Source organism: Aquarana catesbeiana, linkage group LG09, assembly GCF_042186555.1.
Source record: "Aquarana catesbeiana isolate 2022-GZ linkage group LG09, ASM4218655v1, whole genome shotgun sequence".
In the NCBI taxonomy this organism is placed as follows: domain Eukaryota; kingdom Metazoa; phylum Chordata; class Amphibia; order Anura; family Ranidae; genus Aquarana; species Aquarana catesbeiana.
The window spans coordinates 316,829,987-316,902,075 of NC_133332.1; the positions used below are offsets into that span (position 1 = coordinate 316,829,987).

At 46.9% G+C, this 72,089-nt stretch overlaps 1 protein-coding gene across 1 annotated transcript; it reads left to right on the forward strand.

Moving 5' to 3' along the window:
* The first annotated feature begins 13,749 nt into the window (after window positions 1–13,749).
* GPR173 (G protein-coupled receptor 173) lies at window positions 13,750–49,425 on the forward strand. The gene is made up of 2 exons (XM_073600738.1): window positions 13,750–13,922; window positions 47,606–49,425. The coding sequence occupies exon 2, from the start codon at window positions 47,805–47,807 to the stop codon at window positions 48,921–48,923; it is 1,119 nt and encodes a 372-aa protein (XP_073456839.1). The 5' UTR covers window positions 13,750–13,922; window positions 47,606–47,804; the 3' UTR covers window positions 48,924–49,425.
* The last annotated feature ends 22,664 nt before the right edge of the window (window positions 49,426–72,089 follow it).

Here is a 72,089-nt window from a genome sequence, read left to right on the forward strand (position 1 = left end):
CCAGAACGGATAGTCAGACAAGCCAAAACGTCAGGGAGCCGGAGAGGAGCGTACTAAAACAGCAAGCAGGATCTGGAGCCAGAAGGGATGTCAGCAAAGCAAGTCTTGAACAGGAATGCAGGAGATAGTCTCTGTGATGTTGACCAAGGCGAAGGCAGAGATCATCAGGGCTGGACGGTTTAAGTAGGCAGGACTGACGAGCAGGATATCATCAACAGGTGAGTAACTGTGGAGAGATGGGAGCTGGCAATTAGCCGACAGCTGAGCGGCCAGCACAGAGAAGGAAGGGCTGAGCCCAGCCCTCACAATTTTTTTCTTCCTTAGGGTTAGGGTGTTAATACTACAACTAATAATAATAAATTAATAAATAAATGTAAAATAAATACACAAATAAATAAAAATAATCATACATAAATTATAAATAACAAAATAAATACAATAAATGAATAGTATGTCATGATAAATAAATAATTAACCCTTAAAAAAAAATACGACTAATAATAATAAATGGATAAATAGATGTAAATGTAAAATAAATACACAAATAAATAAAAATAATCATACATAAATTCTAAATAAATAAATACAATAAACAAATAGTATGTCATGATAAATAAATAAATAACCCCTAACCCTTAAAAAAAATAATATTAATAATAATTAAAAAATAGGGTTAGGGTGTTAATACTACAACTAATAATAATAAATGAATAAATAAATATAATTGTAAAATAAATACACAAATAAATAAAAATAATCATACATAAATTCTAAATAAATAAATAAATACAATAAACGAATAGTATGTCATGATAAAAAAATAAATAACCCCTAACCCTTAAAAAAATAATATTACTACTAATAATAAAAAAAATAGGGTTAGGGTGTTAATACTACAACAAATAATAATAAATTAATAAATAAATGTAAAATAAATACACAAATACATAAAAATAATCATACATAAATTCTAAATAACAAAATAAATACAATAAATGAATAGTATGTCATGATAAATAAATAATTAACCCTTAAAAAAATATGACTAATAATAATAAATGAATAAATAAATGTAAATGTAAAATAAATACACAAATAAATAAAAATAATCACACATAAATTCTAAATAAATAAATACAATAAACAAATAGTATGTCATGATAAATGAATAAATAACCCCTAACCCTTAAAAAAAAAATATTAATAATAATAAAAAAATAGGGTTAGGGTTAGGGTGTTAATACTACAACTAATAATAATAAATTAATAAATAAATGTAAAATAAATACACAAATAAATAAAAATAATCATACATAAATTATAAGTAACAAAATAAATACAATAAATGAATAGTATGTCATGATAAATAAATAATTAGCCCTTAAAAAAAGAAAAAATATGACTAATAATAATAAATGAATAAATAAATGTAAATGTAAAATAAATACACAGATAAATAAAAATAATCATACATAAATTCTAAATAAATAAATACAATAAACGAATAGTATGTCAATTTGTATGATAAATAAATAAATAACCCCTAACCCTTAAAAAAAATAATATTAATAATAATAAAAAAATAATAAAAAAATAACTAAACACCCTAGCAAAGCAGGGATGAAAAACAAAGAGATCATTCCCTGTGTACAAAGCTCTGAGCTGTGATTGGACACAGCCGATCAGCACATCCCGATCGTGAATGATTGGCCGGGGCTTGCTGACAGACTCCTGCTGTTTACAATCACAGCGGCAGCTGGCTGGGGCGCCACGCGTGCGCGTGCCCTAAACCTGGAAGTAGGCAGCGGCTTACGGGTACATCGTTTTGCCTACAGGGGCCACTCGTCCTCAGTACAATGCAGGCGGGCGCTAAGTGGTTAATAAAGGGCTTGTCAAAAATGTGTCGATTTACAACTGACTTTTTTTTAATTAATGAATGAGTAGGGGTACTATCACTGAGTAGGGGTACTATCACTGAGTAGGGGTACTATCACTGAGTAGGGGTACTATCACTCATTTACGTGAGTATCAAGGGGCCCCTTATCCTAAAAGGGGGCTTCCAGATTCCAATACGTCCCCCGGCACCCTCACAGACACCGGGCCAGGGTTGTGGTGAAGAGGCCTCGTGAACATGAGCCCCCCTTCTCCATGTTGAGGGTGTGTGGCCTGGTATGGCTCAGGACCTGCCAAGTTGCATGCTTGGATTAGGGATCTGATACAGATTTTTTTTTGGGGGGGGGGGGGAGCACCATGTCCTTGTGACAGATTCAGCTCTTATTGACTTCAATGGGTTTCATATTCAGCATCCAAACTTTTAATTTGTTTGGCCGAATCTCCCCAAACTGGACCAAGGTGTGTTCAGATCATCACTAGTGACCACCTACTACTGGATATACCATGACCTGGAGGCTATTATTGCATCCACTGACACCAGTGCTGGGGGTATTATTGTATCCACTGACACCAGTGCTGGGGGTATTATTGCTTCTACTGACACCAGTGCTGGGGGTATTATTGCTTCCACTGACACCAGTGCTGGGGGTTATTATTGCTTCCACTGACACCAGTGCTGGGGGTATTATTCCATCCACTGACACCAGTGCTGGGAGTTATTATTGCATCCACTGACACCAGTGCTGGTGACTATTTTTTATTATTATACTGGTTTTATATGGCACCCACAGTTTGCATAGCGCTCATCAAAATGAAGGCAGACAGTACAGTTACATTACAATTTAGCAGGAGAAATCAGAGGGCCCTGCTCGTTAGAGCTGACAATCTAGGAGGAGGGTCAATTGATACAAAAGATAATAGCTGTGGGGGGGGGGGGGTGAGCTGATGGAAGAAGTAAAACAGTATATTAGTTAGAAGCAGGATAGGCTTCTTTAATGAGAAGGGTTTTCAGGGATCGACTAAAGATGGATAGATTAGGGGACAGTCGGACAGATTGGGGTAGGGAGTTCCAAAGGATTGGGAGAAGCTCTGGAGAAATCCTGGAGGGGAGCATGGGAGGAGGTGACATAGTAGCTGGGGAGCAGGAGGTCTTGGGAGGACTAAAGAGAGCCGCTTGGTTGGTATTTTGGGACTAGGTTAGGGATGTAGCTGGGGGCCGAGTTGTGGACGGCTTTGTAAATAATTGTTAGTACTTAGAATTTTATTCGTTGGGTGGGTGGCAGCCAGTGGAGGTATCGGCAGAGAAGGGTGGAGGACACTGAACGGTTGGTAAGGTGGATGAGTCTTGCAGCAGCATTTATGATGGACTAAAGGGGGGAAAGTCTATGTAAAGGTAATCCAATGAGGAGGGAGTTGCAGTATTCGAGAGATAACCAGCGAGTGAATTAGAAGCTTGGTGGTGTCATCGGTTAAAAAAGGGCGTATTCTGGAGATGTTGCGGAGGCTAAGGTGGCATGATTTGGGCAGGGATTGGATGTGGGCCTCAAAGGGCAGTGCGGAGCCTAGGGTTACCCCTAGCACCCTGGCATGTGGGGACGGACTGATCGTTGTGCCATTGATCTTGACAGAAAAGTCCTGGAAATGGGCACGTGGGGGGAGGAAATATTAAGAGCTCGGTTTAAGATAGATTCAGTTTGAGGAAGTGGTGTAACATCCAGGCTGATATGTCTCTTAGTAAATCCGTGATGTGTGAGGAGATTGATGGGGTGAGCTGAGGGGCAGAGAGATAGATTTGGTTGTCATCAGCATATAAATAGTAGTGGAAGCCATGGGAGGCCATCAGCTGACCCAGGGAGGACGTGTAGATTGAAAATAGTAGAGGTCCAAGGACAGAACCTTGGGGGACCCCAACAGTAGGAGGAGTTGGAGAGGAGGAAGTGGAGTTGTAAGTGACACTGAAGGTGCAGTGAGATAGGTAAGATTTGAACCAACGGAGAGAGTGCAGCCATGGAGACCAAGCAATTTGAGTTTTTTAAGGAGGAGGGGGTGGTCAACTGTATCAAAGGCAGCGGAGAGGTCCAAGAGTTATGCCGCGTACACAAGCCCGGACTTGCCAACGGGCTAAACTCCGTCGGAATTTCCGACGGAAAGATTTAGAACTTGTTCTGTATCTGAGTCCGTCGGAAATGCCAACAGAAAAAGTCCGATGGGGCATACAAATGGTCGGAATGTCCGACCGAAAGCTCCCATTGGACTTTTTCTGTCGGGAAGTCCGGCCATGTGTACGCGGCATAAGAGTACGGAATAATGACCGCTGGTTTTAGCTGTTAGTAAGTCATTTGTGATTTTTAGGAGAGTAGTTTCTGTGGAAGTGCTGTGGATGAAATCCAGGCTGAAGGGGATCAAGAAGGTTAATGAGGTGGTTGCTCAGTCGGTTGTAGGCTAAACGTTCAAGGAGTTTAGAGGCAAAAGGGAGTAAGGAGATGGGTCTTAGGTTGTTAAGATTGGTGGGGTCCAGAAAGTCCTTTTTTTGGTATGGGAGTGACTAGTGCATGTTTTAGAGGGTTTGGGAAGATGCCAGTAGAGAGGGAGAGGTTGAAGATATGAGTTAAAGAGTGTAGGATAGAGTCAGAGGGTGACTTTAGTAGACTATTATTGCATCCACTGACACTAGTGCCTGGGGGCTATTATTGTATCCACTGACACCAGTGCTGGGGGCTATTATTGTATCCACTGACACCAGCGCTGGGGGCTATTATTGTATCCACTGACACCAGTGCTGGGGGCTATTATTGTATCCACTGACACCAGCACTGGGGGCTATTATTGCATCCACTGACACCAGTGCGGGGGGGCTATTATTGCATCCACTGACACCAGTCCTGGGAACTATTATTGCCTCTACTGACACTAGTTCTGGGGGCTACTGTTACACTTGCTGACACCAATGTTGGGGGCTATTGTTGCGTCCACTGAAACCAAAGTTGGGTCCATCGTTATTATTGCGTCCACTGACACCAATGTTGGGGGTTGTTATTGCGTTCACAGATAACCAATGTTTGGGTTTATTACTGCGTCCAGTGACACCAATGCTGGGGGTTATTGTACTCCAACTTCTTCAGTGTGAATTGCGATACACTACAGAAAAATTACAGGGGGACCAAAATTATTGAGTTGTGAAAATGCACTGCTATTGTTCGGCCGTCTGGGGGTGTCGGGGGGGGGGTCCACATGGAGTTCTCTGTCATTTCCAAGCTGACCACAACTGCCACAAATCTACCACATCCATCCCTCTCTGTATGTCCTTCCTCATATACAGCCAGAGATCACATCAGGACAACCCGGGGAGCGCTGTGACTACATTGTATCATCCTCTCTCCTCATTCACTGATAATGATTGGGTGGAAGGTCGGTGTAATGGGAGCAGATGGGAGATGCTGATTTATTTATAAAGGTGTCACAACACCCGCGGAGGGAAGCCGTGAGAGTCACCGGGACTCTGCCAGGATTTACACCTTTGTTGGGAAGCCGAGGCAACCTGCAACATTGTCTGATGGGGGAGGAGAGCTTCTGCATTACACATCAACCAGAGATCACCATCTATAAATACATCCTTCCACTCCTCCATCCATCCATCCACGTCTCCATCCATCCTTCCACTCCTCCATCCATCCACGTCTCCATCCATCCTTCCACTCCTCCATCCATCCATGTCTCCATCCATCCTTCCACCCCCCATCCATCCATGTCTCCATCCATCCTTCCACTCCTCCATCCATCCATGTCTCCATCCATCCTTCCACTCCTCCATCCATCCATCCATGTCTCCATCCATCCTTCCACCCCCCATCCATCCATGCCTCCATCCATCCTTCCACTCCTCCATCCATCCATCCATGTCTCCATCCATCCTTCCACTCCTCCATCCATCCATCCATCCATCCATCCATGTCTCCATCCATCCTTCCACTCCTCCATCCATCCATCCACGTCTCCATCCATCCTTCCACTCCTCTATCCATCCACGTCTCCATCCATCCTTCCACTCCTCCATCCATCCATGTCTCCATCCATCCTTCCACCCCCCATCCATCCATGCCTCCATCCATCCTTCCACTCCTCCATCCATCCATCCATCCATCCATGTCTCCATCCATCCTTCCACTCCTCCATCCATCCATCCATCCATCCATCCATCCATCCATATCTCCATCCATCCTTCCACTCCTCCATCCATCCATCCATCCATGTCTCCATCCATCCTTCCACTCCCCCATCCTTCTATGTCTCCATCCATCCTTCCACTCCTCCATCCATCCATGTCTCCATCCATCCTTCAACTCCTCCATCCATGTCTCTATCCATCCTTCCACTCCCCCATCCATCTATGTCTCCATCCATCTTTCCACTCCTCCGTCAATCCATGTCTCCATCCATCCTTCAACTCCTCCATCCATATCTCCATCCATCCTTCCACTCCTCCATCCATCCATTCATGTCTCCATCCATCCTTCCACTCCTCCATCCATCTATGTCTCCATCCATCCTTCCACTCCCCAATCCATCCATGTCCCCATCCATCCTTCCACTCCTCCATCCATCCATGTCTCCATCCATCCTTCCATCCCCCCATCCATCCATGTCTCCATCCATCCTTCCACTCCTCCATCCATGTCTCCATCCACCCTTCCACTTCCCCATCCATCCATGTCTCCATCCATCCTTCCACTCCTCCATCCATCTATCCATGTCTCCATCCATCCTTCCACTCCTCCATCCATCCATGTCTCCATCCATCCTTCCACTCCTGCATCCATCCATGTCTCCATCCATTCTTCCACTCCCCAATCCATCCATGTCTCCATCCATCCTTCCACTCCTCCATCCATGTCTCTATCCATCCTTCCACTCCTCCATCCATGTCTCCATCCATCCTTCCACTCCTCCATCCATGTCTCTATCCATCCTTCCACCCCCCCATCCATCCATGTCTCCATCCATCCTTCCACTCCTCCATCCATCCATCCATGTCTCCATCCATCCTTCCACTCCTCCATCCATCCATGTCTCCATCCATCCATGTCTCCATCCATAGTTCCACTCCTCCATCCAGCCATCAATGTCTCCATCCATCCTTCTACTCCTCCATCCATCCATGTCTCCATCCACCCTTCCACTCCTCCATCCATGTCTCCATCCATCCATCCACTCCTCCATCCATCCATCCATCCATGTCTCCATCCATCCTTCCACTCCTCCATCCATCCATGTCTCCATCCATCCTTCCACTCCCCAATCCATCCATGTCTCCATCCATCCTTCCACTCCTCCATCCATCCATATCTCCATCCATCCTTCCACTCCTCCATCCATGTCTCCATCCTCCATTCCACTCCTCCATCCATCCATGTCTCCATCCATCCTTCCACTTCCCCATCCATCCATGTCTCCATCCATCTTTCCACCCCCCCATCCATCCATGTCTCCATCCATCCTTGCACTCCTCCATCCATCCATGTCTCCATCCATCCTTCCACTCCTCTTTCCATCCATGTCTCCATCCATCCTTCCACTCCTCCATCCATCCATGTCTCCATCCATCCTTCCGCTCCTCCTTCCATCCATGTCTCCATCCATCCTTCCACTCCTCCATCTATCCATGTCTCCATCCATCCTTCCACTCCTCCATCCATGTCTCCATCCATCCTTCCACTCCTCCATGCATCCATGTCTCCATCCATCCTTCCACTCCTCCATCCATCCATGTCTCCATCCATCCATCCATGCTTCCACTCCTCCATCCATGTCTCCATCCATCCTTCCATTCCCCCATCCATCCATGTCTCCATCCATCCTTCCACTCCTCCAACCATCCATGTCTCCATCCATCCTTCCACTCCCCCATCCATCCATGTCTCCATCCATCCTTCCACTCCTCCATCCATCCATGTCTCCATCCATCCTTCCACTCCTCCATCCATCCATGTCTCCATCCATCCTTCCACTCCCCCATCCATCCATGTCTCAATCCATCCTTCCACTCCCCCATCCATCCATGTCTCCATCCATCCTTCCACTCCCCCATCCATCCATCCATCCATCCATCCATCCATGTCTCCATCCATCCTTCCACTCCTCCATCCATCCATCCATCCATGTCTCCATCCATCCTTCCACTCCTCCATCCATCCATGTCTCCATCCATCCTTCCACTCCTCCATCCATCCATCCATCCATGTCTCCATCCATCCTTCCACTCCTCCATCCATCCATGTCTCCATCCATCCTTCCACTCCTCCATCCATCCATGTCTCCATCCATCCTTCCACTCCTCCATCCATCCATCCATCCATGTCTCCATCCATCCTTCCACTCCTCCATCCATCCATGTCTCCATCCATCCTTCCACTCCTCCATCCATCCATCCATCCATGTCTCCATCCATCCTTCCACTCCTCCATCCATCCATGCCTCCATCCATCCTTCCACTCCTCCATCCATCCATGTCTCCATCCATCCTTCCACTCCTCCATCCTTCCACTTCCCCATCCATCCTTCCACTCCCCCATCCATCCATCCATCCATCCATGTCTCCATCCATCCTTCCACTTCCCCATCCATCCTTCCACTCCCCCATCCATCCATCCATCCATGTCTCCATCCATCCTTCCACTCCCCCATCCATCCATGTCTCCATCCATCCTTCCACTCCCCCATCCATCCATGTCTCCATCCATCCTTCCATTCCTCCATCCATCCATGTCTCCATCCATCCTTCCACTCCTCCATCCATCCATCCATGTCTCCATCCATCCTTCCACTCCCCCATCCATCCATGTCTCCATCCATCCTTCCACTCCTCCATCCATCCATCCATCCATCCATGTCTCCATCCATCCTTCCACTCCTCCATCCATCCATCCATGTCTCCATCCATCCTTCCTCTCCCCCATCCATCCATCCATCCATGCCTCCATCCATCCTTCCACTCCTCCATCCATCCATGTCTCCATCCATCCTTCCTCTCCCCCATCCATCCATGTCTCCATCCATCCTTCCACTCCCCCATCCATCCATGTCTCCATCCATCCTTCCACTCCTCCATCCTTCCACTTCCCCATCCATCCTTCCACTCCCCCATCCATCCATCCATCCATCCATCCATCCATGTCTCCATCCATCCTTCCACTTCCCCATCCATCCTTCCACTCCCCCATCCATCCATCCATCCATGTCTCCATCCATCCTTCCACTCCCCCATCCATCCATGTCTCCATCCATCCTTCCACTCCCCCATCCATCCATCCATGTCTCCATCCATCCTTCCATTCCTCCATCCATCCATGTCTCCATCCATCCTTCCACTCCTCCATCCATCCATCCATGTCTCCATCCATCCTTCCACTCCCCCATCCATCCATGTCTCCATCCATCCTTCCACTCCTCCATCCATCCATCCATCCATCCATGTCTCCATCCATCCTTCCACTCCTCCATCCATCCATCCATGTCTCCATCCATCCTTCCTCTCCCCCATCCATCCATCCATCCATACCTCCATCCATCCTTCCACTCCTCCATCCATCCATGTCTCCATCCATCCTTCCACTCCCCCATCCATCCATGTCTCCATCCATCCTTCCACTCCCCCATCCATCCATGTCTCCATCCATCCTTCCACTCCTCCATCCATCCATCCATCCATCCATGTCTCCATCCATCCTTCCACTCCTCCATCCATCCATGTCTCCATCCATCCTTCCACTCCCCCATCCATGTCTCCATCCATCCTTCCTCTCCCCCATCTATCCCTCCATTCTTTATGTTGTTGAGAACCCCCCCCTCAGCATTTCTAGCAGTGGCCATCTTGAGTAAGGGCAGATGATTCATGTAGCATTTACTTCCTGGAATCCATCTGCCCTTAGCTCAGGCATGCAGGTGGGAGGGTTTGCTTAGCTGAGAAAGCCCCTCCTCTCATGAGAACCAGAAAATAAGTGAAGAAATGTAAGTGACCATCATGGACCATCGTGCACACGCCGGGCCGGTGTAAGTGAACCTCACGGGTATCCTACAGAAAGTAATCTCCGCCCCTGTGCCTCCCCCACACACAGACACACACATACAACATGCATGATGCAGATTGAAGCATACACTATACAATCTGACTGTACAATCTCCTGTAGATCCACCAACAGCCATGTAATATAAAGCTGACCATACACTATACAATCTGATTGTACAATCTCATTTAGTGTTAGCAAAACAATGTAATACGAGGACAAAGCTGAACAGATCAAATCATTATCTAATCAAAAAGGCTTTTGCACGGTATAGTTGATAGAGAACCTAACGAAGATTGTACAATCAGATTGTATGGTGCGTGGTCATCCTATCGGTGAGCAATTTCATGTACAAAGATAATGTTGATGGAGTTCCTGGTCATTCAGAAATCTAACTGGAACATCAAAAAAGATCGTTCGATGCACACGACATTCAACGATCGTATAGAATTATCCACTTTCCTACAATTCGATTTACCCGTCCAGATCGGGATGATTTTCAATGAAACCAGTTGGTTTGAGTTCACAGTGGAGAACTTAGCGGCTCACAGCAGGCGGTCCGGTGCGTCTCCATTCACCGTTTCTGGTCTGATTCAGGACCTGAAACGGACCAAAAGACGCACAGGACTGATTGTACAATCAACGATTGTATAATGTATGGCCAATGTTATGGAAATTGTACAATCAGATTGTATAGTAAATGGTCATCGTATTGTACAATCAGATTGTACAGTGAATCGTCATCGTTAAGTAGATTGTACAATCAGATTGTATAGTGCATGGTCATCGTTAGGGAGATTGTACAATCAGATTGTATAGTGTATGGTCATCGTTAGGGAGATTGTACAATCAGATTGTATAGCGTATGGTCATCCTTTCCTCCAGAGCCTGTAGAGCCCTGGTGCCCAACCTTCAGTCCAGGGGCCCCATGGAGCTGGGGTGGTTCAGCCCTGGGGGGCCGCCCAGTGGCCGGGACCCACGGGAAGCTGTCATATGATTCCCTCCATGCTGGCCAAATGGGATTCCCCACCCCAGAGACGCACATAAAAAGGGGCGGGGCTGCTGGTGACATCATCGTCCTAATATGGTCACATGAACAGTTACAGGACTATATTATACATATGACCATATTAGGACGGTGATGTCACCAGCAGCCCCGCCCCCTTTTTTGTTACGTGCAGCTCTGGGGTGGGGAAACTCCCGCCTGCAGCTGATTGGGACCAGCAGGGGGGAGGGGATCATGTGGCAGCTTTGTCATCCCTAAAGGTTCTCCACTGTCCCTTCGGTCTGGTCCTGTCTACGCTCATTTCTCCGCTGTATTTATGGACGTAGCCATGGTGGTCACCCGGCCAGATGAAAACGCCACATCAAAATGTGATGGTCCAGCCGGAGATTTATTCCAAGCTAAGATCCTTATATCCCAAGCTAGGTCCTAATATCCAATGATATATTCTGATATCCCATATTATATCCTGATATCCCATATTATATCCTGATATCCCATATTATATCCTGATCACCCATGCTAAATCCTCATATCCCATGCTATTTTCTCCTATTCTTTACTATATCCTCATATCCCATGCTATATTCTTATATTCCTTGCTATATCCTGACATCCCATGCTATATCCTCATATTCTATACTATCTACTGATATCCCATGATATATTCTGATATCACATGCTTTACCCTGATATCACATGCTATATCCTTATATTCCATGTTATATCCCTATGTTCCATACTATATCCTGATATCCCATGGCATATCCTCTGATCCTTTGCTAGCTCCTGATGTCCCATGCTATATCCTCATATCCCAAGTTATATCCTGATATTACATGCTATATCCTGATATCCCATGCTATATCCTCATATCCGAAGCTATATCGTGATATCTAATGCTATATCCTCATATCCAATGACATACTTGTATATCTCATGCTATATCCTAATATCCCATTCTATATCCTTATATCTCATGCTATGTCCTGATATCCCATGCTAAATCCTTATATCCTATGCTATATCCTGATATCCCATGCTACAGTATATCCTTGTATCCCATGCTATATCCTGAGTATATCCTTATATCCCATGCTATATCCTGATATCCCATGCTATATCCTTATATGTCATGCTATATCCTGATATCCCATGCTATTGTATGTCCTTATATCCCGTGCTATATCCTTATATCCCATGCTATATCCTGATATCCCATGCTGTATCCTTATATGTCATGCTATATCCTGATATCCCATGCTACAGTATATCCTGATATCCCATGCTATATCCTTATATCCCATGCTATATCCTTATATCCCATGCTATATCCTGATATCCCATGCTATATCCTTATATTTCATGCTATGTCCTGATATCCCGTGCTATATCCTTATATGCCATGCTATATCCTGATATCTCATGTTACAGTATGTCCTTATATCACATATATATCCTATGCTATATTCTTATATCACATGCTATATCCTGATATCCCATGCTATATCCGTATATATCCCATGCTACAGTATGTCCTTATATCACAAACTGTATCCTGATATCCCATGCTATATTGTTATATCACATGCAATATCCTTATATCTCATGCTATATCCTGATATCCCAAGCTACAGTATATCCTTATATCCCATGCTATATCCTGATATCCCATGCTATATCCTTATATCTCATGTTATGTCCTGATATCCCATGCTATATCCTTATATGCTATGCTATATCCTGATATCCCATGCTACAGTATGTCGTTAAATCACTTTCTATATCCTATGCTAAATTCTTATATCACATGCTATATCCTGATATCCTATTCTATATCCTGATATCCCATGCTATATCCTTATATCTCATGCTATGTCCTGATATCCCATGCTATATCCTTATATCCCATGCTACAGTAAACCCTTATATCCTATGCTATAACCTGATATCCCCTGCTATATCCTGATATCCCATGCTATATCCTTATATCCTATGCTATATTCTTATATCACATGCTATATCCTGATATCCCATTCTATATCCTGATATCCAATGCTATATCCTTATATCTCATGCTATGTCCTGATATCCCATGCTATATCCTTATATCTCATGCTACAGTATGTCCTTATATCACATACTATATCCTTATATCCCATGCTATATTCTTATATCACATGCTATATCCTGATATACCATTCTATATCCTGATATCCCATGCTATATCCTGATATCCCATTCTATATCCTGATATCCCCTGCTTTATCCTATAGGAAGCCTTCTTGTCTCAAGGACACCTATCCGACATCCCAGGTATATTATTCCATACGGCTGTCCGGCAGGAGCGATCAGGAGGGCTCTACACCAATATTTGTTGCTCTCTGACCCCGGGCAGAGAGGACTCAATGGATTAAAGATTAGCTGGGATGCTCTGCAGGACTCCCGGTGATGCTCTGCGGGGACTCGGAGGTAATGAATGACATTTCTCTCGTTAAGGAAGGCGACGCGCGGATGATGAATCTGTGGAGTCAAAGCCTTTCCGCTTCCCGAAGCCGATACGTCCAGGCCAGCGAGGCTGAGAAGGAGACAGATTAATGGAGCGTCCTCAGTACCCAGACCCAGTGCAGCTCTCTGAATGATGTCAGCTGGGAGCAGGGGAGGGATGGAGCCCTATCCCTGCGAACATCCGGAGCCGACAAGTCATCCGGCTCCTGTATCCATGGCAACTAGAGGCGGATACCTCCCCACCATCAGCATCCCCCCCACCACCACCACCACCCTCCCTCCCTCCCTTCTCCATCTCTATCCTTCGCTCCCTGCCTCCCCCTCCCCACCATGTAGAAGATGGCTGGTTCCCTTTTGCTGGAGTGGCCTGGAAGGAAAAATCAGACAGGCACCCCTGACAGACCGTTTCCTGGTGCCATCTCCAGCTGGGTCACCGCTAACGCCCAGCAGCCGAGCAGGTAAGGCTGGGATCATTTCCTGCGTTGCTTGTCACATACCTGGAGGGGTCAAGAGGGACAGGCTCTTTCCATCTGTGTGTCCGTCCTTCTCCCCCCCCCCCCGTCTCCTGTCTAATGATATATCTTGTTCCTCGTAGACCACCTCTCCTATAGTGATGGTTACCGTATCACTCTACGATGTGTATGCCTGGGCACCCCCCCCCCCCACACACTCCATCGTTTTCTCCATCTACCCTGCACTCTCCGTATCTCCAGGCAGTCATGTCTACCATCCTTTATTCCGTCTCTCACTCCACAAATGGCAGGAGGGGTGGTGTAGCCATAAAGTAATGGTTGAACACCATCTTATTCTCCACTTCATCAAAAACCTCTAATGGTAGCTTAGGAGGGGGGGGGGGTGGGGGCTTCTGTCCGCTGCCCCTAGCCTTCACCTTTTTTCCACCAGAAGGGCCTTTGGTGGTGGTTCCAGGCGTTCTAGCTGTGAAAGGGTTACTGCACCTCTGTGTAAGGAGGCAGATTGTGAGGCTATTGAACCCAGGAGAGGCTCCAGGCCTCCTTTGTGTGCGATGACGGGTCCTATGCCTGGCCATTGTCTAAGGCAGTATTGTTGTTGCAGGTACATAAAAGCCTCATTTGAGACACAGGCCTTTCTATTGAATGTGTTACTGCAGCTTCTGCTCGGCTTGTTAAACCCACCCCCCTGCACGGACATAGCCCCCTGTGTGCTACAGTGACCCCCCCCCCCCCCGTGGGGGCTGCTGGGTTATGGCTGTAATGCCCACTTGGCATGCCAAGGCCTTGGAGATCGCAGCCAGGCCGGGGGGGTATCTAACATGCCTCTCAGAGAAAGGCATCCAGATCGTATAATAAAGGGGACGTGGCACTGACAGCTGGTGTGTGTGCCAAGCATGCTGCATGAGAACCAAGGGGTAGGCATCCACTGCTACGGCCTTTGTCACTGACAGTGAAGGCAAGCAGCACGAACAGCCCTTGGCAGAGATAGACATCCAACATTATGGCCTTTGTTACCAACATTAAAGGCAAGAAGCACGTACAGCCCTTGGCAGAGATAGGCATCCACCGTTATGGACTCTGTCATTGTCACCAACATTGAAGGCAAGCAGCATGTACAGCCCTTGGCAAAGGTAGACATCCAACGTTATGGCCTTTGTCACCAACACTGAAGGCAAGCAGCCTGTACATCCCTTTGCAGAGATAGGCATCCAACATTTGTGGCCTTTGTCACCAACATTGAAGGCAAGCAGCACCTACAGCCCTTGGCAGAGGTAGACATCCAACTTTATGGCCTTTGTTACCAACATTAAAGGCAAGCAGCACATACAGCCCTTGGCAGAGATAGGCATTCAACATTATGGCTGTGGTCACCAATATTGAGGGTAAGTAGCATGTGCAGCCCTTGGCAGAGGTAGGCATCCACTGCTACGGCCTTTGTCACAGATACTGAAGGCAAGACATCAGTACAGCTCTTGGCAGAGGTAGGCATTCACCGTTATGGCCTTTGTCACCAACATTAAAGGCAAGCAGCACATACAGCCCTTGGCAGAGATAGGCAGTCAACATTATGGCTGTGGTCACCAACATTGAGGGCAAGCAGCATGTGCAGCCCTTGGCAGAGGTAGGCATCCACTGCTACGGCCTTTGTCACCGACACTGAAGGCAAGACATCAGTACAGCCCTTGGCAGAGGTAGGCATCCAACGTTAAGGCCTTTGTCACCAACATTGAAGGCAAGCAGCATGTACAGCCCTTGGTAGAGGAAAACATCCACTGCCATGGCCAATGTCACCGACGCTGAAGGCAAGAATCATTAAAGCCCTTGGCAGAGGTAGGCATTCACCATTATGGCCTTTGTCCCCAACACTGAAGGCAAGCAGCATGTGCAGCCCTTAGTAGAGGAAAATATCCACTGCTATGGCCTTTGTCACCAACACCGAAGGCAAGCAGCATGTACAGCCCTTGGCAGAGATAGGCATCCACCGTTATGGCCTTTGTCACCAACAATGAAGGAAAGCATTCCATACAGAACTTGGTAGAGATAGGCATCCACTATTACAGTCTTTGGAACCAACATTGAAGGCAAGCAGTACATATAGCCCTTGACAGAGATAGGCATCCACCATTAGGGCCTTTGTCACCGACATTGAAGGCAGCAGCACATACAGCCATTGGTAGAGATAGGCATCCACCATTACGACCTTTGTTACCAAAATTGAAGTCAATCAATACACAAAGCCCTTGGCAGAGATAGGCATTCACCATTATGGCCTTTGTCACTGACATTGAAGACAGCAGCATATACAGCCCATGGCAGAGGTAGACATCCACCATTATAGACTTTGTCACCAACTTTGAAGGCAAACAGCACATACAGCCCTTGGCAGGGGTAGACATCCACTGCTATGGCCTTTGTCATCAACATTGAAGGTAAGCAGCACGTACAACCCTTGGGAAAAATAGGCATTCGCTATTACAGCCTTTGTCATTAAATTTCAAGGCAAGCAGAACATACAGCCCTTGGCAGAGGTAGACATCCACTATTACAGCCTTTGTAACCAACATTGAAGGGAAGCATTACTACAGCCCTTGGCAGAGGTAGGCATCCACTATTATGGCCTTTGTCACCGCCAACGAAGGCAAGTAGCATATAGAGAGGTAGGCACCCACCGTAATGGCCTTTGTCACCAGCAACAAAGGCAAGCATCACATACAGCTCCCCCTGCACAGACATAACCTCCTGTGCTCTGGAATGACCCTTCTATGGGGGCAGCTGGCCATGACTTTCTTGCCCAATTGGAATGCCAAGGCCTCTGACATCATAGTCAGGCCAGGAGTGGGTATCTGAGGGGCTTATCCATGAAAAGCATTCAGATCCTATTATAAAGAGAACATGGCACTGACAGCTGATGTGTATATGTGTGCCAGGCATGTTGCAGGAAAACCAAGAGAAGGCAAGCAGTACATACTGCCCTGGTGTCCAACTTGTGGCCTGGGGCAGCATTTGACCCTTTGGTACTTATGGACCTAACAACCAGTACCGGGAGCATTGTAAAAGATCTGAGTTAGCACTGATTTCCACCAGTCTAATGTAAGAAGGCCTCAGTCTCTAGAGACCCCCATAGACGGGTTAAATTTAAATTGGCCAGAATTTGAGCCATGGGTGTCCCTGCAGGCACCACCAGACCCAAAAAAAGTTTAAAGTTAAAAATCAATCGAGCACTGTTAAAGTATATAAATTGGGATTAGGACTGCATTAGACATACAGGGTTATAGCAGAGGAGAAACTCAGGGATTGGGACTGAATTAGACATACAAGGATATAGCAGAAGAGAAACTCTGGGATTGGGACTGCATTAGACATACAGGGTTATAGCAGAGGAGAAACTCTGGGATTGGGAATGCATTAGACATACAGGGATATAGCAGAAGAGAAACTCTGGGATTGGGACAGAATTAGACATACAAGGATATAGCAGAAGAGAAACTCTGGGATTGGGACTGAATTAGACATACAAAGATATAGCAGAAGAGAAACTCTGGGATTGGGACTGCATTAGACATACAGGGATATAGCAGAGGAGAAACTCTGGGATTGGGACTGCATTAGACATTTAGGGTTATAGCAGAGGATAAACTCTTAGATTGGGACTGCATTAGGTATACAGGGATATAGCAAAGGAGAAACTCTGGGATTAGGACTGCATTAGACATACAGGGATATAGCAGAGGAGAAACTCTGGGATTGGGACTGCATTAGACATTTAGGGTTATAGCAGAGGAGAAACTCTGGGATTGGGAATGCATTAGACATACAGGGATATAGCAGAGGAGAAACTCTGGGATTGGGACTGCATTAGACATTTAGGGTTATAGCAGAGGATAAACTCTTAGATTGGGACTGCATTAGGTATACAGGGATATAGCAAAGGAGAAACTCTGGGATTAGGACTGCATTAGACATACAGGGATATAGCAGAGGAGAAACTCTTGGACTGGGACTTCATTAGACATACAGGGATATAGCGGAGGAGAAACTCTGGGATTAGGACTGCATTAGACATGAAGGGATATAGCAGAGGAGAAACTCTGGGATTGGGACTGCATTAGACATTTAGGGTTATAGCAGAGAAGAAACTCTGGGATTGGGACTGCATTAGACATACAGGGATATAGCAGAGGAGAAACTCTTGGATTGGGGCTGCATTAGACATACAGGGATATAGCAAAGGAGAAACTCTGGGATTAGGACTGCATTAGACATACAGGGATATAGCAGAGGAGAAACTCTGGGATTAGGACTGCATTAGGCATACAGGGATATAGCAGAGAAACTCTGGGATTGGGACTGCATTAGATATACAGGGTTATAGCAGAAGAGAAACTCTGGGATTGGGACTGCATTAGACATACAGGGATATAGCAGAAGAGAAACTCTGGGATTAGGACTGCATTAGACATACAGGGATAATTTCAATCTGTAGCAGACAAATCTGTACTGCTAAGATGCATCTTCCCACACAGAGGGGGATCTTTGACTCAACCACCTGGCCATTTCCCATTGGGTCACTTCCCCCCTCCAGCCATGCCGTGACTTCTTGTTTGTTCCGACAGCTATTGCTGTCATTGCAGGCTCAGACAGGTCGACTGGAGTCACCTAAAAAAGCCGGGGTACTACTACTACTTTTTATGAATGAGAGTGCCCAGGCTGAGGTCACTCTGTGGATGGATTGAGCTGCACCTGACTGGATCCGAAATAATTTTGGTACCGCTGTGCTGGGAAAGATGCCAATAGAAGGGTACTGGCAGGCAGTGCACTATACTCCTCTGTGGTCTATGATGGTTCCTGTTCCAAGGTAACTACCGCCAATGAAACCAATTATTTAGGGCCCTCCTGCCTTTGGGGGGCCACAATCCCACTTACACCAAAGATATGAGGGGCCAGTCTTTCCTGGGAGGCACTATACCACTGATGCCAATGATAATGATATGAGGGGCTATCCCCCCCCCCCCCCGGGGACCACAAACCCACTGACACCAATGAACTTTGGGTCTGTTTTCCTCTTGGGGGCTATTATTTCAAAGACACCAAAATTGGAAGAGCTATTTCGCCCTGGAGGCCACAATCCCACCGACATCAATGAACAGAGTGGCTGTTTTCCCCTGGGGGCCACAATTCCACTAATGCCAATTAACATAGGGTCTGCTTTTCCCTGGTAACTATAATCCCACTAACATAATAGATTTCTGGAGCTACAGTATTTTCCCCTGGGAACCACAATCTCACTGACAGCAATTCATTGAGGAGCTGTTTTCCCCTGGGGCCACAATCCCATTGACGCCAATGAACTGTGGGACTGTTTTCCCCTGGGGGCGACAAGCCCACTGACAGCATTCATTCAGGGAGCTATTTTTTCCTGGGGGGTGGGGGCACAAGCCCACTGGCACCATTAATTTGGGGAGCTATTCATTCCTGGGGGGTCACAATCCCACTGACACCATTCATTTTGGGAGCTATTTATTCCTGGGCGGTCACAATCCCACTGACACCATTCATTTGGGAAAATATTCTCTTCTGGGGGCCACAAGTCCACTGGCACCATTCATTTGGGGAGCTATTCTCTACTTGGGGGCCAAAATCCCACTGACACAATTTTTTTTTGGAGCTATTCTCTCCAGGGGGTCACAATCTCACTGACACCATTCATTTGGGGAGCTATTCTTTACCGGGGGGGGGGGGGGTCACAAACCCACTGACACCATTCATTTGGGGAGCTATTTCTCTGCTGGGGGCCACAAGCCCACTGACACCATTTATTTGGGGGTGCTATTCTTTACCGGGAGCCACAAGCCCACTGACACCATTCATTTGAGGAGCTGTTCTCTACTGGGGGGCCTCAAGCCCACTGACACCTACAATTAAGGGGCTATTCTCTTGCTCCAACTGTGGGTCTGTGGGGCTGTCTTCACCTGGGGGCCACAAGCCCAGTGACAGCATTAATTTGGGGAGCTATTCTTTCCGGGGGGGGGGGGGCACAATCCCACTGACACCATTCATTTGGGGTGCTATTCACTCCTGGGGGGGGGGGGGGGGGTCACGATCCCACTGACACTGTTAATTTGGGAAGATATTCCCTCCTGGGGGCCACAAGTCCACTGGACCATTCATTTGGGGAACTATTCTCTTCTTGGGGGCCAAAATCCCACTGACACCATTCATTTGGGGAGCTATTTTCCCCTGGGGGCCACAAGCCCACTGACACTATTCATTTGGGGAGCTATTCTCTACTTGGGGGTCACAAACCCACTGACCCCATTCATTTGGGGTGCTATTCACTCCTGGAGGGGGTCACAATCCCACTGACACTGTTAATTTGGGAAGATATTCTCTCCTGCGGGCCACAAGTCCACTGGCACCATTCATTTGGGGAACTATTCTCTTCTTGGGGGCCAAAATCCCACTGACACCATTGATTTGGGGAGCTATTCTCTCCTTGGGGGTCACAAGCCCACTGACACTATTCATTTGGGGAACTATTCTCTACTGGGGGCCTCAAGCCCACTGACACCAATAATTTGGAAGATATTCTCTCTTGGGGGCCACAACCCCACTGACACCATTCATTTGGGGAGCTATTTCTCTACGGGGGGCAACAAGTGCACTGACACCATTCATTTGGGGAGCTATTCTCTACTGGGGGGCCTCAAGCCCACTGACACCAATAATTTAGGGGCTATTCTCTTGCATGCTCATATTTTATTGTATGGTTATAAACTTTTTTTTAACTGTTGGAGAATGGAAGGTTTTGGAGGGTTTTATCGGGCCCAGGCTATTCTGTTGCCCCAGCTGTGGGTCTGTTTTCCCCTGGGGGCCACAAGCCCACTGACAGCATTAATTTGGGGAGCTATTCTTTCCTGGGGGGGGGGGCACAATCCCACTGACACCATTCATTTGGGGTGCTATTCACTCCTGGGGGGGGAGGGTCACGATCCCACTGACACTGTTAATTTGGGAAGATATTCCCTCCTGGAGGCCACAAGTCCACTGGCACCATTCATTTGGGGAACTATTCTCTTCTTGGGGGCCAAAATCCCACTGACACTATTCATTTGGGGAGCTATTCTCTACTTGGGGGTCACAAGCCCACTGACACCATTCATTTGGGGAGTTATTCTCTCCTGGGGGCCACAAACCCACTGACCCCATTAATTTGGGGTGCTATTCACTCCTGGAGGGGGTCACAATCCCACTGACACTGTTAATTTGGGAAGATATTCTCTCCTGTGGGCCACAAGTCCACTGGCACCATTCATTTGGGGAACTATTCTCTTCTTGGGGGCCACAATCCCACTGACACCATTCATTTGGGGAGCTTTTCTCTACTGGGGGGCCTCAAGCCCACTGACACCAATAATTTGGAAGATATTCTCTCTTGGGGGCCACAACCCCACTGACACCATTCATTTGGGGAGCTATTCTCTACTGGGGGGCCTCAAGCCCACTGACATCAATAATTTAGGGGCTATTCTCTTGCATGCTCATATTTTATTGTATGGTTATAAACTTTTTTTTTAACTGTTGGGGAATGGAAGGTTTTGGAGGGTTTTATCGGGCCCAGGCTATTCTGTTGCCCCAACTGTGGGTCTGTGGGTCTGTTTTCCCCTGGGGGCCACAAGCCCACTGACAGCATTCATTTGGGGAGATATTCTTTCCTGGGGGGGGGGCACAATCCCACTGACACCATTCATTTGGGGTGCTATTCACTCCTGGGGGGGGGGGTCACGATCCCACTGACACTGTTAATTTGGGAAGATATTCCCTCCTGGGGGCCACAAGTCCACTGGCACCATTCATTTTGGGAACTATTCTCTTCTTGGGGGCCAAAATCCCACTGACACCATTTATTTGGGGAGCTATTTTCCCCTGGGGGCCACAAGCCCACTGACACTATTCATTTGGGGAGCTATTCTCTACTTGGGGGCCACAAGCCCACTGACACTATTCATTTGGGGAACCATTCTCTACTTGGGGGTCACAAGCTCACTGACATCATTCATTTGGGGAGTTATTCTCTCCTGGGGGTCACAAGCCCACTGACACCATTCATTTGGGGTGCTATTCACTCCTGGAGGGGGTCACAATCCCACTGACACTGTTAATTTGGGAAGATATTCTCTCCTGGGGGCCACAAGTCCACTGGCAGCATTCATTTGGGTAACTATTCTCTTCTTGGGGGCCAAAAGCCCACTGACACCATTTATTTGGGGAGCTATTTTCCCTTGGGGGCCACAAGCCCACTGACACTATTCATTTGGGGAACCATTCTCTACTTGGGGGCCACAAGCCCACTGACACCATTCATTTGGGGAGTTATTATCTCCTGGGGGCCACAAGCCCACTGACATCATTCATTTGGCAAGCTATGCTTTACTGGGGGGGCCTCAAGCCCATTGATGCCTATTAGGGGCTATTTTCTTTCATTCTCATATTTTATTGTCCATATACTACTCTAGCCTGTCTATATACTACCCCAGCCTGCCCCTATACTGCCCTAGCTTGTCCATATACTACCCTAGCCTGTCTATATACTACCCCAGCCTGCTCCTATACTTACCTAGCCTGTCTATATGCTACCCTATCCTGTCCATATACTACCCTAGCCTGTCTATATACTACCTCAGCCTGCCCCTATACTGCCTTAGCTTGTCCAAATACTACCCTAGCCTGTCTATATACTACCCAGCCTGCCCCTATACTTCCCTAGCCTGTCTATATGCTACCCTAACCTGTCTATATACTACTCTAGGCCTGTCTATATACTATCCCAGCCTGCCCCTATACTGCCCTAGCTTGTCCCTATATTACCCTAGCCTGTCTATATACTAGCCCAGCCTGCCCCTATACTGCCATAGCCTGTCTATATGCTACCCTAGCCTATCTATATACTACACTAGCCTGTGTATATACTACCCCAGCCTGCCCCTATACTGCCCTAGCCTGTCCATATACTACCCTAGCCTGTCTATATACTACCCAAGCCTGCCCCTATACTGCATTAGCTTGTCCATATACTACCCTAGCCTGTCCCTATACTGCCCTAGCCCGCCCCTTGGAATTGAACTTAATGGTATGTAATCTAATTTTTTTTTTTGGGGGGGGTGGGGGCAGCAATTTATTATGGACCCAGGCAGCACAATGTCTTGGGCCAGCCCTGCAACCCCCACTGCCACTGATCCCACTTCCCTACCCCCACCACCATCAGTGGAATGATTATACCCTCCCCACCTCCGCCACTACTCCAACACCTGAAGTGGACTGATCCCTGGAAAGAAAATGTATCAAAATCATGCTTTTTTTTGAAAGGGGGGGGCTTCATGGTTTCTTGCACTGGGACCCTGAAGGTTCTAGTTGTGCCTCTGAACTGAAGTTGAATGAATGAGAGGGGTGGGCCAAGGACACTCAGGCTGGGGACGTAAGGCCTAGATAATGCTTCTTGCTGCAGCTTCTAATGTACATGGTGAGAAGCTCACAGTGTGCAGTGAAATCAATGAAAGTCATTTCAGTCCAGCAGAGTAGCCGGTACAACTGTGCAAGACTGAAGGTAGGATTTAACTTGTCCAAAAGGCCTCCGCTTCAAGCCCCAAGCGCAGGAAATATGTTAGGATGTGGGCGTGTAGACTTTCTGTTTCAATATTTTTCTTGAATTTTCAAGGTAAACATAACAAGCTCACGGTTTGCCCACACAGGGGCGGAGCTAAAAAGTCACATTTAGGAACAAGTACAAATAGACAATGTATAATATTATATCAGCAAAGGACTAGCCAAAACTAAGGAGGACCAGTAGGAAAGTCAAAGCAAACATTTCTATTATTGCCAAGATGTCCTCTAAGGGGTGACAATCCCTAATGACAAGTCTCATCTGGTAAAAGAAAGAAAGAACAAAGAATAAGAAAGGAAGGGAGAGGAAAGCAAGAAAGGAGAGAGGAGCAAGAGGGGAAAAAGGTATCACAGACTTGGGCCCGGGACGGACAACACCTATAAAGGACCGTAACTAGTCAGAGGTAAGGATGGGAAGCGGTAGCTTATCCAGGGCCCCCAGACTTTGTGAACGTTTGGGTGTAAATCCTTAGGAATACTGGACCATCGACCTTCATAGCGGCCAACCGGATATTCACACATATAATGCACTGGTAACCCTTCCGCTATTGAAGAATAAATTAGGGAGAGGAGATGGAGAACCTTATTGGGTTTCTTGGTAACCCCTCTTGCCTAATTTTCCCTCTACATCTGAACCAATCATCTAATAGAACAAGATATAAAATTCAATATTATGTCCCATAAAAAAAAGCCTAAAATTGTATAAAACTCGTAGTTTTTAGGCATTTTAACCAGCAGATTTGATCACTGCAGATTCTTTATCTTTGATTCCTTGTCTATGTTCCAGTTAAGGCTTGTGCCACGACTGCTGCCACTGCTATGGCTTTCTCTTGCAGCATTCTTCCCACTGACCTCCAATGTAAGGAGCATTCTTCCCACTGACCACCAATGTAAAGAGCATTCTTCCCACTGACCACCAATATAAGGGGCATTCCTCCCACTGACCACCAATGTAAGGGGCATTCTTCCCACTGGCCACTAATGTAAGGGACATTCTTCTCACTGATCACCAATGTAAGGAACTACCTTCTCACTGATCACCAATGTAAGGGACATTCTTCCCACTGATCACCAATGTAAGGAACATTCTTCTAACTGATCACCAATGTAAGGAACATTCTTCTCACTGATCACCAATGTAAGGAACATTCTTCTCACTGATCACCAATGTAAGGAACATTCTTCCCACTGATCACCAATGTAAGGGACATTCTTCCCACTGATCACCAATGTAAGGAGCATTCTTCCCACTGACCACCAATGTAAGGAACATTCTTCCCACTGATCACCAATGTAAGGAACATTCTTCCCACTGATCACCAATGTAAGGAACATTCTTCTCACTGATCACCAATGTAAGGAACATTCTTCCCACTGATCACCAATGTAAGGAGCATTCTTCTCACTGACCACCAATGTAAGGAACATTCTTCCCACTGATCACCAATGTAAGGAACATTCTTCTGACTGATCACCAATGTAAGGAGGATTCTTCCCACTGACCACCAATAGAAGGAACATTCTTCTGACTGATCACCAATGTAAGGAACATTCTTCTCACTGATCACCAATGTAAGGAACATTCTTCTGACTGATCACCAATGTGAGCAACATTCTTCCCACTGACCACCAATGTAAGGAACATTCTTCCCACTGGCCACCAATGTAAGAAACATTCTTCCCACTGACCACCAATGTAAGGGACATTCTTCCCACTGGCCACCAATGTAAGGAACATTCTTCCCACTGACCACCAATGCAAAGGGCATTCTTCCCACTGATCACCAATGTAAGGGACACTTTTCCCACTGACCACCAATGTAAGGGACACTTTTCCCACTGACTAAAAACAAATTTGTTTTTAAAAAATGTTGGGAGTTTAGTACTACTTTAACCATTGAAAAACGATTAAAAACATACCTAGGCGCATGAATCAGAGCTATCACTGGTGAAATTAAAATGGAACTTTAAATGAAAATAAAAATTCCACTTTGATTGGGACCCGAACAAGTATCAACAAAAAAGATTTCCCCATATTCCAACCTTCTTTTAAAGGAGAACTTTAGTAGGTCAGCTAAATGTACACCCCATCCAAGCTACTGTATACTTATGGCTTCCCATGTAGCTTTACAAACTGTTGAGGGCCTAACTCTCCCACAAGGGCTATGTTTAGTCTTCTTCTTCTCTCTCCAAACTACTCTTGACTCTTCACCTCTCTGCCCTACCGTGAACCTATAGTCACCAACCCAACCCAAGCTGTACTTATGGCTTCCCATGTCACTTTACAAACTTTAGATGTCCTAACTCTCCAACAAGAGCTATTTTCAGACCTCTGCTTCTCTCTCCAAACTACTCTTGACTCTTCCCTACTCTGCCCTACCTTGACACTGTAGGCACCATCCTCACCTAAACCTTTGGATCACCATGTGTCCTTACATATGGTTGAGGGCCTAACTCTCCCACTAGGTCTCCAATCAGACCTCTTCTTTATCCAAACTACTCTTGACTTCTCCCCACTCCACCTTACCCTGACACTGTAGGCACTGACCCCACCCCAGCTACACCCATGGCTTCCCATATGGCCTTACAAACTGTTGAGGACCTAACTCTTCCACAAGGGCTCGGATCTGACTTCCTCTTCTCTATCCAAGCTACTCTTGACTTTTCCCCACTCTGCCCTACCCTGACAATATAGGCAGTGACCCTACCCCAGCTACACCTGTGGCTTCCCATGTGGCCTTACAAACTGTTGAGGTTCTAACTCTCCAACAAGGGCTATGTTCAGACCTCCTCTTCTCTATCCAAACTACTCTGGATTCTTCCCCACTCTGCCCTTCCTTTACATTGTAGGCACCGTCCCCACCTATACCTATGGCTTCCCATGTGCCCTTACAACCTGTTGAGGGCCTAACACTCCCACAAGGGCTCCAATCAGACCTCCTTTTTATCCAGAATTCTCTTTATTCCTCTCCACTCCACTCTGCCCTGACACTGTAGGCATGACCCCACCCCAGCTACACCCATGTCTTCTCATGTGGCCTTACGAACTGTTGAGAGGCCTAATTCTTCCACAAGGGCTCCAATCAGACCTCCTTTTCTAAACTACTCTTGACTCCTCCCCACTCCATCCTACCATGACACTCTGGTCACCAAAACCACCCCAGTTACACTGATGGCTTCTCATATGGCCTTACGAACTGTTGAGATCCTAACTCTTCCACAAGGGCTCTGATCAGATCTCCTGTTCTCTATCTAAACTACTCTTGACTCCTCCCCACACCACCCTACCCTGACACTGTCCTACCCTGACACTGTAGGCAATGACCCCACTCCAGCTACACCCAAAGCTTCTCATGTGACCTTATGAACTGTTAAGGGCCTAGCTCTTCCACAATGGCTCTGATCAGACCTCTTCTCGATCCAAACTACTTTCGACTCCTCCCCACTCCACCCTACCCTGACATTGTACTCACGACCCCACCCCAGCTACACCCATGGCTTCCCATGTGGCCATTAAAACTGTTGAGGCCCTAGCTCTTCCACAAAGGGCTCCAACCAGACCTCTTCTTCTCTCTTCAAACTACTCTTGACTCTTCCCCACTCCACCCTATCCTGACACCTTAGGCACCAACCCCACCCCAGCTACACCAATGGCTTCTTATGCAGCCTTACGAACTGTTAAGGGGCCTAAATCTCCCTCAAGGGCTCCAATCAGACCTCTATCCAAACTACTCTTGACTCTTCCCCAGTCCACCCTACCCTAAGACTGTAGGCACAACCCCACCCAAGCTATACCTATGGCTTCCCATGTAGCTTTACAAACTGTTGAGGTCCTAACTCTCCTTCAAGGGCTATATTCAGACCTCTTCCTCTCTCCAAACTACTCTTTACTTTAACCCCACCCTACTCTACCCTACCACTGTAGGCACCAACCCCACCCAAACTATACTCATGGCTTCCCATGTGGTCTTGCAAACTGAAATAGCAAACTATCAATTAATGCACGTGTTGCAGTGGCACTGTATTTGTATGGGGTGAGGGCTCACCGGAGGATGCTCTGAAGGGCCAGTTCAACAGGGTTGCCAATTCAATGCCTGCAAGAAACATCTCCAAACTTCAAAACTTATCTAAACCATCAACACAAATCTAAAATACCCTAATAAAAAAGTCCCACTAGGTACATCTTATGGATAGATGATAGTACATGCACAGTTAAGTGCAGGGAAGAGATGTATTGACCTTGACTAAGCCTCAGCATTAATCTACTACAGTTACCCCCCATGAAGTCATTATGGATATATGAAGTTAATCAGGTTCCTCTCAGGTTCTGACTGTCAAAGAAAGCTTTTTGCAATATATATAGTTCAGACACCTGTGTCGAATCATTGAACATGTAATTATTGTGTACTATGCAGTGTAGCTTTGTTGTTTTGTGCTGCGGTATTTGGTGTGTAGGCGTAATATTATCAATGCACATGAATTGCGAAGTGGCAAAGCGTGGGCCCTTTAATTTCCAGTATACTTACAGATGAGTCAATAATTAAAGATACTGTTTACCTTCAGTTTGCCCAGTTGGTTCTTGGATCTCTCTGCATTCAGATACAACATTTCACTCTTCTTAAGCCTGCTGTCAGCTGACGTCACTCAGCCGCTCCAGACTCTGGAGAGATCCCGACTTTAATGTTGGGATTCACCCAGACGCCTGGACCAGGCAGATGGGTCAACCTCTCATCGAGCCACTGAGAGTCTGGGCATGCCTCTCCCGCCCCTCTCCACAGCCAGGTGCTCCACTGAGGGCTGGAGGGACCGAGCAATGACAGCCAAAGGTTCTCTGCTCACTGAAGACCAAGAACAGCAATCAGCAGTCTTTGATCGCTCAGTTCTCGGTGTAGATGTGTCGAGGAACAGATGCAGCATCAGATCGATGCTACATCGACCTAGGTGAGTATAAATGTTTGCTTTTTTTTCTCTTACCAGCAATGTGAATAATAATACTATACCTAGTCTAGAGTGCACTCTAGGAGAATGGCTAGGATATGGTGCAATGTGCCCTGAGAGGTACCTCCTGACATAGGAAATAAGTAATGTGTAATAGCTGTAAGGGGACAGTCTTTAGTCCTGACTCTTCAGCCGGCTAGCGTTGGGGCACAATAGTACCACAGGTGCACATGAGAATAGTCCCAGTCAAGCCTGCCAGCAGCAAAAGCGCTACTAGATGGCTGTATGGTCAGTTCCTAAAGGGCTCAGTCTATCTGGCAGCAGATAGTAGATTTCCACAGCAACAGCTCACCAGTCCCATTGATTAAGCAAGAAACCGCGCTAGTGTACCAACACAAACAATATAAACAAAACAGCAGCTTGAAGTGAGATACACACAACAGCAGACAGAAAGATGAGAGAAGCTGCGCTAAATAGTCCCAAATATTGCAGGAGAATTCTTCATTAAAACAGCATGTTATTGATCAACATTTAGGATGGAATAACTCCTCTTCCCAGTGATTCCAATCAGAAAGTGCCCCGCCACCTTAAGAAAAACCTGCTTACCGGATGGCAAGCAAAAAAGGCATGTGGCTGTAGCCCAGCCAAGGCCTTTAGCTTGCACAGACGATCACTGGCCGAATATCTCAGTATCACAGGGTGGATGGCTGTAGATCTCCCAAGCCCTGTCACCGTCTATGAAGTCCGTGGCCCTTAAACCCAGCAATTGACCCAGAAAGACAAAGAGACATTTGAAAAGCAGTCAGTCTGTTCAGTTTAACCAATTAAGGACCGAGCGAGTTAAAAACGGTTTTTCTTTTGCTAGAAAATTACTTAGAACCCCCAACCATTAAACATTTTTTTTTCTAACACCCTAGAGAATAAAATGGCGGTCGTTGCAATACTTTCTGTCACACCGTATTTGCGGAGCGGTCTTACAAGCGCACTTTTTTTGGAGACAATACACTTTTTTTGAATTAAAAAAATAAGACAACAGTAAAGTTAGCCCAATTTTGTTTATATTGTGAAAGATAATGTTACGCCGAGTAAATTGATACCCAACATGTCATGCTTCAAAATTGCGCCCCGCTCGTGGAATGGCGACAAACTTTTACCCTTAAAAATCTCCATAGGCGATGTTTAAAAAATTCTACAGGTTGTATGTTTTGAGTTACAGAGGAGGTCTAGGGCTAGAATTATTGCTCTCATGCTACCGATTGCGGCAATACCTCACATGTGTGGTTTGAACCCCGTTTTCATATGCGGGCGCTACTCAAGTATGCATTCGCTTCTGCGCGCGGAGCTCGGCGGGACAGGGCGCGTTTAAAAAAAAAACATTTTTTTTCTTATTTATTTTACCGTTTACTTTTTATTTTTACACTTTTTAAGAAAAAAAAAATTGTATCAATTTTATTCCTATTACAAGGAATGTAAACATCCTTGTAAGACAAAAAGCATGACAGGTCCTCTTAAATATGAGATCTCATATTTACACTTAAATGCAATAAAAGAAAAAAAACTATTGTCATTTTTAAAAAAAATGGCCCTTTAAAGAGGAAGTAAACCCTCTCTAAAAAAACAAAACAAAACAAAACAAAAAACATCCTGCAGGACAAAAGCATAATGAGCTAGTATGCATAGCATTCTAGAAGAGTTACGAAAGTCCGTCATAACTCCGTCGGAAAGACCGTCGGACCTTTGATGTTGAAAAGTCTGCTCGTGTGTACGTGGCATAAGGGTTTACAACCACTTTAAGAGCTGTGGGCGGAGGTGACATTTTGACGTCGCTTCCGCCCTGCCATGTTAGGGAGACGGGGGGGCCATCTTCCCCTCACTCGTTTCCATGCCCAGCAAGGGTGAAGATCCGATCGCCTCCGCTGCTGCAGATGACTCCGGTAAGCGGCGGAGGGCACCGGAGCGCCACCGATAAAAGTGATCTCGCGGCGAATCCGCCACAGAGACCACTCTTATCGGAAAGCGGACCGCTAGACCGAAGAAGAGGATGCCGGGGTTACGGCAGCTAGCTGCTGCCATAACAACGATATCCCCCCCTTCAAAGTGAGGACGTATATCGGCGTGTGGTGGTCCAGAAGTGGTTAAGGTGGATGGGGTAGAAGGATATAAGTGCAGTTTACCAAACAAAGATGGTGGCAGCCAGGGGCGGACTGACAACTCATGGGGCCCCCCGGGCAATAGGAGATTATGGGGCCACACAGTATACACATACACAGTATACAATCACACAGTATACACATACATGTACACACAGTATACACAGACATGTTTCTATTGGCTGAGAAGGTACTGGAGAGGTGGGGCAGCTATAATCTTGGGATTTTTTAAACCAAAAGGATGTCAGTAAGGGACAATTCAGAGACAGATGTAAAAAAAACCACAGATTTTTACATACTGTCCCTGGTTTTACTGAAGTTGGCAACCCTGATGGGGCCCCCTAGTGGCCCAGGGGCCCTCGGGCAGTGCCCGAGTGGCCGAATGGTCAGTCTGCCCCTGGTGGCAGCAAACCATGTGCTCACATCTTTTAGACCGAAGATAATTGATATTGCAGCTCACACACGCCGATTAGTCCAATCTCCGCTCTGTACCCAGGTGACTCTGGCTGTCAGCATTACGTACCTGATTGGAGACTGAAATGACAAGGTTGGCCCTCTCTTGTATCTACAGGCCAGGTCCTGCTGAAGGTGGAACAGAGGGTGCCGAGAGACGGAAGGAACACGAGTGCCGGCAGGAGTTGATAGGAGTTGCAGACAATGGCGTCCCTAGGGGGGGCCAGAGGGGGCCCCGACCCCCCCCCCCAACATTATGTTGTGCCCCACCATGTGCCCCCCCAATTTAAAAAATTTTTTTTTTTTTTTACAAAAAGGCAATGTCTTTTTGTTTGCATTTGTAGCGGATGCTCCGCATCTTACTTGGGCCTCCGCTGGAGTAACACAGTCTCTATTGAGAGGGAGAGCGTCCCCAGTCAGCCCCTGTAGGTGATTCCTCCCCCCTCCCTCTGCTTGCTGACACTGCATAATGCGAGCGCTCACACAACCACGGCCGCCCGATCTGCTCCTTCCCCTGCATCCTCATTGGCAGAGAGAAGAGCGACTCTCAGTTACTGAAAAACAGACTGATTTCTCCCGTCCTTAGGACAGGAGAACCAGCCTGTAAATTCCAAGAGATGCCAGACCAGCGCTGTCAATAGCAGGGGCAGGACAGCAAGAGGAGGCTGGGGAACCCCACAGTGGCAGAACACCAGGGCCCGGAGGCAAGACAACCTTTGCAACCCTGATAGTTCTCCCACTGCTTTGGATCCTTATATTTTCTTGGTGTGCTGGTGACATATATCTCTTGTTCTCTGCCACCCTGGGGGACCCCAATACAGTAGGAAGGGAGCTCACTGCAGAACATGTGAAAGGGCCCGTTGTATATATAATTGCATTTTATAGTTGCCCCCCTACTTTTGTCTCTGTCCCCCCACGTGCCCCCCCCCTAAATATGAAAGCTGGAGACGCCACTGGTTGCAGACCCTGGCAGCCTGCTAGGACATCAGGTCAGGAACGGTAGTTGATCCAGCTGAAGTTAAAGGGACACTCCACGCGGGCTGCGGTGACAGATGCAAAGCTTGTCAGATCTCCTAGCAGGTTTGAAACCAGATCAAGCTGTGATGAGAGCAGAGCTGATACAGATGACAGCCGGATAGGCACGTGAACCAGATGTGAGAGCAGAGCTGGGAACAGCCGCGTGGTCTCAGGAACAGCCGAGCTCTGCAGCCTGGCGGACAGCGAGGTGCCGAGGCACAAGGCAGAGACGCGGTCAGGAAGGGAGCCGGGGTCGGGAACCGGCAACAGGAGCAGAAGCAGGATCTAAGTTCAGGTCAAAAGCAAGCCGGGTCAGCAACAGGGGAGCAAGCAAGAGTAAATAGCAGGACACGGGGAACAGCTGAAAGAGCAGTCAGCACTGTAGCATGAGCAGGAGCCCCCTTTAATCGCTTCAGCCCCCGGAAGATTTGGCTGCTGGCCATTTTTTTGCGATATGGCACTGCGTCGCTTTAACTGACAATTGTGCGGTTTGCGCGGCGTTGCACCCAAAGAAAATTGAGGTCCTTTTTTTCCCCACAAATAGAGCTTTCTTTTGGTGGTATTTGATCACCTCTGCGTTTTTTGTTTTTTTTTTACTTTGCGCTATAAACAAAAAAAGAACGATAATTTTGAAAAAAAAAACAATATTTTGTCATTTTTGCTATAATAAATATCCCCATTTTTTAAAAAAAAAGCAAATTTTTCCTCAGTTTAGTCCGATATGTATTCTTCTACATATTTTTGTTAATAAAAATTGCAATAAGCGTATATTGATTGGTTTGCGCAAAAGTTATAGCGTCTACAAAATAGGGGATAGATTTATAGCATTTTTATTATTATTTATTTTTTTTTTTTTACTAGTAATGGTGGCGATCTGCGATTTTTTTCATGACTGTGACAATATGGCGGACACGTCGGACGCTTTTGACACATTTTTGGGACCATTGTCATTTATACAGCGATCAGTGCTATAAAAATGCACTGGTTTACTGTAAAAATGTCACTGGCAGTGAAGGGGTTAACACTAAGGGGCGATCAAGGGGGTTAACTGTGTTCCCTGCTACGTGTTCTAACTGAAGAGGAGATGGGACTTGCTAGGGGAAGAGATAGATCGGTGTTCACACTTTGTATATCAGCGCAGCCTCATCAGTGCCGCCTCACCAGTGCCCAGTAGTGTAGCCTATCAGTGCCATCAGTTCAGCCTATCAGTGCCCATCAGTGCCGCATATCAGTGACCATCAGTGCCGCATATCAATGCAGCCTCATCAGTGCTGCCTCACCAGTGCCCATCAATGTAGCCTATCAGTGCCCATCATTGCAGCCTATCAGTGCCCATCAGTGCAGGATATCAGTGACCATCAGTGCCGCATATCAATGCAGCCTCATCAGTGCCGCCTCACCAGTGCCCATCAGTGTAGCCTATCAGTGCCCATCATTGCAGCCTATCAGTGCCCATCAGTGCGCATATCAGTGCAGCCTCATCAGTGCCCATTAGTGCCACCTCACCAGTGCCCATCAGTGCAGCCTATCAGTGCCATCAGTGTCGCCCATCAGTGCCCATCATTGCCGCCTATCAGTGCGCATATCAGCGCAACGTCATCAGTGCCCATCAGTGGAGTCTATCAGTGTCATCAGTGCCGCCCATCATTGCCACCTATCAGTGCCCATCAGTGCAGCCTCATCAGCACACATGAGTGAAGCAGAAAAAATGAATAATTATTATTAATTACAGGAACTATGAAAAGCGTTGTTTTAAAAAAAAATATTTTTTTTTTTTGTTTGTTTAGCAAAAAATAAAAGCCCAGTGGTGATTAAATACCACCAATACAAATACCAGTGATGCCTATCAGTGCCACCTATCAGTTCCGCATATCAGTGCCCATCAGTGCCGCATATCAGTGCAGCCACATTAGTGCCCATTATTGCCGCCTATCAGTGCCCATCAGTGCAGCCTATCAGTGCAGCCTCTTCAGCACACATGAGTGAATAAGAAAAATGAATTATTTACTATTAATAACAGAAACGTCGAAAAGCGTTGCTTTTTTTTTTTTTGTTTTTTTTTTTATCTGTCTTTTTTAGTTTTTTTTAGCAAAAAAAAAAATAATAATCCCAGCGGTGATGAAATACCACCAAAAGAAAGCTCTATCTGTGTAAAAAAAAAATGATAAAAATGTCCTATGTGTACAGTGTAGCATGACCGCGCAATTGTCATTCAAAGTGTGACAGCGCTGGAAGCTGAAAATTGGCGCCCTGGGCAGGAAGAGGGGGTGAAAGTGCCACCCGGTAGGCAAGGGGTAAATATCGATAGCCTGGTCTCGGATTCACTTAAAAAAAAATAATATACTGCAGTAACAGCTAAAAATATGGACTCTCCGATAAAACACCAAACAAGCCAACCCAGGATTCCGAAGCGACAGTTACAATTTTTTTTTTTTTTTTCAGGCGTAATTCTAAACGCGCCACCGTCCTACAAACCCCGATGTCTTGTTTCAGGAAATCAAAGCTCTGCAGAAGATTCAAAATACGTCTGCCGGTCTGCGCACCCCTCTGCCAGTAAATGGCCTTTTGTACCTGCAGTGATGCCGAGGAACATTTTTAACGATTGTCTAAATAATTTTTTTTTTTTTAAAAAGCCGAAACAGCCAAAGAATTCAGACTACATTTGACCTCTTTTCAAGCAAGAAGAACCTTTTCCAAAAATAACTCCCCCCCCGCCCCGTTACACATTTAACTGCAAGAAAGGTCAGGTAATCCTATTCTAGAGCAACATGTCAGCTACATAAAAATGTGATATTTTAAAAGCGCGGCGCTAAGCAGCCGTGGAAAATGTCACCGTGAAAAGTGTTTTACGCCTTGGATTATGTATTGCGCGGGGTTTTTTTTTTTTTTTTTCTTTTTTAAAAAGCGTCAGACGAATGTAAAATAAGATAAAATAGACAAGAATACAAAATCAGCCAGACAGGAAACAATCACACGTACGATGGAAGTCAATGAACCAAAACTTAGTAGGCTTTCCACAAAGCTGGCTCTACACCAGACTTACTCAGCCTTTCTACCCTCAAGGGACCCTTAACTACCGGGCACACACACACCCCTTCCCCCCCCCCCCCCCCCCCCCTTCCTGCCCAGGGCGCCAATTTTCAGCTTTCGGCGCTGTCACACTTTGAATGACAATTGTGCGGTCATGCGACACTGTACCCATGACTTTTTTTTTTTTTGCACAAATAGAGCTTTCTTTTGGTGGTATTTATTCACCACTGGGGTTTTTTATTTTTTGCTAAACAAACAAAAAAAATCAAAACATTTTGGAAAAAAAAAAGTTTTTCTTAGTTTCTGTTATTAAATTTTGCAAACATTTTTCTCATTCACTGATGGGCACTGATGAGGCTGCATTGATGGGCACTGATGAGGCTGCACTGATGGGCACTGATGAGGCTGCATTGATGGGCACTGATGAGGCTGCACTGATGGGCACTGATAGGCAGCACTGATGTGCACTGATAGGACAACACTGGTGGGCAGTGATAGGACACACTGGTGGGCACTGATAGGCTGCACTGATGGACACTAATAGGCAGCACTGATGGTCACTGATAGGCTGCACTGATGGGCACAGATGAGGCGGCACTGACGAGACTGCGCTGATATGCATTACTGATGGGCACAGATGAGGCGGCACTGATGAGGCTGCACTGATATGCTGCACTGATGGGTACAGATGAGGTGGCACTGGTGGGCACTGATAGGCAGCACTGAAGGGCACAAAGAACAAAAATTAAAAAAAAAAAAATGTTCTTAGTTTCTGTTATAACATTTTGCAAACAGGTAATTTTTCTCCTTCACTGATGTGCGCTGATGAGGCTGCAGTGATGGGCACTAATACGCAGCACTGATGGGCACTAATAGGCTGCACTGGTGGGCACTGATGAGGCAGCACTGATGGGCACTGATAGGCTGCACTGATATGCAGCACTGATGGGCGCTAATAGGCGACACTGATGGGCACTATTAGGCAGCACTGAAGGGCATTGATAGACAACACTGATGGGCACTGATAGACTGCACTGATGGGCACTGATAGGAGGCACTGATGGGCACTGATAGGCGGCACTGATTGGCAGTACTAATGGGCACTGATTTGCAGCACTGATTGGCATCACTGATGTGCACTGTTGGGGCTGCACTGATAATCAGGATCAGTGCACATGTCCCCTTTCACGCTAGCCAGTTACCGGCTCTCTCCTTTCCTCACGCTATTATGCCGATAACTGGCAAGTGTGTTTACATCGTGATCAGCTGTGATTGGACACAGCTGATCACATGATGAAGAGCTGCTTATTGGCGCTTTACCCCGATCTGTGATCAGGACACAGCGATCACAGAGCATGCCGCTCACGCTCAGCAGCGGGCGCAATCAGGGGAGGACGTCATATGACACCCTCCCAGAACTGGCCGACCACTCTGTACCCGTCATTCGGTTAAAAACTTTTTAAGATCTCGGAAACCCGAGGAAATAATTTTCTCATCTACAGATGGTGGTACGTTAGCATGATCGGTAAGTTATAGATACAGCAGTAAATATGTAAATATAACAAACACTACATATATAATGGAGCACCCTTCTTACACCCCAAAGGCAGGATAGCACCCCCAGAGGCCAGGTACGGATTAAGCAATTCACCCCAGGGCTGAGTCCAAAAAAATACGGGGCTCCAGTCACTTTTGATTGTTTTAAAGTTTTATTGCAGAATAGTCAACCACTTGTGGAACGCCGCCCTCATGGGTGGCCCGTACAGGCACCACGAAGTACCTGGATACAGATGACATCTACTGCCTAGTGTCCCATGTTGCTAGGACACAGGTGGCTTCTGTCCGCTAGTTGTTATGACTAAGGCCTTGTAGGCTGAAACACGTCAATTGGTTTTATCTGCTTTTGTACACTGTGGTTTTTCAATAAAGAGGAAGATTCTTAAGAGCAAACACAGGCTGTGTAGATCATCCTAATGGGCTTCTGTCCCCTAGTTATGATTAAGGCCTTGTAGGCTGAAACACGTCAACTGGTTTCATCTGCGTTTGTACACTGTGGTTTTTCAGTAAAGATGAAGATTCTTAAGAGCAAACACAGGCTGTGCGGATCATCTTAATGGGCTTCTGTCCCCTAGTAACTTTTGTTGCTAGGATGCAGGCAGCTTCTGCCACCTAGCATCCTTCATTTCTTGGTGCAAGTGGCTTCTGCCACCTAGCCTCCTTCTGTTGCAAGGATGCAGGTGGCTTCTCTTGCCTAGTGTTCTTCATTGCTAGGATGCAGGTGGCTTCTCTTGCCTAGTGTTCTTCATTGCTAGGATGCAGGTGGCTTCTCTTGCCTAGTGTTCTTCATTGCTAGGAGGCAGGTGGCTTCCCTTGCCTAGTGTTCTTCATTGCTAGGACGCAGGTGACATCTGCTGCCTAGCGTCCTTCATTGCTAGGAGGCAGGTGGAATCTGCCCCCCCAAGTTTTTAGGATCCAGGCAGCTCTGCCAGCCGGCATCCTTCATTGCTAGGATTGCTAGGTGGCTTGTGCCACCTAGCCTTGTTCTATTGCTAGGATGCAGGTGGCATCTTCTCCATGGTGTTCATCATTGCTAGGGTGCAGACAGCTTCTGTTACTAGGGTGAAGGCAGTTTCTGTCACTTGGCGCCCTTCATTGCTTGGCCACAGATAACTCTTTCTACTTCATGGAGTACATTTGCGCTGTAAGTTGCTACATCGCAGACAGCTTCTGCTACCTTGTGTCCTTTATTGCTAGGATGCAGGTGGATTCTGCCACCTAGTTTCCTTTTGTTGCTAGGGTGCAGGTGACATCTGCTGCCTAGTGCCCTTTGTTGCTAGGACCAAGGTGGCTTCTGCCTCCCCAGTATCCTTCATTTTTAGAATGCAGGGAGCTCTGCCACCTAGAATCCTTTATTGCTAGGATGCAGGTGGCTTCTGCCACCTAGTCTTGTTCTGTTGCATGCGATTTGTTATGCCTAGTGTCCTTTGTCGCTAGGACACAGGTGACCTCTGCCACCTAGCATCCTTTATAGCTAGGAAACTGGAGGCAGAGGCCACTTAGTGTCCTTCTGTTGCTAGAGCGCAGGCAGCTTCTGCTGTCTAGCGTCCTTTGTTGCTAGGACTCAGGTGCCATCTTCTCCATAGTGTTCATCGTTGCTAGGATGCAGACGGCTCCTATTACTAGGATGAAGGCAGCTTCTGCATATAATGATGTAAATGTTAGAATAAAGGTTTACATGCATACAGGGTAAAATACGACTAGATATTCAATTAGTTTCAGTCCGAATATTAATTTGGACCAATTTTTGGTTATTCAAAGATGTATCCAAATCTCAGAATGAAATAGTAACGAATTTATTTGAAATTTGTTGAAATCCGTTTGCTTAATCGTTCTCTAACTAATTCCAAATTTTCGGAACGATATGAATTTAGATCTGTCAAAAAATGATCGACCGCTTTCAGTTCTGTGTGAAGAATAGCTGGTTGTTAAGGAGCGGGGCAGGAAGCCCGACCGCAACCGTCCTTAACAACCGATGACTCATCAGCTGTCAGAGGGCTTCCCTGATGAGAGCTGAAATGAAAGCCAGAAATAAAACTGCGTGGGGTCTCCCCCAATCCATGGATCTTAAGTGGAACCCCGCTCCAAAATGTAAAAAAAAAAAAAAAAAAAATGGCTTGGGGTCCCCCCAAAATCAATACCAGACCCTTATCCAAGCAGGCAGCCCAACAGACCAGGAAAGGGGGGGGGGGGGGGCGAGCGAGCACTCCCCTCCTGAACCATACCAGGCCACATGCCCAGAACATGGGGGGTTGCTTTGAGGCAGTTGGACTCTGCCCCCCCCACCCCCACCCCAAAGCACCTTGTCCCTATGTTGATGCGGACATAGGCCTCTTCCCAGCAACCCTGGCCGGTGGTGGTTGTGGGGGTCTTTGGGCGGGGGGGGGGCTTATCAGAATCTGGAAGCCCCCTTTAACAATAGCTTCCCGGCCCATTCCTTATCAACCAGCTATTCTTCATACAGAATTCGAATCGTTCCGAAAATCTGGAATTAGTTTGAAAATGAATAAACGAAGCGAAACGAAACTAAACGAATTCCGAAACAAACTAACGAAACAAAATTAGTAACACGGAGAATCTATCGTTAAGGAAATACATTTTTTCTGTTCTGCACATGTCTAAATACGACCCCATGGATGCAAATTTTTCTAATTTTCATTTTATGGATCTGGGCCAGGAGCCCTTATCCACACGGCACAGCCAGATTGGTGACACCACTTCTTTGCTGTTTCACGCTTGCAGTTGGCCATTTCCCTTCACTGCCTATAGCTTGTTCACCGGGCAATGAAGCAGCGCAAAATTGGTTCCCTGTCTGACGCTATAGGGGGAGATTGCGGATTCATATTAAGGGCTAAGTAATATAGCACCAAATCCATTTGCAGACCATACAATCCGCATATATACACTATATTGTCAAAAGTATTGGGACACCTGCCTATACACGCACATGAACTTTAATGACATCCCAGTCTTAGTCCGTAGGGTTCAATATTGAGTTGGCTCCGCCCTTTGCAGCTATAACAGCTTCAACTCTTCTGGGAAGGCCGTCCACAAGGTTTAGGAGGGTGTCTATGGGAATGTTTGACCATTCTTCCAGAAGAGCATTTGTGAGGTCAGGCACTAATGTTGGACAAGAAGGCCTGGCTCGCAGTCTCCGCTCTAATTCATCCCAAAGGTGTTCTATCGGGTTGACTCTGTTCAGGACAGTCAAGTTCTTCCACCCCAAACTCGCGCATTGATGTCTTTATGGACCTTGCTTTGTACACTGGTGGGCAGTCATGTTGGAACAGGAAGGGGCCTTCCCCAAACTGTTCCCACAAAGTTGGGAGCATGAAATTGTCCAAAATGTCTTGGTATGCTGACGCCTTAAGAGTTCCCTTCACTGGAACTAAGGGGCCAAGCCCAACCCCTGAAAAACAACCCCCACACCATAATCCCCCCTCCACCAAATGATTTGGACCAGTGCACAAAGCAAGGTCCATAAAGACATGGATGAGCGCGTTTGGGGTGGAGGAACTTGACTGGCCTGCACAGAGTCCTGACCAAAACCCGATAGAACACCTTTGGGATGAATTAGAGCGGAGACTGCGAGCCAGGCCTTCTCGTCCAACATCAGTATCTGACCTCACAAATGCTCTTCTGGAAGAATGGTCAAACATTCCCATAGACACACTCCTAAACCTTGTGGACAGCCTTCCCAGAAGAGTTGAGGCTGTTATAGCTGCAAAGGGTGGACCAACTCAATATTGAACCCTACAGACTAAGACTGGGATGCCATTAAAGTTCATGTGCGTGTAAAGGCAGGCGTCCCAATACTTTTGACAATAGAGTGTATTTACGTTTTGTATTTAGCTGCTTGCCTGACGTTCCTCTCTAAATATCGGTATTCAGTGTGCTATCCCTTTTATTCTAATTACGCCTTGGGATACAAAAAAGCTTGGACAGCCCTCCGTAGGAATTTTTATTTCCAATTTTAATCCCATGAGTGGAATTTTATGCAGAGATGACAGGTCCACTTTCATTTGTTCTGCAAGTCTGCCAAGGTATGTGCGTGCGTCTGCAGGGAATGTAAATCTCCGTCCATTCATACCTCATCCATTTTCATGTCGTCTGATCGCATCACCAGGCGAGTAAGCAAAAAGCAAAACGTTTTGTAAGATTATGCAGACGGTGTGTGACTTCTAATGAGTGGTTATAGGCTTTACCTATATATGTGACGTTTTAGACTTTTTAGATGTTAATGCTTCTGTGTCCAAAACTCTAAAAATAATATGACAATGGAAGAATAGAGAGGGACATTAGCTAAAAGGAAAGACTATACAATCACAAAGGAATGTTACACAAAGGAGGACATTGCCATGAAGAAATTCATTATAAGGCCAAACGTTTTTGACCACCTGACCATCGCACCTATATGAGCTTGTTGGTCATCTCATTACAAAACCATTAATAATACGGCCAAGAATAACCTCTATCTGCGTGGCCATTAATATGTAGTTGCCCCCTTTATGGCTATAACATCCTCCACACCTCTGTGGGACTTTCATACGATTTTGTGGGAATCTATGCCTATTTGTGAGGTCAGATAATGATGTTGGATAAGAAGACCTCACAATTGGCCTTCTCATTCACCCCAAAGGTGTTCAGTTGGGTTGAGGTCAGGGTTCGGAGCTTGTTGGCTATCCCATTCCAAAACCATGTCCATTAACATGGTGTTGCCCCTATTTGTGGCTATAACATCCTCCACTCTTCTGGGAAGACTTTCCACTCTTCTGGGAAGACTTTCCACAAAATTCTATGGGAATCTGTGCCTATTTGTGAGGTCAGATAATGATGTTGGATAAGAAGACCTCACAATTGGCCTTCTCATTCATCCCAAAGGTGTTCAGTTGGGTTGAGGTCAGGGCTCGGAGCTTGTTGGCTATCCCTTTCCAAAACCATGCCCATTAACATGGTGTTGCCCCTATTTGTGGCTATAACATCCTCCACTCTTCTGGGAAGGCTTTCCACTCTTCTGTGAAGACTTTCCACAGAATTCTATGGGAATTCGTGTCCATTTTTGAGGTCAGATAATGATTTTTGATAAGAAGACCTCACAGTCGGTCTTTTCATTCATCCCAAAGGTGTTCAGTTTGGTTGATGTCAGGGCTCGGAGCTTGTTGGATATCCTATTCCAAAACCATGTCCATCAACATGGTGTTGCCCCTATGTGGCTATAACATCCTCCACTCTTCTGGGAAGACTTTACACAAAGTTTTGGAGGGTGTCTGGGAATGTGTGCCCATCTTTCAGGTCAGATACTGATGTTGGATGAGATGTTGGTTCACAATTGGCATTTAATTTCATCCCAAAGGTGTTCAGTAGGGTTGAGATCAGGTCTCTGAGCTTTTGGGTATTCCATTTTTAAAACCATGGACATTAATATAACCATCAACCATCATCATGGCTATTCTTTTAGTGTTGCTCCTCTTTGTGGCCATAGCAGCCTCCAATCTTCTGGGAAGACCCTCAAGCTTTTGGAGGGTGTCTATGAGAATTTGTGCCCATTTGTGATGTCAGGTAACCTTTGCGGCTATAACATCCTCCACTCTTCTGGGAAGACTTTGCACAACATTCTGTTGGAATCTGTGCCCATTTGTGAGGTCAGGTAATGATGTTGGATAAAAAAAACTCACAATTGTCCTTCCCATTCATCCCCATGGTGTTCATTAGGGTTGAGGTCAGGGCTCAGAGCTTGTTGGATATCCCATTCCAAAACCATGGCCATTACCATTGTGTTGCCCCCATTTGTGGCTATAACATCCTTCACTCTTCTGGTAAGACATTCCACAACATTCTGTGGGAATCTGTGACCATTTGTGAGGTCAGATAATGGTGTTGGATAAGAAGACCTCACAATGGGCCCTCCCATTTATCCCTAAGGTGTTCAGTAGGGTTGATGTCATGGCTTAAAGCTTGTTGGATATCACATTCCAAAACCATGGCCATTAACATTGTGTTGCCCCGATTTGTGGCTATACCATCCTCCACTCTTCTGGGAAGACTTTCCACAAGAATTTGTAGTGTGTCTGTGGGAATTTGTGCCCATCTTTCAGGTCAGGTCATTGGATGAGAAGACCTGGTTCACAATTGGCATTTAATTTCATCCCAAAAGTGTTCAGTAGGGTTGAGATCAGGGCTCTGAGCTTGTTGGGTATCCTATTTTAAAAACATGGACATTAATATAAAGTCCTCTTTGTGGCCATAGCAGCCTCCACTCTTCTTGGAAGACTTTCCACAAGATTTTGGAGGGTGTCTGTGAGAATGTGTGCCCATTTGTGAGGTTAGATACCCTTTGTGGCTATAACATCCTCCACTCTTCTGGGAAGACTATTTACAAGATTCTGTGGAAATCTATGCCCATTTGCGAGGTCAGATAATGATGTTGGATAAGAAGACCTCACGATTGGCCTTCTCCTTCATCCCAAAAGGTGTTCAGTAAGGTTGAGGTCAGGACCCAGTGCTTGTTGGATATCCCATTCCAAAACCATGGCTTTTACCATAGTGTTTCCCTCATTTGTGGCTACAACATTGTCCACTCTTCTGGGAAGACTTTCCACAATATTTTGGAGTGTGTCTGTGGGAATTTGTGCCCATCTGTGAGGTCGGGTACTGATGTTCGATAAGAAGACCTGGTTCACAATTGGTATTTAATTTCATCCCAAAGGTGTTCAGTAGGGTTGAGGTCAGGGCCCTGAGCTTGTTGGGTATCCCATTCTAAAACCATGGCCATCAATAAGGAGTCCCCTCACCACCACCACAACTCTGTGGCTATAACAGCTCCCACTTTTATAGGAACTGAAAGTATTTCCACAAGATTTTGGAGGGTATCTGTGGGAATTTGTGAGGTCAGGTACTGATGTTGGATGAAAAGACCTGGCACATTCCAATTCATCCCCAAGGTGTTTAGTAGGGTTGAGGTTAGGGCTTGGAGCATGTTCAATTTCCCATTCCAAAACAATGGCTATTAATATGGTGTTGCATGGTTGCATAGGGTTGTGGCTATAACATCATCCACTCCTCTGGGAAGACTTTCCACAATATTTTGGAGGGTGTCTCTGGGAATGTGTGCCCATTTGTGAGGTCAGGTACTGATGTTGGATGAGAAGGACCTCATTGATGGAGGTGGGGAGGAAAGCTCATTGATGGAGGTGGAAGTGGGAAGGCTCATTGATGGAGGTGGAGGGGGGAAGGCCCATTGATGGACGTGGGGAGGGAAGGCTCATTGATGAAGGTGGGGAGGGAAGGCTCATTGATGGAGGTGGGGGTGGGGGAAGGCTCATTGATGGAGGTGGGGGGAGGCTTATTGATGGACGTGGGGAGATAAGGCTCATTGATGGAGGTGGGGAGGGAAGGCTCATTGATGAAGGTGGGGAGGGAAGGCTCATTGATAGAGGTGGGGAGGGAGGGGTCATTGATGAGGTGGGGAGGGAAGGCTCATTGATGAAGGTGGGGAGGGAAGGCTCATTGATGGAGGTGGGGAGGGAAGGCTCATTGATGGAGGTGGGGAGGAAAGCTCATTGATGAAGGTGGAAGTGGGAAGGCTCATTGATGGAGGTTGAGGGGGGATGGCCCATTGATGGAGGTGGGGAGAGAAGTCTCGTTGATGGAGGTGGGGAGGGAAGGCTCATTGATGAAGATGGGGAGGGAAGGCTCATTGATGGAGGTGGGGGTGGAGGTGGGGGATAGCTAATTGATGGAGGTGGGGGGAGGCTTATTGATGGACGTGGGGAAATAAGGCTCATTGATGGAGGTGGTGAGGGAAGGCTCATTGATGGAGGTGGAGGGGCGACGGCCCATTGATTGAGGTGTGGAGGAAAGCTCATTGATGAAGGTGGAAGTGGGAAGGCTCATTGATGGAGGTGGAGGGGCGACGGCCCATTGATGGAGGTGTGGAGGGAATTCTCTTTGATGGAGGTGGGGAGGGAAGGCTCATTGATGAAGGTGGGGAGGGAAGGCTCATTGATGGAGGTGGGGGTGGGGGTGGGGGATAGCTAATTGATGGAGGTGGGGGGAGGCTTATTGATGGACGTGGGGAGATAAGGCTCATTGATGGAGGTGGGGAGGGAAGGCTCATTGATGAAAGTGGGGAGGGAAGGCTCATTGATAGAGGTGGGGAGGGAGGGGTCATTAATGAGGTGGGGAGGGAAGGCTCATTGATGGAGGTGGGGAGGGAAGGCTCATTGATGGAGGTCGGGGGGAAGGCTCAGTATTAGAGGTGGGGAGGGAAGGCTCATTGATGGATGTGGGGAGGAAAGGCTCATTGATGGAGATGGGGAGGAAAGCTCATTGATGGAGGTAAAAGTGGGAAGGCTCATTGATGGAGGTGGAGGGGGGAAGGACCATTGGTGGAGGTGGGGAGGGAAGTCTCGTTGATGGAGGTGGGGAGGGAAGGCTCATTGATGGAGGTAGAAAGGGAAGGCTCATTGATGGAGGTATGGAGGTGGGGGGAGGCTCATTGATGGACCTGGGAAGATAAGGCTTATTGATGGAGGTGGGGGGGGGCTCATTGATGGAGGTGGGGAGGTAAGGCTCATTGATAGAGGTGGGGAGGGAAGGCTCATTGATAGAGGTGGGGAGGGAAGGGTCATTGATGAGGTGGGGAGGGAAGGCTTATTGATGGAGGTGGGGAGGGAAGGCTCATTGATGGAGGTTGGGAGCGAAGGCTCATTGATGGAGGTGGAGGGGGGACGGCCCATTGATGGAGGTGGGGAGGGAAGTCTCGTTGATGGAGGTGGGGAGGGAAGGCTCATTGATGAAGGTGGGGAGGGAAGGCTCATTGATGGAGGTGAGGGTGGGGGAAGGCTCATTGATGGAGGTGGGGGGAGGCTTATTGATGGACGTGGGGAGATAAGGCTCATTGATGGAGGTGGGGAGGTGCTCATTGATGAAGGTGGGGAGGGAAGGCTCATTGATAGAGGTGGGAAGGGAAGGGTCATTGATGAAGGTGGGGAGGGAAGGCTCATTGATAGAGGTGGGGAGGGAGGGGTCATTGATGAGGTGGGGGGAGGCTCATTGATGGAGGTGGAGAGGGAAGGCTCATTGATGGAGGTGGGGAGGGAAGGCTCATTGATGGAGGTGGGGAGGAAAGCTCATTGATGAAGGTGGAAGTGGGAAGGCTCATTCATGGACATGGAGGGTGGATGGCCCATTGATGGAGGTGGGGAGGGAAGTCTCGTTGATGGAGGTGGAAGTGGGAAGGCTCATTGATGGAGGTGGAGGGGGGAAGGCCCATTGATGGAGGTGGGGAGGGAAGTCTCATTGATGGAGGTGGGGAGGGAAGGCTCATTGATGAAGGTGGGGAGGGAAGGCTCATTGATGGAGGTGGGGGTGGGGGAAGGCTCATTGATGGAGGTGGGGGGAGGCTTATTGATGGACGTGGGGAGATAAGGCTCATTCATGGAGGTGGGGAGGGAATGCTCATTGATGAAGGTGGGGAGGGAAGGCTCATTGATAGAGGTGGGGAGGGAAGGGTCATTGATGAAGGTGGGGAGGGAAGGCTCATTGATAGAGGTGGGGAGGGAGCGGTCATTGATGAGGTGGGGGGGGAGGCTCATTGATGGAGGTGGAGAGGGAAGGCTCATTGATGGAGGTGGGGAGGAAAGCTCATTGATGAAGGTGGAAGTGGGAAGGCTCATTGATGGAGGTGGAGGGGGGATGGCTCATTGATGGAGGTGGGGAGGGAAGTCTCGTTGATGGAGGTGGGGAGGGAAGGCTCATTGATGAAGGTGGGGAGGGAAGGCTCATTGATGGAGGTGGGGGTGGGGGTGGGGGATAGCTAATTGATAGAGGTGGGGGGAGGCTTTTTGATGGACGTGGGGAGATAAGGCTCATTGATGGAGGTGGGGAGGGAAGGCTTATTGATGGAGGTGGGGAGGGAAGCGCTGGCCCGTGTAGTCTAAACCCAAAAGAAGAGCTACTGGAGTTCAAATTGCTGAAAAAGTGAATGCTGGTACTGATAGAAAGGTGTCAGAACACACAGAGCATCGCAGTTTGTTATGTATGGGGCTGAATAGCAGCAGACTTATCAGGGTGTCCATGTTGACCCGTGTCCACAGCCAAAAGTGCCTATAATGGGCACATGAGCATCAGAACTGGACCACAGTGCAATGTAAGAAGGTGACCTGGTCTGAGGAATAACATTTTCTTTTATATCATGTGGATGGCTGGCTGCATGTGCTTCGCTTACCTGGGGAAGAGAAGGCACCAGGATGCACTATGGGAAGTCCAATCCATGGAGGGCCCACTTTGCAACTTACAGAACTTAAAGGATCTACTACTGACGGCTTGGTGCCAGATACAACAGATACTTCCGAGATCTAGTGTCGTCCATGCTTTCATGGGTCAGGGCAGTTTTGTCAAAAAAGGGGGACCTACTCAACATTGGGTGGGTGGTTATAAGGTTATGGCTGATTGGTGTAGTTCTGGTGACAACCAGGGATTACTTCACTTTAGCGGGACTTCCTATCACTTCTTGTTTTGGATATGGAACAGAAAGTGAAGGCCACATATAGGAAAATAGGACACATATAACAAAAAAAATGAAAGGGGTTATAACTCTCCCTTACTATATCCAAAATGAAAGGAAAAAAAAGTTTTGCTTTTAGTTGCACTTTAAATTGCAAAATTTGAAGAAAAAAGAAATGTGTTGTTCTGTTATTTTATCTGCATTCTGTAATACTCTCACCATGACTCTTTTCTTGACTAATGTATTACTTTTTTTAGATGTGTTGATGATTAAATAATAACCTCTGTTTTTTTTTTCCTTTCTCACTCCCATATTTTCTCCTCCACCATTCCGTCACTAAATAACCATATGCCGCACAGTCATTCTCATAGTTTGGTCTTCCCACACAACCCTTGTCTGTTTGTTCTCATTTTCTCCCATTCCCCTTTGATTCCATCCCCTCCCCTTTGCAAGCCCTCACCCCCGGCCCCCCTGAAAAAAAACACTGTTCTGGGATATGGAGCAGCACAGAAGGAGAAGGGGCCGCTGACCAAAGGCTAGTTGGAGCCAGCCTCCAACATGGCTAATGGCAGCGAGTCGGAGGAGCTGTCTGGCTCTCTAACCCAGTCAACAGCGATCTCTACCCACCTCAAGCTGGTGCTTCTGGGTTTCATCATATGCGCCAGCTTAGCGGGCAACTTACTGGTTTCCCTGCTCGTGTTGAAAGACCGCTCCTTGCACAAGGCCCCTTACTATTTTCTGTTGGACCTCTGTCTTGCCGATGCCGTCAGATCATCTGCCTGTTTTCCATTTGTCCTGCTTTCCATCCGCAATGGCTCAGCCTGGGCGTACAGCCTCTTAAGCTGTAAAGTTGTGGCATTCATGGCTGTCCTGTTTTGCTTCCATGCCTCATTTATGCTTTTCTGTATCAGTGTTACTCGCTACATGGCCATCGCCCACCATCGATTTTACTCCAAGAGAATGACGCTGTGGACGTGCATTGCAGTGATCTGCATGGTCTGGACACTCTCGGTCGCCATGGCCTTCCCGCCGGTATTCGATGTGGGAACTTACAAATTCATCCGTGAGGAGGACCAATGCATTTTTGAACATCGCTACTTCAAAGCCAATGATACCCTTGGATTTATGCTCATGTTGGCGGTGCTGATCGTTGCCACTCATATTGTCTATGCCAAACTACTCCTCTTCGAGTACCGCCACCGCAAAATGAAGCCAGTGCAGATGGTTCCGGCCATCAGCCAGAACTGGACATTCCATGGACCTGGAGCTACAGGGCAGGCTGCTGCCAACTGGATTGCTGGATTCGGAAGGGGGCCGATGCCGCCCACTTTGCTGGGCATACGTCAAAACACCCATACTGCCAACAGGCGTCTCTTGGGGATGGATGAGTTTAAAAGCGAGAAGAGGTTGGGGCGGATGTTTTACGGGATTACCCTCAGCTTCTTGGTGCTTTGGTCACCCTATATTGTGGCCTGTTACTGGAGGGTGTTTGTCAAAACCTGTAGCATCCCTCATCGCTACTTGTCCACTGCCGTGTGGATGACTTTTACTCAGGCTGGGGTAAACCCTATCATGTGTTTCCTACTTAATAAAGACCTGAAGAGCTGCCTTCAGCTCCACATCCCCTTTTGGAGGACGAAAGCCTTGCTACCTAGGGAGCCTTACTGCGTAATGTAAGAGGGAAACCATTCCACTCCCAACGTCACACCAACCTCAGTGATTGGGAAATATGGATTTACATGACCAAGTGGGCATGATCAAGAAGGATTTCATAAATTGGACCATCATAGGAGTAAAGAAGACATAAAAAAAAAAAACATACAGTTGAAAGACCATAGCTTTTCTTTTTTTTTTTTTTTTTTTTTAAAGTTTCTTTTTCTAAAGATACAATTGGTGAAAGAAGGACTTGGTTGGGAGGGTGGGGGAGGGGTGCGTGAGAATTTCTTGGATGTCTCTTTTTTTATTCCAGCTAATGCATTAAGGGATGATGGGCGGAGCTTGGGTGGGAGGGTGGTTGTGACAGAGGGAGCGCAAAGTTTGTCTGACGAGAGGGTGACGGGGAGGCTGGTGGGAATTTATGTATTTGTTTATGGACATATTTATTGACAATGGTTGAAATGCCATCACTTGTATTAATGTCTTTTGATTGATACAAATATGAGGGAGTTTGCTTTCCAGTTTGTCTGTTCTTTAAAGTTTTTGGACATTGTAAACTGTACCACATTGTAGGACCATCAACTGGGCGCTTCACACAACACATGGTGCCAGTTCTCCTATCATTTAAACCTCCACACATACAGCACCGCTATCGACCTGCACCTCATACAATCTCCATGGGCATCTAGACTGATGGTTCAAAAAAGCCCATCTCAGCTTGCTGTACACCAGAGATCTCTTCCTTCTAAGTGTTCTTTATTGAACCATCCATAATGTAGCTGCTTCCACGATTTCCCGTCCCAAGGATCACCTTGCCTTAATGCATTTCATCAAAATGGCTTGATCACAAGGATCACACTTGCGATCAAGCCGTTTTTCGGTGAAACACGTTACGTTGTGATCAAGCAGTTTCAATGAAATGCGTTAAGGCAAGGTAATCCTTGGGCAGGGACATCATGGAAGCAGCTATATTATGGATGGTTTAATAAAGAACACTTAGAAGGAAAAGAACTCTGGTGTGCCGCTCCTCCTAGTCATCTAGTTCTCCTTTTGTGTAGCATCAAAGGAAAGCACAGCCAGCTGTTCTTCCTAAACCCAATTTTCCAATGCATTGCACCCAGCCAATAGAATTGGCCGTTGCACCTGTGCTACCCAAAACCATTAAGAAGTGACTGTTGACTGATACAAACAAAAAAAAAATAAAAAGTTTCCAGTAGACACCAGGTTGACCCATAAAAAAAAGAAACAATTATCTGATCTCTTCCCCTTTCAGATGAACCGGTTCTAGATGTGTCTGTATCTACGACCTTCTCCCCACACCATATACATAAGCACGCATGTTAGGGCTTGTTCATACGTTCAGCAAGGCCTGCCGTGTCTCTGAAACATGATCCACACTCACCATCATCTCAGGCCTAAGGCCAGCATGGGAATATGAGTGGTTGTTCTTGAGCAGCACAATCTGTTTTTGTATAGTACGTATTGATTTATGCACCTGAAGGTAACAACGCCATACAAGTGGACACCATGATAACTTAGGTAAGTTGACGAACGTGGACACTCACTTTCATGGCCTTCCTGCCAATATGTTGGATCCTACTTATTTACCTAGAAGGAGCACCAATGGATTTGGGAACATCACTACTTCAAGGCCACTGATACCCTTGGATTATGCTCATGTTGGCGGTGCTTTTCATTGCCACTCACATTGTCTAAGAACATACGGTATTGTCTTTGTTCTAGTATGGTATGCATTGATAAACACAACTGAAAGTAACAATGCCATACTAGGATGACTTAAGTAAGCTGACAGAAGTGTAACCAAAATGAGTTGGGCTTCAAAGGAACGTTACAAGGGGCCACCTAATTCTCCTACAATGACCTTCAAATGGGATATCCTTTGCAGTAAAAAATCTAAAGGTTTATAAAAGATAACCGAAGAGAAAAAAAAAAGGGCTGTGAATGAAAGAGAAAAGCTCTATGGAAGGTAATATGGGTGTACAGCTGGTAAATAAATGACAGCAGTTGGGCATCCTGACCTAATGGGCCCAGGCGTTGTCATCTCTGCAGTCCTGTAACTGCATCTCGTCATACAATGCCTTGAAAAAGTATTCATACCAGAGGTAGCCCGTCCATTAAGGGCACACGGCCACCTCCCCCCTATCCATGCGTCTTGGCCCCTTTCAGGACGCCGGATGCATGGATTCCAATGGGAGGTGGGTGTTTTTTTGAAGCACTGATTAGAGCCAGAGGCTCTAATAAGTTTCATAATAGGGTGGACTTGGGGCGCAGAGAATGCGCTCAAAGCCCACCCAGGTGTTTTACAATAGCGAATGAATATTCACTATTGTAACGTTGATCGCCCTCCCGGCCAATCGAGAAGCGAGTTTTGACACTCATCACCCAATTGGCTGAAAGGACAGGCGATCCTATTGGACTCCTAGGAGGAGGGCAGGAGCCGCACACTGGAGGCCGCCGATGGAGGAGAGGACACTATCACTACCCAACTAGATGGGGTAAGTACCGGACCAAATGGAAAGCAGCGGGGGGGGGGGGGGGGGGTTGGTAGTTGTTTACCACCCCCAAAAAAAAAAAAACACCAGCCCCCACTGATTCATACCCCTTGACATTTACCACATTTTTTCATGTTACAACAACAAAACGTAAATGTATTTTATTGGGATTTTATGTGATAGACCAACACAAAGTGTCACATAATTGTGAAGTGGAAGGAAAATGATAAATGTTTTTCAATTTTTTTACAAATAAATGTGAAAAGTGTGGCGTGCATTTGTATTCAGCCCCCCGGAGTCAATACTTTGTAGAACCGCCTTTCTCTGCAACTACAGCTACAAGTCTTTTTGGGGATGACATTGTTGCCCATTCTTCTTTGCAAAATATCTCAAGCTCTGTCAGATTGGATGGAGAGCGTCTGTGAACAGCAATTTTCAAGTCTTGCCACAGATTCTCAATTGGATTTAGGTCTGGACTGTGACTGGGCCATTCTAACACATGAATAACCATTCCATTGTAGCTCTGGCTGTATGTTTCGGGTCGTTGTCCTGCTAGAAGGTGAACCTCCGCCCCAGTCTCAAGTCTTTTACAGACTCCAACAGGTTTTCTTCTAAGATTGTCCTGTATTTGTCTCCATCCATCTTCCCATCAACTCTGACCAACTTCCCTGTCCCTGCTGAACAAAAGCATCCCCACCACATGATGTTGCCACCACCATGTTTCACGGTGGGGATGGTGTGTTCAGGGTGATGTGCAGTGTTAGTTTTTCCCCACTCATAGCGTTTTGCTTTTAGGCCAAAAAGTTCAATTTTGGTCTCATCTGACCAGAGCACCTTCTTCCACATGTTTGCTGTGTCCTCCACATGGCTTCTCACTAATAGTTGTCCTGTGGACAGATTCTCCCACCTGAGCTGTGGATCTCTGCAGCTCCTCAGAGTTACCATGGACCTCTTGGCTGCTTCTCTGATGAATGTTCTCCTTGCCCGGCCGGTCAGTTTAGGTGGACGGCCATGTCTTGGTAGGTTTGCAGTTGTGCCATGCTCTTTCCATTTTCCGATAATGGATTGAACAGAGCTCCGTGAGATGTTCAAAGCTTGGGAGATTTTTTTATAACCTAACCCTGCTTTATACTTCTCCACAACTTTATACCTGACCTGTCTGGTGTGTTCCTTGGCTTTAATGACATCCCCAAATGACTTGCAGCAGTAATTGCAGCGAAAGGTGGTTCTACAATGTATTGACTCAGAGGGGCTGAATACAAATGCACGCCACACTTTTCAGGTATTTATTTGTAAAACAAATTTGAAAACCATTTATCATTTTCCTTCCACTTCACAATTTTGCGCCACTTTGTGTTTGTCTATCACATAAAGTCCCACGTTTTTGGTTGTAACATGAAAAAATATGGAAAATTTTAAAGGGTATAAATAGTTTTTCAAGGCACTGTATGTCAGGTCATATGTGGAATGATCCTGGATCCTGGAGTTCCTGGAAGTCCTGATTCCTTGCTATAGATCTTTATATTACTAGAGGATCATTCACCAGCAAGAGGAAGGAGTTCCTGATTCCTCTATATAGATCTTCATATCACTAGAGGGACCACTAGCAGGAGGAAGGAGGTCCTGATCCCTCTATATAGATCTTTATATCACTAGGAGGATCATCGGCAGAAGGAAGGAGGTCCTGATTCCTCTATATAGATATTTATATCACTGAAGAGGACACCAGCAGGAGGAAGGAGGTCCCAATTACTCTATATAGATCTTTATATCACTAGAGGGGACACCAGCAGGGGGAAGAAGGTCCTGATTTCTCTATATAGATCTTTATATCACTAGAGCAATGGTCTCCAAACTGTAGCCCTTTGCTTGCACTATTCTGGCATCTGACACTGACAAGGGAGCACCATTTCTCCCACTGACACCACTAATGGGGCACTAATCCTCCCTATGATACCAATGATAGGGTATCATACCTAGAGTATTTTACACCCAAGGTAGATTATTTTTTTAACATCCCCCTTCTCTATCCAACCAAATTATTTCAGTGCGAAGAATACTCCTTACATTGGCGGTCAGTGGGAAGAATGTCCCTAACATTGGTCATCAGTGAGAAAAATGTCCCTTACATTGGTGATCAGTGGGAAGAATGTTCCTTACATTGGTGATCAGTGAGAAGAATGTTCCTTACATTGGTCATCAGTGAGAAAAATGTCCCTTACATTGGTGATCAGTGGGAAGAATGTTCCTTACATTGGTGATCAGTGGGAAGAATGTTCCTTACATTGGTGATCAGTGGGAAGAATGTTCCTTGCATTGTTGATCAGTGAGAAGAATGTCCCTTACATTGGTGATCAGTGAGAAGAATGTTCCTTACATTGGTGATCAGTGAGAAGAATGTCCCTTACATTGGTGATCTTGTGAGAAGAATGTTCCTTACATTGGTGATCAGTGAGAAGAATGTTCCTTACATTGGTGATCAGTGGGAAGAATGTTCCTTACATTGGTGATCAGTGAGAAGAATGTTCCTTACATTGGTGATCAGTGAGAAGAATGTTCCTTACATTGGTGATCAGTGAGAAGAATGTTCCTTACATTGGTGATCAGTGAGAAGAATGTCCCTTACATTAGTGATCAGTGAAAAGAATGTCCCTAACATTGGTCATCAGTGAGAAAAATGTCCCTTACATTGGTGATCACTGGGAAGAATGTTCCTTACATTGGTGATCAGTGGGAAGAATGTCCCTTACATTAGTGATCAGTGGGAAGAATGTCCCTTACATTGGTGGTCAGTGGGAAGAATGTTCCTTACATTGGTGATCAGTGAGAAGAATGTCCCTTACATTAGTGATCAGTGAAAAGAATGTCCCTAACATTGGTCATCAGTGAGAAAAATGTCCCTTACATTGGTGATCACTGGGAAGAATGTTCCTTACATTGGTGATCAGTGGGAAGAATGTCCCTTACATTGGTGATCAGTGAGAAGAATGTTCCTTACATTGGTGATCAGTGGGAAGAATGTCCCTTACATTAGTGATCAGTGGGAAGAATGTCCCTTACATTGGTGGTCAGTGGGAAGAATGTTCCTTACATTGGTGATCAGTGAGAAGAATGTCCCTTACATTAGTGATCAGTGAGAAGAATGTTCCTTACATTGGTGATCAGTGAGAAGAATGTTCCTTACATTGGTGATCAGTGAGAAGAATGTTCCTTACATTGGTGATCAGTGAGAAGAATGTTCCTTACATTGGTGATCAGTGGGAAGAATGTTCCTTACATTGGTGATCAGTGAGAAGAATGTCCCTTACATTAGTGATCAGTGAGAAGAATGTTCCTTACATTGGTGATCACTGGGAAGAATGTTCCTTACATTGGTGATCAGTGGGAAGAATGTTCCTTACATTGGTGATCACTGGGAAGAATGTTCCTTACATTGGTGATCAGTGGGAAGAATGTCCCTTACATTGGTGATCAGTGAGAAGAATGCTCCTTACATTGGTGATCAGTGAGAAGAATGTTCCTTACATTGGTGATCAGTGGGAAGAATGTCCCTTACATTAGTGATCAGTGGGAAGAATGTCCCTTACATTGGTGGTCAGTGGGAAGAATGTTCCTTACATTGGTGATCAGTGAGAAGAATGTCCCTTACATTAGTGATCAGTGAGAAGAATGTTCCTTACATTGGTGATCAGTGAGAAGAATGTTCCTTACATTGGTGATCAGTGAGAAGAATGTTCCTTACATTGGTGATCAGTGGGAAGAATGCTCCTTACATTGGTGATCAGTGAGAAGAATGTTCCTTACATTGGTGATCAGTGAGAAGAATGTTCCTTACATTGGTGATCAGTGAGAAGAATGTTCGTTACACTGGTGGTCATTCGAAAGAATGTTCCTTACATTTGTGGTCAGTGGAAAGAATACTCCTTACTTAGTGGGAAGAATTATCCTTACATTTATGGTCATTGGGAAGAATGCTCCTTACATTGATGGTCATTGGGAAAAATGCTCCTTACATTGATGGTCAGTGGGAAGAATGCTCCTTACATTGGTGGTCAGTGGGAAGAATGCTTCATTGGTCGGTGGTCAGTGCAAAGAATGACCCTTTTACAAGAGGAATAGCTCCACCAATGCCATGTAGTTGTTCCTATTAAGTGTCATTGACCCCAACACTATGCAGGCACAATCACATAGAAGGTGAATCCAACACTGCTCAAGGAACCAGTAAAATCCTCTGGTGGAACCCTTAGGTTCAAGAGAACCGTGGTTAGAAATAAGTATTTCATATTACTTATTGTTATACTTATTTTAATTTGGTTCATTGAAGAGTTATAGTACATTTTGTTCCATAGATTGTGCCATTTTGATACCCTACATAAAAAAAGATACGTTTTTACTATAAATATCAGTGATAGGCATGTAAGTGTGTTAGGTGTGCCCATTATTACTTCTTTATTGATTTCTTTTTTTCACCCCAGATATAGCAGGCCCGCTTAAGCGCACAAAGCAAAAAAATGTCAGGCTCTTGTAACAAAGTGCACAAAAAAGAAAATTCTGGAGTTGGATTGTTCACGTCTTTGGCCACCACCTGTCATCTACAGTCCACCACAGGAGGACCTTTAGGATAATGGATACCATTTTATTACCTTGTTATCTTCTACACAGCTGTATGCACTAATTCTACCTTATATTACTCTAGGCTGAACAGAGGCCATTCTCTTAACGCCCATTATACTGACCCTGACTTGTTGCTCCTATAGATAAGGCCTTTTCAAGATATCTCAGACAACACAGTTGAGTCCTGTTCATGGTACTCTTTTTTATTTGCACTAACAGTTAAATCACCTTCAGCAAGATGTCTGTGTAACTTCACTGTTGATCCAGAGCAGTCTTTGTGGTCACTATTGTCAATGGAAATAGACAGACTGAATGCTGACCATTCACCTTGGGGATATGAGGAATGTTTGGCCAGGGCAATATATACCATATGCTCTCCTGAAATCTCCAAGCAGAGGTCCTGAATGAAGGAGAGACCTGTACAACAATATTTCATGGGGCATTAAATACAATAAACATAGTGCACACTGCACACATAGTTCTAAGAGCTAAAAAAAAAAAACAATAAGACACCCACATAGTTAACATAGTGACTGGCATCTGACTCTTGTGGTACGGTGGGTGCAGTGCGGTGGAATGTCATCAGTTAAATATGTTGATCATTAGGAACTATGTTATAGTGCAGCATAGTGTACAAAAAAGTAAATGTGAACACAAAGTGCAATAGGGTGTGTCATTGGTCCCCTCCCGAAGAGGAATAACCCCTCCCTGACACCCCTGGCGTGCAGTCTCCTGATGGGGATAAGGCACACTCAGGTCCACCTAGCCAAAGCTGACCAACAAGTAATAGGTAAGAGGCTTTACCAAAGAGAGCACCCCCCCCCCCCAAGGAAGGGGAGAAAGGAACCTGATGGCCACACATCCTTCCCCTAGACTTCAGGGTAGGCCAGAAGACCCACACATTACAATCCTAAGTGAAGGTGACACACATAAAAGTGAAGTGACAGATACATGGAGTGAAAATAATTAAAGTTCAAATGTGCAAGACAACGGTTATAAATTGCCCCGGACTCAGACTGTGTTGTGCAGGAAAAAAGCCGTGGTGTTGTGGCCAAGCGCCCATTCTCACAATGGGGTCACACACCCAAGTTATACTCAGTTTACCCCTGGGATGCCACCCCCAGGGCGCTTAACACCGTGGTCTACCTGCCTTCCCAGCCCCCTTCCAGCCCCTGGCCAGATAAAGTTGCACAGTCAAGTCAGGAGGCACTGGGCCCCTTGGGTTCCCCCCACTAGGGAATTACACCTGTACCCCACTATACCCAATGGGTTTCTGTTCCTCACGGGACGACCCCCTAGGGCTCCCTTAAGTCCCCCATCATACCATCAGGGGCCCCTTTCCAGCCCCTAAACAGACAAAATAGCACAGTCAAATAAGGAGGCACTGGCCCCCTTGGGTTCCTCCACTAGGGAATTACTCCTGTGCCCCACCTTACCCAATGGGTTTCTGTTCTCAGCAGGAAGATCCCTTGGGATCCCCTTAAGACCCCCATCATACCATCAGGGGTCCATTCCCAGCCCCTGACCAGACAAAATAGCACAGTCAAATGAGAAGGCACTGGCCCCCTTGGGTTCCTCCACTAGGGAATTACTCCTGAGCCCCACCTTACCCAATGGGTTTCTGTTCTCAGCAGGAAGATCCCTTGGGATCCCCTTAAGACCCCCATCATACCATCAGGAGTCCATTCCCAGCCCCTGACCAGACAAAATTGCACAGTCAAATGAGAAGGCACTGGCCCCCTTGGGTTCCTCCATTAGGGAATTACTCCTGTGCCCCACCTTACCAATGGGTTTCTGTTCCCAGCAGGAAGATCCCTCGGAACCCCCCTTAAGACCCCCATCATACCATCAGGGGTCCATTTCCAGCCCCTGACCAGACAAAATAGCACAGTCAAATGAGAAAGCACTGAATACACATCTTGCTTGTTTCACATATTTCTTGGGGTGTCTCACGGTACTGGGAGTCCAAGAGTGGTTTGCCAAATTAAACAAGGATGGTCGTCCAGAACCAGAATTCTGTCAAATAAGGAGGCACTGGCCCCCTTGGGTTCCTCCACTAGGGAATTACTCCTGAGCCTCACCTTACCCAATGGGTTTCTGTTCTCAGCAGGAAGATCCCTCGGGCCCCCTTAAGACCCCCATCATACCATCAGGGGTCCATTCCCAGCCCCTGACCAGACAAAATAGCACAGTCAAATGAGAAGGCACTGGCCCCTTGGGTTCCTCCACCTAAAAAATTACTCCTGTGCTCCACGTTACCCAATGGAATTTTTGGCTGCAGGGTTAATTTACCGAACATTGACATGTTTTAGAAACATGATGTCAAAAAATGATTGTGTGGCACATTACAGCATTTAAATGATTAATGAGTATCCTCTCCCTCTCTAGAGCCCCCACCTATACACACTGACTAGGAAAATTACACTCCAGGGGGTGTTCAAGGTTAATTGAAATTAAAATTAGTTTTTTTTTTTTTAAATGCTATTGTGACCTATTACTTGATCTACAGTGCTCAGCCGTGAAGAAAAGGATATACTAAATAGGAATCTAAGTGGCAAGGCCTCCTATGACAAGGCAGGTGTCACATGTACCCTTTTTATTTATTTATTATACATACAGCCATAGAAATAAATAGATCATACACTATATTACCATAAGTATTGGACCGCCTGCCTTTACACTTTACATGAACTTTAATGGCATCCCATTCTTAGTCTGTAGGGTTCAATATTGCGTTGGCCCACCCTTTTCAACTATAACAGCTTCAACTCTTCTGGGAAGGCCGTCCACAAGGTTTAGGAGTGTGTCTATAGGATTGTTTGACCATTCTTCCAGAAGGGCATTCGTGAGGTCAGGCACTGATGTTGGACGAGAAGGCCTGGCTCGCAGTTTCCACTCTAAGGCGTTCTATCGGGTTGAGGTCAGGACATTGTGCAGGCCAGTCAAGTTCCTCCACCCCAAACTCGTTCATCCATGTCTTTATGGAACTTGCTTTGTGCGCTGGTCCAAATCATTTGGTGGAGGGGGGATTATGGTGGGGGGTTGTTTTTCAGAAGTTGGGATTGGCCCCTTAGTTCCAGTGAAGGGAACTCTTAAGGGGTCAGCATACCAAGACATTTTGGACAATTTAATTCTCCCAACTTTGTGGGAACAGTTTGGGGACGGCCCCTTCCTGTTCCAACATGACTGAGCACCAGTGCACAAAGCAAGGTCCGTAAAGACATGGATGAACGAGTTTGGGATGGAGGAACTCGACTGGAACAGAAAGGGGTCATCCCCAAACTGTTCCCACAAAGTTGGGAGCATGAAATTGTCCAAAATGTCTTGGTTTGCTGAAGCCTTAAGAGTTCCCCTCAGTGGAACTAAGGGGCCAAGCCCAATCCGTGAGAAACCATCCCCCACACCATAATCCCCCCCCTCCACCAAATGATTTGGACCGGTGCACAAAGCAAGGTCCATAAAGACACGGATGAGCGAGTTTGGGGTGGAGGAACTTGACTGTCCTGCACAGAGTCCTGACCTCAACCCGACACCTTTGGGATGAATTAGAGCGAAGACTACGAGCCAGGCCTTCTCGTCCAACATCAGTGCCTGAACTCACAAATGCTCTTCTGGAAGAATGGTGACACATTCCCATAGACACCCTCCTAAACCTTGTGGACGGCCTTCCCAGAAGAGTTGAAGCTGTTATAGCTGCAAAGGGCGGAGCCAACTCAATATTGAACTCTACGGACTAAGACTGGGATGCCATTAAAGTTCATGTGTGTGTAAATATAGTTTTGGTAATATAGTTTATATGGAGTATATTTTAAAGGGTAATAGATCCAAGAATTCCACCACTTCCTCTATATTGAATTGGCAGAGAAACAACAAAGGGGGTGGGACTTAGTGAAGTGGGTGGGATCAACATAACTGGGAGTTCGAGTTATTAAGGGCTGAAACATACCTTTGCAATAAGGTGCATTTGTGGAAAAGCCTGGTACATGTGTGGCGCCATTTAATTGTGGACGGCATCTTGACGCACTAAGACAATGCAGCTAAGAAATACCCCAATGCATGGTAACGCACTACCATCCGTTGTGTAAGAAACAAATGCTGCATGGTCAGTTCCCATGCAATACCAGCCCACTTAACAATGAACGGGCTGCCTAAACGTCAGGCACGTTAATGCACGACACAAGGCACGTGCAATGACGAAACACGCAGAGAAGTGTGAATCCAGCCTGATTTTTGCCTGGGAGGAGTCTAACTGCACCAAGCTAGAGGCTAATAGTCCCATAATGGCCATGCTCGAGCTAATTTGCTTCACTTAGTGTAATATTTTCCCCCAAAATGTGGGTAAAACAGTACGTTTATTGTACCAAAAAATGTACTTTAGTGTATTGTTTTACTGAAATTTTGTGTTTCGCAAACCATTGTGCTAATATCGTGTAAAATAAAAATTAAAAAAAAAAAAAAAAAAATGTAAAACTACACCATTTTATTCTCTAGGTGTCTGCTTTAAGAAAAAGTGTAATGTTTGGGGGTTTTACGTAAACTTCAGGCCTAAAATTATTTTTTAACTACTTAAGGACCGGACCTATTTTTCAAACTTGTTGTTTACAAGATAAAATCATTTTTTTTGCTAGAAATTTACTTAGAACCCCCAAACATTTTATATATATATACACACAGTATCTCACAAAAGTAAGTACACCCCTCACATTTGTGTAAATCTTTTCTTCTGTCTTTTCATGTGACAACACTGAAGAAATGACACTTGTCTACAATGTAAAGTAGTGAGTGTACAGCTTGTATAACAGTGTAAATTTGCTGCCCCCTCAAAATAACTCAACACACAGCCATTAATGTCTAAACCGCTGGCAACAAAAGTCAGTACACCCCTAAGTGAAAATGTCCAAATTGGGCCCAATTAGCCATTTTCCCTCCCCCGGTGTCATGTGACTCGTTAGTGTTACAAGGTCTCAAGTGTGAATGGGGAGCAGGTGTGTTAAATTTGGTGTTATCGCTCTCACTCTCTCATACTTGTCACTGGAAGTTCAACATGGCATCTCATGGCAAAGAACTCTCTGAGGATCTGAAAAAAAGAATTGTTGCTCTACATAAAGATGGCCTAGGCTATAAGAAGATTGCCAAGACCCTGAAACTGAGCTGTAGCATGGTGGCCAAGACCATACAGCGGTATAACAGGACAGGTTCCACTCAGAACAGGCCTCACCATGGTCCACCAAAGAAGTTGAGGTCACGTGATCAGCGTCATATCCAGAGGTTGTCTTTGGGAAATAGACGTATGAGTGCTGCCAGCATTGCTGCAGAGGTTGTAGGGGTGGGGGGTCAGCCTGTCAGTGCTCAGACCATACGCCGCACACTGCATCAAATTGGTCTGCATGGCTGCCATCCCAGAAGGAAGCCTGTTCTAAAGATGATGCACAAGAAAGTCCACAAACAGTTTTCTGAAGACAAGCAGACTAAGGACATGGAATACTGGAACCATGTCCTGTGGTCTGATGAGACCAAGATAAACGTATTTGGTTCAGATGGTGACAAGCGTGTGTGGAGGCAACCAGGTGAGGAGGACAAAGACAAGTGTGTCTTGTCTACAGCCAAGCATGGTGGTGGGAGTGTCATGGTCTGGGGGCTGCATGAGTGCTGCTGGCACTGGGGAGCTACAGATCATTGAGGGAACCATGAATGCCAACATGTACTGTGACATACTGAAGCAGAGCATGATCCCCTCCCTTCAGAGACTGGACCACAGGGCAGTATTCCAACATGATAACCACCCCAAACACACCTCCAAGAGGACCACTGCCTTGCTAAAGAAGCTGAGGGTAAAGGTGATAGACTGGCCAAGCATGTCTCCAGACCTAAACCCTATTGATCATCTGTGGGACATCCTCAAACGGAAGGTGGAGGAGCGCAAGGTCTCTAACATCCACCAGCTCTGTGATGTCATCATGGGGGAGGGGAAGAGGACTCCAGTGACAACCTGTGAAGCTCTGGTGACCTCCATGCCCAAGAGGGTTAAGGCAGTGCTGGAAAATAATGGAGGCCACACAAAATATTGACACTTTGGGCCCAATTTGGACATTTTCACTTAGGGGTGTACTGACTTTTGTTGCCAGCGGTTTAGACATTAATGGCTGTGTGTTGAGTTATTTTGAGGGGACAGCAAATTTACACTGTTATACAAGCTGTACACTCACTACTTTACATTGTAGACAAGTGTCATTTCTTCAGTGTTGTCACATGAAAAGATAGAAGAAAAGATTTACCAAAATGTGAGGGGTGTACTCACTTTCGTGAGATACTGTATATATATATATATATATATATATATATATATATATATATACATTTGAGGGGTTTGTGCTAAGAGGGGAAAACTTTTTTTTGGGGGGGGATTTGTGCTATTAGGAATGATTGGGGGGTATTTGTGCTAGGAGGGGAACTTTGGGGGGGGGGGGGGAGCTTTGTGCTAGGATGGGGAATTGGGGGAGGGGAATTTGTGCTGGAGGGAGTAGGAGTGTGTGTGTGTGTGTGTGTGTGGGGGGGGGGGGGGGATTGTGCTCAGAGAGGACATTTGAGGGGGTTTGTACTAAGAGGGGAAAACTTTTTTTTTTGGGGGGGGGGGATTTGTGCTATTATGGATGATTGGGGGGTATTTGTGCTAGGAAGGGAACTTTGAGGGGGAGGGATTTGTGCTAGGATGGGGAATTGGAGGTGGGGGATTTTTGCTGGGGGGGGGGGGGTATTTAGAGTGAAGGGAGGGGAATTTGTGCTGGGGGGATGTAGAGTGGGGAGGGGAATTTGTGCTGTGGGGGATGTAGAGTGAAGGGAGGGGAATTTGTGCTGGGGGGGATGTAAAGTGAAGGGAGGGGAATTTGTGCTGTGGGGGATGTAGAGTAAAGGGAGGGGAATTTGTGCTGGGGGGGATGTAGAGTGAAGGGAGGGGAATTTGTGCTGGGGGGGATGTAGAGTGAAGGGAGGGGAATTTGTGCTGGGGGGAGGAATTGGGTTTGGAAAGGACATTTGAGGGGTTTGTGCTAAGAGAGGGGGACTTTTTTGTTGGGGGGGTTTGCTATTATGGATGATTGGGGGGTAATTGTGCTTTGGGGGGGGCTTTGTGCTAGGATGGGGAATTTGTGCTGGGGGGATTAGGAATGGGGGGGGGGGGATTGTGCTCAGAGAGGACATTTGAGGGGTTTGTACTAAGAGGGGGAAACTGTTTTGGGGGGTATTTGTGCTGGGGGCATATGAGGAGAGAGGATTTTAGCTGGGGGGGGGCAATGGGGGGCAAACATTTGTTCTGGGAAGGAGGGAATTCTAGTAGGGGGGTGGATTTGTACTGGGATGAGGGGACATTTATGCATAGGGGTAAATATGCAGATTAGTGCTCGATTTTTATGGGGTGGGGGATTTTTGTTGACACATAATGCTCATACGTCTGGGGGGGGGGGTAGCAATTTGGCATGTTCGCCCTGGGCTTTAGATACCTTGTCCCCGGCACTGTCTATGCATTAAGTTAAGGTAAAAAACTATGCCCGCCCCCCCCCCCCTTATACGTACTTGAGCCCCATCTCGATCCAGCAATGTGCATGAGAGCAGCAGCTCTCCTGGGTCTCTCTCTACTTATTGGCTCACACAACAGCGGGAGCCATTAGCTTCTGCTGCTGTCAATCACAGCCAGCGAGCCAATGAGGAGTGAGCGCGCGTGCGGGGGGGGGGATTATAACACGTGTTTTTTAGGACAAATTGGCCTTTCGCTTGGTGGTAAATGGTAATGGATATCTTCTGATTTTTTTTTAAATATTAAAGAAAAACTGGCCCAAAAAAGTAAAAAAAAAAAAAGAAATGTCTTTTAAATTTAGCTGTATATTTCTTGTTATTATTATTATTATACAGTATTTATATAGCGCTGGCAGTTTACGCAGCGCTTGTTACCACCATAACCAGAAGAACAACCTAAAATAAATTCTCCTGCTCCCGACGATCGTAGTTATACCACATATGGGTATGTTACAATAGTGGGCATTTTGCTATTTTTTTTTTTTTATCCTACTTAAAACACGACACTCATACTAATTGACATGGATACTAATTTAAAAAAAAATTAAAAATCCTGTCCACAATATACTGACCCAGACCTTTGGCCCTTACTTGACCCAAACACTAACCCTGGCACTGACCTCATTCAAACTTTGATCCAGGTATTTTTCTCTATTATTTATTCAATGTATTTTTTTATTGTTTAATTTTTTTACAAACAATTTTTTTTTTCTTTGCAAGGAGAGAGAAAGATACAATGTATCTTCCTTCTCCATTCACAAAGAGAGAAACACAGGGGGTGGGGTTCACAGTGACTGATCACTGGGGTAGCCAATCAGAGGCTATGACAGCGATCAGGTGACCCGGAAGCGGGAGTTCTGGGCCCCAAGCGTTAGTACAGGACCTGGGGACCTCTTGGTGAGACCCCGGGTCTCTGTGCTGGGAGCTCACTGTGCGGATGTACACATCCCTTGTAATAGAAATAAGTATGTCAGGCCCTCTTTTGTTGCGAGATCTGAGGGCCAAAAAGACCTCAGATCTCAGATTTACACTTAAAAGCAAAAAAAAAAATTCATTTTACATTCATTGAAAAATTTTTTTTTTAAATTGGCCTTTTAAGGCCGTGAGGCGGAAGTGATGTCAGACGTCGCTCTGGTCTTCCAAGGGCATAGAGTTGAGTGGGGGCCATCATGCCCTCACACAACTTCCTGCCCATCACTCCAGGAGATCGGATTGTCTCCCCCTTTATTTTTTTAATAAAGGATTTGTCAAAAACTCTTGTGTCTTTGTTCACTTTTTACACTTTTTTGATGAATGGGTATTCACATGGGGGTGGGCAGGATGTGAGGGCCCCCTTGTTAAAGCCCCCACCCCCCCGGTCTGCAGACCCCCCACATCCACAGCCCAGGGTTTTGGGGAAAAGGCCCTCACAAATTTTGGCATGGTATTCCCCTTAAAAACCATACTAGACCAGAAAGGGTCTTTTTTTTCTGAATTTTCTATTGCCGGCATTGGTTTGTTTACTTTTCAGCTGTCAGTGGAGAAGCCCGCTGACAGCTGATGAGTCATCGGTTGTCAAGGATGCGGCGGCCGGCTTCCCAGCCCACTGCCTAACAACCAGCCTTTCCGAATTCGAATCATTCCAAAAAATCGGAATTAGTTAGAAAATGAATAAATGAAACAACATTTAATGAAAATGAAATGAAACTAAACAAATTCCGAAGTGAAATTAGTAACAAAGCGAATCTATCCGAAATGAAATTTAACAATTTTTTTCACATGTCCAGAAAAGAGTTATTTGGGTAGGCTGGTGAAGAGGCAGCCAGGTGGGCTGGTGAATGGGCAGCTGAGTGGGCTAGCATTTCCTGCAGTGGTAGAGCTGGGACCTGTCAGAAACCATGAAATCAGGCCAAGACAGAAGTACAGTTAAATCACACTTGTTTAATAATAAAAGTAAAAAGAACAAACGTACTCAAAACATAGCCAAAGTTCAGTAACCGGAATGGATAGTCAACCAAGCCAGAAGTCAGGGATCAATGTAGTGGAACAGCAAGCAGGATCTGGAGCCAGAAGGGATGTCAGCAAAGCAAGTCTTGAACAGCATCGCAGGAGATAGTTTCTTGTGATGTTGACCAAGGTGAAGGCAGAGATCCACTGGGCTGGACGGTTTAAGTAGGCAGGACTGCCGAGCAGGATATCATCAACAGCCGAGTAACTGTGGAGAGATAAGAGCTGGAAATTAGCCGACAGCTGAGCAGCCAGCTCAGAGAAGGAAGGGCTGAGCCCAGCCCTGACAGGACCAGTGTCTACAGCAGGGGCGGCCGTCCATTAGGGGCGCCCAGGCGCAGCCTCCCTATCCTCGCCACCCCCTATATGCAGTGGATAGATTCACGCATAGCATAAATCTATCCAAGGCTGCCGCCCCCTATTCGTGTGTCCAGCCCCTTTCGGAGCACTGGGCATATGAATTACAGCGGCCAGGGTTTTTTTTTTTGAACAACCTGATTAGAGCCATAGGCTCTAATAGGCTTCAAAATAGGATGGACTCGGGACGCAGATCATTGCGTCTGGAGCCCACCCAGGTGTGTTGCAACAGCGAATGAAAATTCGCTGTTGCAACACTGATTCTCCTCCCGGCCAATCGGGAAGCAGGTATGTTTCCCGATTGGCCAAAACGTCAGGCCTTCAATAGGCCTGATCAGTGGCCTATTGAGCAGTGGCTCAGAGCGCGTAGCCTTCTCATAGCCTATCTACAGCCTTCCTCCCTGGATGGGCCCTCCCCCAGAAACTGGTCCCGGAAGTGATTGGACGACCTGTGACGTCATGTGCGCTCCACGCCGGCCCCAGCCTCTTCCTGATGGCCACAAAAGGAGCTCCCGGCCGGTAATCAACCATCTGCAGCCTTGCATCCCTGCAGTGTCACCAGATCAGGACCAGAGGGACATACTGAGGACCTCACACTAATACAGATGAGCCTTTTTACTTTTTTTATCCTGTAAGTGTTACTTTACCTGGTGTCATTAAAAGCATTTGTTAATACTACACTCAGGTGGCGCTTCCTTCTCTACCCTTCTCTTGCCCCGCTGGTCCCCACTCCCCCCCCATCCCACTGCACTTCCAGCTCCCCTCCTTTCCCTTCTGCGATTGGGGGGGTGTCCTGAGGGGGGGACTGTACTAATTGAGGGGGTGGTTTGTCCTGAGGGGGGTCAGTACTATTGGAGGATGGGGAGGTTTGTCCTGAGGGGGGTCAGTACTATTGGAGGATGGGGGAGGTTTGTCCTGAGGGGGGTCAGTACTATTGGAGGAGGGGTCTGTACTGAGGGGAGGAGTCTATACTGATGGAGGGGGAGGGTCTGTACTGATGTAGAGAGGTCTGTATTGAGGGGGAGGTCTATACTAAGGGAAGGGGGGGTCTGTACTGATGGAGGGGGGGTCTGTACTGAGGGGGAGGTCTATACTAAGGGAAGGGGGGGGTCTGTACTGAGGGGGAGGTCTATACTGAGGGGGGGTCTGTACTGATGGAGGGGGTCTGTGCTGAGGGGGAGGTCTATACTGAGGGAGGGGGAGTCTGTACTGATGGAGGGGGGTCTATACTGAGGGGGGAGGTCTATACTGAGGGAAGGGGGGGTCTGTACTGAGGGGGAGGTCTATACTGAGGGGGGGTCTGTACTGATGGAGGGGGGTCTGTACTGAGGGGGAGGTCTATGCTGAGGGAAGGGGGTTCTGTACTGAGGGGGAGGTCTATACTGAGGGAAGGGGGGTCTGTACTGAGGGGGAGGTCTATACTGAGGGAAGGGGGGGTCTGTACTGAGGGGGAGGTCTATACTGAGGGAAGGGGGGGGTCTGTACTGAGGGGAGGAGTCTATACTGTCTATACTGCATTTGTTAATACTACACTCAGGTGGCGCTTCCTTCTCTACCCTTCTCTTTCCCCGCTGGTCCCCACTCCCCCCCCATCCCACAGCACTTCCAGCTCCCCTCCTTTCCCTTCTGCGATTGGGGGGGGTGTCCTGAGGGGGGGACTGTACTAATTGAGGGGGTGGATTGTCCTGAGGGGGGTCAGTACTATTGGAGGATGGGGAGATTTGTCCTGAGGGGGGTCAGTACTATTGGAGGATGGGGGAGGTTTGTCCTGAGGGGGGTCAGTACTATTGGAGGAGGGGTCTGTACTGAGGGGAGGAGTCTATACTGATGGAGGGGGAGGGTCTGTACTGATGTAGAGAGGTCTGTATTGAGGGGGAGGTCTATACTAAGGGAAGGGGGGGGTCTGTACTGATGGAGGGGGGGTCTGTACTGAGGGGGAGGTCTATACTAAGGGAAGGGGGGGGTCTGTACTGAGGGGGAGGTCTATACTGAGGGGGGGGTCTGTACTGATGGAGGGGGTCTGTACTGAGGGGGAGGTCTATACTGAGGGAGGGGGAGTCTGTACTGATGGAGGGGGGTCTATACTGAGGGGGAGGTCTATACTGAGGGAAGGGGGGGGTCTGTACTGAGGGGGAGGTCTATACTGAGGGGGGGTCTGTACTGATGGAGGGGGGTCTGTACTGAGGGGGAGGTCTATGCTGAGGGAAGGGGGTTCTGTACTGAGGGGGAGGTCTATACTGAGGGAAGGGGGGGTCTGTACTGAGGGGGAGGTCTATACTGAGGGAAGGGGGGGTCTGTACTGAGGGGGAGGTCTATACTGAGGGAAGGGGGGGTCTGTACTGAGGGGAGGAGTCTATACTGAGGGAGGGGGGGTCTGTACTGATGTAGAGAGGTCTGTACTGAGGGGGAGGTCTATACTGAGGGAAGGGGGGGTCTGTACTGATGGAGGGGGGTCTGTACTGAGGGGGAGGTCTATACTGAGGGAAGGGGGGGGTCTGTACTGAGGGGGAGGTCTATACTGAGGGTGGGTCTGTACTGATGGAGGGGGGTCTGTACTGAGGGGGAGGTCTATACTGAGGGAAGGGGGTTCTGTACTGAGGGGGAGGTCTATACTGAGGGAAAGGGGGTTTGTACTGAGGGGGAGGTCTATACTGAGGGAAGGGGGGTCTGTACTGAGGGGGTGGCCTATACTGAGGAAAGGAGGGGTCTGTACTGAGGGGGAGGTCTATACTGAGGAAGGGGGGGTCTGTACTGAAGGGAGGAGTCTATACTGAGGGAAGGGGGGGTCTGTACTGATGTAGAGAGGTCTGTACTGAGGGGGAGGTCTATACTGAGGGAAGGGGGGTCTGTACTGAGGGGGAGGTCTATACTGAGGAAAGGGGGGGGGTCGGTACAGAGGGGGAGGTCTATACTGAGGGAAGGGGGGGTCTGTACTGAGGAGGAGGTCTATGATGAGGGAAGGGGGGGTCTGTACTGAGGAGGAGGTCTATACTGAGGGAAGGGGGGGGGCTGTACTGAGGAGGAGGTCTATACTGAGGGAAGGGGGGGTCTGCACTGAGGGTGAGGTCTATACTGAGGGAAGGGGGGGGGGGTTGTACTGAGGGGGAGGTCTATACTAAGGGAAGGGGGGGTCTGTACTGAGGGGGAGGTCTATGCTGAGGGAGGGAGGTCTGTACTGATGGAGGGGGGTCTGTACTTAGGGAAAGGGGTCTATACTGAGGGAGGGGGGTCTGTACTTAGGGAAGGGGTCTATACTGAGGGGGAGGGGTTTATATTGAGAGAGGGGGGTCTGTACTGATGGAGGGGGGTCTGTACTGAGGGGGAGGTCTATGCTGAGGGAAGGGGGGGCTGTACTGAGGGGGAGGTCTATGCTGAGGGAGGGTGTGTCTGTACTGAGGGGAGGGGTCTGTACTGAGGGGAGGGTTCTATACTCAGGAAGGGGGTCTGTAGTGAGAGGGAGGTCTATACTGAGGGAAGGGAGGTCTATACTGAGGGAAGGGGGGGTCTGTACTGAGGGGGGGGTCTATGCTGAGGGAAGGCGGGTCTCTACTGAGGGGGAGGTCTATGCTGAGGGAGGGAGGTCTGTACTAATGGTGGTGGGTCTGTACTGAGTGGGGTGGTCTATACTGATGGAGGGGGTTGATACTTAGTGGAGGGTCTGCACTAACAGAGGGGGATCTGTACTGAGGAGCGACTATAGTTGGTAGAGGGGGGGGGGGAGACACCATGTTTTATCGCACCGGGTAACACCAACCGTAGTGACGCCACTGGCTTGGCCAGATCAACTTTAATACGAGGGGTCTTCAAAAAGTTTCTGGATTCTTTTATATTTAGTAGAGAAAAAAAAGTGCAGAAACTTTTTGAAAAACCCTATAAAATAGAAATTATTGTGGGGCCAGAAGATAGAAACACTGTCGACCTGTAATATAATGGTCAATAAAAGAGGTATTATACCCACCTTTCTGGTGAGTGATGACCCTTCTCCTCTACCTTCAAACCAACCCCCACATCACTACAGGACTGAGCTATAGTGTTGGGACCAGGGAATGGAGCCACAGTACGTGATGGAGGACACAAGTACCCGACTCTCCTAGAAGTGTTAAATGCTGAAGAGTCTTCTGATGGGGGGAATGGATGTAGGTGACATGGTGATGATGGTGAGTATAATACCCTTTCTATTGCAGGGGGTGCCATCAGGATTTTTAGAGCAATGTGAAAGTGATAAAGGCCCCCCCTGGTTATACTTTGCTCACCACCAGCACTCGCTTGTCACTAATGACAATTCCCAGGGGGGGGCATGTGACCTTCTTCCTTGAGAAGCTCATTGAGGTTGCTCATGCCTCATAGAATCACTGAAAGTTGGACCAAGATAAGTTTTTTTTTTTTTGGTCTTTGTTTGGCCTTGTTGCACTTTTCTCTTCTACCACTAGGTGGTACCACTGGTTGCAGTCCAACCAGAAATGACGGTTCTGCCGGCCGGAGAACCTGTCGTGGTCGGGGGTAGAGGGGAAGCTGTCACCAGTAAGGGACCATCCACCTTTGAAGTCTCGGAGTCTGCCAATTAACATTGCAACTACCTAAGGGTGTCCTGGACCTAACCCTCTCTCCCTCCCAAAAATACAAAAAGGACTGTTAAGAGAAATAAAACCTCTTTTGCATCCAAAAAGTGTCTGGCGCCTAACTTCAACTACTTTGCACCCACCATGTCTTCCAACCCACCACATACAGAAGGATGTCAGCTATTCCTAGCCCTGGAGAGCCTCATTAGATCAAAGGAGGCCTGGGACCTTGCTACATAACAAGGCAGGACAGTAAGACACCATCTATGGGATTGTCTTAGCAACATCCTAGCAAAAAGGCATCCTTGGGAGTGTTTTAGCAATGTCCTGACAACAAGGCAGGACAGGGTGATGCCATCTCTGGTAGTGACTTAACAACATCCTAGCAACAGAGGACGGGGGAACTCCATCTTTGGGAGTGATTAGCAAAGCCCTAGCAACATGACAGGACAGGGGGACCCCATCTGTAGGAGTGTCTTAGGAATTTCCTAGCAACATGACAGGACAGGGGGACCCCATCTGTAGGAGAGTCCTTAGGAATTTTCCTAACAACAAGGCATGACAGGGCACAGCCATTTCTGGGAGTATCTTAGCAACGTCCTAGCAACAAGGCAGGACAGGTGTTGCCATCTCTTGAAGTGTCTTAGTAATGTCCTAGAAACAAGGTAGGAAGGGGGGACCCCATCTTTGAGTGTCTTAGTAACATCCTAGCAACAAAGAAGAACAGTGAGACCCCATCTCCAGGAGTGTCTTAGTAACATCCTAGCAACAAGGCAGGACAGGGGGGTGCTATCTTTGGGAGTGTCTTAGCAATGTCCTAGCAACAAGGAAGGACAGGAGTACATCAAGAACAACAGTGAGACCCCATCTCCAGGAGTGTCTAAGCAACGTTCTAACAAAAAAGGCAGGACTGGGGAGACGCCATCATTGGGAGTGACTTAACAACGTCCTAGCGAAAAGACAGGACTGGGGAGACGCCATCATTGGGAGTGACTTAATAACGTCCTAGCGAAAAGGCAGGACTGGGCGACACCATCTCTAGAACTGTCTTAGCAATGTCCTAGGAACAAGCCAAGATGGGGGTGCCATCTCTGGGAGTGTCTTAACAACATCCTAGCAAAAAGATAGGGCAGGGGGACCCCAACTGTGGGAGTGTCTTAGGAATGCCCTAGCAACAAGGCAGGACAGGGCGAAGCCATCTCTGTGAGTGTCTTAGCAACGACCTAGCAACAAGACAGGACAGGGGGACCCCATCTATGGGATTGTTTTAGCAATGTCCTAGCAGCAGAGCAGAACAGGGCAACACCATATCTAGGAGCGTCTTATCAATGCCCCAGCAACAAGGCAGGACAGGGGGGGTGCCATCTTTGGGGGTGTCTTAGCAATGTCCTAGCATCATAGAGGGACAGGAGGATACCACCTCTGGGAGTGTCTTAGCAACATTCTACCAAAAAAGCAGGACTAGGAGACGCCGTCTTTGGGAGTAACTTAACAATGTCCTAGCAACAAGGCAGGACGGAGAGACACCAACCATATCTGGGAGTGTCTTACCAATGTCCTAGCAACAAGGCAGGATGGAGGGACACCAA

Coding starts and splice junctions, on each gene's coding strand:
- GPR173 (XM_073600738.1), top strand. CDS start 47,805: ATGGCTAATGGCAGCGAGTCGGAGGAGCTGTCTGGCTCTCTAACCCAG.